We start from the raw sequence: 72,089 nt of genomic DNA, 5'->3' as shown, positions 1-72,089 counted from the left end.
GTTTAACTCAGGAAGCTTACCAGTGATTAGACACTCTTTCCTCCAAGCCACTCCCTTTCTTTCAGCGGAAAACCTTGCATCCTAACTCAAAGAAGGAGCTAACAACTTCATCTCTAGCTCAATGAGCCTCCCTTTCTCCCGCCAGGTTTGGAAGAAGAAGGGTCGTGGCTCCTGTTCCAGTATGATCCTGACCCTTGAGCTTGGGTCCGTCTCCTCCCTTCCCCTGAGCTTCTGGGCCCAGGCTCCTCATTATTCTCTCAATGGATTTTTGCCTGAGCCTCTGAAAGTGTTGAAGGCTCAAAGCAACGAGAAACACAACCTCCTTCACTAGGTACTGTCCATTCCCTTCCAAAGAGTAGCCCACACCTGCCCTTCCACTTCCTCACATCTTACCATGTGAGGGAAGATAGAGTACTGCTGACATTGTGTTAGTTTTCCTGATGCATGTCCCACATTCTGCATTTGGCTGATCGCTTCCTCACAGAGGTTTTACTTCGTCCTTCTGGTGGGTCTCTCCTGTAAAATGGAAGTTTGTTTTAATGGCTTAAGTAGATTCAGGACGAACATTTTTGGCAGCACAATTTTTATAAAGACATGACGTTTTTTGTTGTCATGTTACAAGAAGGGCTGTGAGGCTTGAACTTGCTCGTGCCCTTTCATGGCTAGATAAACCCTATTTGGCAGATGGCTAATTAAAGCTTCATTACACTCATTCTAATTCATTCTTTCTAGGCTTCTGCCCCCAAGCAAATCTTCAGATTGAAACTTCTTTGCAAAATACCACCAATGACCTTCCAAGGGCCAAATCGTTTCTGTGATGTGACCCAGTTGGCCATACCCTGAAAATGACACAGGGAAGAGGTGTTACTGAATTGATTACTGTTGTGGGAGCCTGGGGTTCAATCCAGCAAGGGACCATCTGAGGATCCATACAGAATGCATTTCAGAGCTGCCTCTTTCTTAAAGTTGGGATCCTGCAGCACGTATCTACCAATTCCCATTCTCTCTTGCTTAAGGACTGCCCTGGGGGCATTAACTTCCCCTTGAACTCCTGTGCTGTTGCAAGAGCATTGCCCAAGAGAATGATCTTTCAGAGAAAGCCTCAAGCCAGAAAAGCAAAGTGGTCTGTTATCGTGGTCTGGGAGTGTCTGCCATCGCTGCAGCTGAAATCAGAGGTTGTTGTGACATGGGACAGCACATGCATCTCCTAGTGTCTCCAAATCTGATCTGACACCTAGATTCTCAAACTCATTGACAGCACTATCCACTTAGTCAACCGTGACAGAGTCAGCTAATTGCCCCTCTTCATTCTCCTCTTTTTCCTCTTAGTACTAGTGAGAGTTGTCAGCCATAGGTTCCCAGAGAAGAGGGGAGTGGAAAAGAGCTTAGGACTTCAGGGAGAGAACCCTGATACTCTGAAGGCTTAATTTCTGCCAATACTAGAAATACTTGTCTTGGCTGAGACGGAATTGAATAACAAGGATGTGACGTGTGTGTGTGTGTGTGTGTGTGTGTGTGTGTGTGTGTGTGTTAAAGGCATCTCAGGGGTACATTTGTTTGTGAAAAATCATTATTTAGGATTACATGGAATTTAACTTTTGGGTGTGAATTTATTGTGGAAGGAGGATTAGGGAGATTTGAAACAACCATCACGGCAATAAAGCCTGCATGGTGTTGTGAATTGTCTGCATTTGAATACAGGAAGCCTGGACATGGCTATATTAAAATATATTAGCTTACTAGTCTATTTAGTAATAGAACACTGAGTTCAGCTGGGCACAGAGCTACCTCTCTAAGGACTATCTCTCAGTCCACCTTGCAGCTGGGTATGGTGGTATGATTAAATTCCCCCCAGTGGAAAAATGGCAAAATTATGTAAAAGTCCATTGAAAAAGGAAATTTTTTTGCATTTTCTCTCTTTCCCCTTTCCTGCAGGATGCAACATAGATATAATTCTGGTAAGTATGCTTTGCCTATGGGAATGAGGATGACTTAACTAGGAGCTGGGGGACTAGAGTGTTCTTGGGACTCTGTCATAAGTATTCTTATCCTGGGTGTGTGGAAGAACTGGGCTCATGAAGCATCTTACTGGGCAGAACCACCTTGCCAGCATGTGACTGCTCACTTCTGGACTCAATGGAGAGAAACATGTTTCCATCTTTTATCTTAGGGTCTCTTTGGCACAGAAGTTTGGCTTACACACAAACACAATAGCTAAGCAAGAATCTTGGGAAATAGCCTATAGTCCTTCCTTTCTCATATACCCTACAGTTCCCTCATCCCCAAACATAGAATTACAGGTCGAACTCAATCTCTTCAACCTTTCATGTCTGCTCCTTCCTCATCAAGCCCACAGCTACTGACTCTCCTGAGGACCGCATCATCTCACTGGACTCCAACAGCATTCCTTTAACTGTTCTTGCCCCCACAGTCTTGCGCTGTCAATACAGTCAAAAGACGAATCTCAAGAAAACAAATTCAATTGTGTCAAGTCCCTCCTTAAAAATTCTCAGTGAATTCACACTGTATGCAAAAACAGTCAACTCCTTGGCACGGCACATTAAATTTCCAAGATCTGATGCTAAACAACATTGCCAGCTTGTTCCCATTCCCAACCTCCCCTCCTATGCTGGATCCAATCAAAACAACATACATGCTGTCACTTGAACATTCCCATCATTGGAACTCCGTCTCTACAGGAACTATGATTCCTTATTGAGGTTATTTCCTTATCGGTCTTCCTCAACATTCCTGTCCCCCGACTTCATTGGTTACAAGTGACCATCTATAAGTGGCTAACCAGAGTCCTAGGTCCTCCAGGAATTATCTGCCAGAGATATCAGAAAATATTGCCTCTTTCCATTGGGGTTTCCAGCCTGGTAGGATGTGGGTCTTGGGTGTCCTGGTAATCATTTTGGCTGCCATGTCATAAAATCTAGCCTGACTAATGGTATAGCAGAGATTGCCATTTATACAATATCTTTCCTTGGCATTTTACAAGAAGGAACCTGTAAAGTTTAACTCAACACATGTTGACCCAGAATAAAGACTACCTTTCCCAGGCATTCTTGCAGTTAGGTGTGGCTATATGGTTAAGACCTGGCCAGTGTCATGTGACTGGAAGTGATGTACACACTTGTGTCCTTTTCTTCCCCTTCCTTCCTTATATAGTTCTCCCTCATGGACATGAGTGTGAACCAGCTTGGACCATGTGGACCAGAACACTATAGGGATAGCAGAAAGCCTGTTCTCAGGTGACTTTCTAGATGAGGGGAGACATAACAGATGGTGGATTTATCTGAGAATCTTCTATCTTATTAAAACAACTATAGGGTCTCCACATACATACAATCACACACAGATCATAACTAATGCATAAGATGAGAGGAAAACATCACCCCTGGTATCTTCTCTACACAAAGACAGCCATAAGGACATGGAGACTCTGACCAGAACTGTGCCTTGAAGTGAGAGCCATTGCTATTTGCTAGTTACCCCAGAATTAAGGAATAGTTTTCTCCCCCACCATTATGGTGGTTTCAAGCATCTATAATTGCTTTGGAGGTGAGACTCTAAAAGGTTGATCCCATTGGAGAGGTGACTGTCCAGAGTAGGAATGGTTACTGAGAAAATATGTCTCAAAATGGGGGAAATGGTATGCAACAATGTCTGTCCCTTACTCTCCCTGTGTCTTAGACCATGGTTATTCCATAAGGTTAAAGAAGCAAGGAACTGCAGCTGATGGAATAGATAACGGGTAACAGAATGGCTCAGAGTCAGAGAAAGGGCATGAAACCTATTGCCTATCTGGTACTCTAAGACTTGGCAATTTCTGTACACACTGTTTTTTCTTCTTCACTAAACAAACAAAAATAAAAAAAACCCAAAAAACTGGTTTGTATATATTTAACCATCTTGATGGGTCTAAATATAGCTTATCAATTCTCTTAGGATCACTAGTCACATTTTCTAGGAACAATTTTGCTTAATACTTTCCTGCTTTATCATATTTGCTATAATGAATATTCTCTTAAAGTTAATTGTAATGATGAAAAGGCGTTTAAGATGTGTGTGAGATCTGATGCGAGGACAGAGGCAAAGTAAAACACCTAAGAAGCACACAACTTAAAATGATTCCAACAGTTCAAATGTAAGCACATTAGAGATGTCCACATTCTGGCTACCACACTTTAGGATTTCAAAGACAAACTTTCTTTTAAAATTTAGTGGACTGATAGAGAGCTGCAAACTTTTCATATTTCCAGCTTATGAACATTAAAACAAATTCAATTAAATAATTTTAGTTTACGACTCATTTGTCATGTTTTATACATTTTCCTCATGTCAGCCCAATTTGCAAAAATGACGTCAGGCAAAGCACCGGTTCCTAGTTTAATGAGCAGTGAGCAGCAAATTGATTATATTGTAAATAGATTCCTTATGGTTAAATGCCCTTTTCCAACCACCTGTTGAGCTGGTCATTATGAGATAAAGAACTCTCGCCACTTCAGTGTATGTCTAACAAACAGCTGTGATGTTGGCAGTTTGAAACATCTGGAACCTGTATTTTGCTTTGCATTCTCATTATACAGTCTTCCTAGACAGTAATCATATGCCTTACACATATGCATAACTCTTCAAGTTTCAAAGATTTCAAATAGATTAGCTCATTTGGTAAATTTTTTTGATTCATTTCTTTAAATCACATTTAGTTACATAACTATTCTTGTGTTAATCATCAAGGAGAAATCTGAACTGCAAAAATGTCAACTTTGTCTCAGTTCTGAGGTACCCCTTCATATTCACATCCCGTTCAGATGGTAAATGTATATTATTTATTTAGCTCTATTTTAGGAATGACATAATAACACTCTTCTCCCTCTTATAAACATTTGAGCAATATGCCTTGTGAAAAAAGGTGAATTCCTTTTTGTAGAGTGTTCTTGGGACTCTGTCATAAGTATTCTTATCCTGGGTGTGTGGAAGAACTTCAGAAGTGTCATAACACCCTTGAAATTATAAAAACATGAACATATACATTTTTCTGGGGAATGAGTCAAAAGCTTTCATCAGATTCTCAATAAGATCCAGGTACAAAACAGAAAAAACATTGCAACTACAGAAGAAGAGAACTATAAATTTAATTCTAAACCCAAATTAAGCAAGTTATTTGCGAAATTAGTCTTTCATCCTTCTGAAAATGCCAATAACACTTATCATTTTAATTGTATAAGTATTTAAAATAATTTGGGTTCTCTGAGCTTTTCAGACTACAGGCACAAAGATACAAAAAAACAATTAAGATCCTTCTAAATCCTACACAAAGATAGCCTCGCAAACAATATTATATTGAGTATTTGCTAAAAGGTGTGTCAATTAATTGTAAAACCGAGACAAAGCTGCTTTCCTGTCAAGAAAGGATTTCAACATTGCTGGTTGTGTCACTCACTGCACAAGCAAGGGTTTTATACATTTAGCAGAAATGCTAATTAAGAGGTCAGAAGGCCTGGGTTCCAGTGCCATTTTTATTTGTAACTAACCATATACAAATCACTTATCTATAAAATAATGGTTAACATCTATCCCCTAATTCACAAATATATCATGAAACCAAAGTCTTCCCCAAAAAACTTCTTTTTAAACCACGACATGACTGTTAGTTAGCTTATACTTAAGGATGAAAACGACAAATTGCAGAATTTGTCTTTTATCAATCAGTTAAATACTTTAATTCTGCAGATGGGTAATCTGGTTGAGATCAGCACTGTCCTATTTCAATCTTACAAAACAAAAAGCTATCGACAAGAAGTTACTGGCGAAGAAAAGGTGGCCAAAAAATAACACTACTAAGAAAGCGCTTTCTAAGTTGAGACCAGTGCTTTTAATATCCCTGATATCAAATGGAACAAAAGTTAGCCTTAGGCCACTAAAGCGTATTTACTGTTTTGAGGGAACACGTTCTTAAGAACACATTGCTAGAGCAAGAATCTTATTTCATTAGAAATAACGTTAAACAGGAATGTCTTATGGATTCTTCAGATGCCCAATCAAAATGGCTAAGAAAACATTTGTGTGTGTGTGTGTGTGTGTTTAATCCTTTTGTCTCTCCCTCTTTTTTTTCATTCAAAATTCAGTTCCCTATTCTGGGGCACACTCCTCAGTACTCTGATGTGGTGTAAGAAGTGTTAGCATTCAGTCACTAGAGAATAAACATATAAGAGGAATTAACATTTTGAACAAAGATGCAAAAAGAGGATTCTAAGCTGGTATAGAAAAACGTATAGACTATAAGCATCTGTATATGTACGCCATTTATCATGGATATGTATTGTGACAATCGTATGTATTAACAGACCCTTAAAAGGTAAGCACCTCCATTTCTCTGTATTTAACAATATCAATTTTGTGTGATTTAGTTTCTAGTTCTGGACTTTCCCTTACTTTATGGCGACACAAAAACAAACAAAAAAGACAAAAAACAAAGACTGGAGCATGGTTCACAGAGAAATACAGAACAGATACAAATATCCTAGTAAAATAACCATGTATACCATTGCTAGGGAAATATTTTAGAGGAAACATACTTTCACTATTGGCCCCAAATGCCATCATCCACTAGGTTCTTTAACTGTCAATTTTTAATACAAAAATAACTCTGATGGTTTCTCTCATCTATGGAACATAAGAACTAGGAAAATCGGTAGGAGAAGAAAGGGATGAAGAAAGGGGGGGTAACCAGAAGGGGGAACGAAGCATGAAAGACTACGGACTCTGAGAAACAAACTGAGGGCTTCAGGGCGAGGGGGGTGGGGGAATGGGATAGGCTGGTGATGGGTAGTAGGGAGGGCACGTATTGCACGGTGCACTGGGTGTTACACGCAACTAATGAATCATCGAACTTTACATCAAAAACCAGGGATGTACTGTATGGTGACTAACATAATAAAAAAATATTATTATTAAAAACAAAAAACAAACAAAAACAAAAATAACTCTGAGATGATAATCATAGACAGTGACTTACAAAACTTGACAAAACATTTCAATGCTACACAAAACAGTTCCATACACAGCTTGAAGTTTTAAAGTTCTCTGCTGGCACTTGATTTGATAGTTGATAGACGCAGTAACTACTGATCTCAATAAATACCGCTTTTAGCTTAAATTTATTTTCAAAACCAGTATTACCTCACAAAAACAGTAAAGAATAAACCACTTCCTGCTGAAGAATCCTCTAAGATGAACACCGAAACTATACAGCCCAAATATTTTAGGAAAGCATATAAATTTTTTAAGACTAGGCATGACCAATAGATAAAAATTTACATTACTCAATCATATCCAGTGAAAAAAAGGATTTTTCCTTTGATTCAATGAAGCATGTATAAGGTATAGATGAAATATATGGTCTTACAAAGCAAGTTACTTTTTTTTTTTTTTTGGTTTAGAAGGGTGTTTAATTGGTGACACTACTAGAATGGATCATTTTTAAAATAGAAAAATGGTCACATTTAGCAACTACACGTTATATTCCAAAATTAAAAGTGAAATTTCTTTTAAAGAAGTAGAATCCTGATTTTTTTTTTTTTACTTTCAGTGAGCTCTTAAGACGATTCTGCACATTATCAAAATGAAATCCCATTTTATATCATATATATGTATCCAAATTTTTTTCTTTGCAGAAGGGGAGAAAACCAAACCAAATTTAACAAACTATACTAACTTATAATACTAAAAACTGGCTAGTTCAAAATTTGGGAAATCTACTACTTTCATTATTCTGAAGGAAAATATAAACCTTCAAAACCCTACCAACAATTTCTAGTTCAATTTTCTACTATAAAAATTGAAAAGTTAAATTCTTTGTGGCACTAAATAGAATTAAAAAGTTAACAGAAGACTAAAGTAGATAATCAAAATATAAAGAGTGTAACTAACCAAAACAATCCACTGGTGCAACAAATATTTGAACAATGAAAAAAACCACCAAGCATTCTAATCAATTATATAGTTCATTTTTGCATATTTTAATCTCGACTTTTAGCACAGTAAATTATTATATAGGTTGATTTCATGGACTGTTTAAATTTTGTAACATTACATTAGTAATTCAAACATTACCCTTTCTAAACCAAATCTGCAGTCCTAATCAACATTTTTCTTTTTTCAGGAAAAGGAAATCTTTTAAAGATACATTCCATAGCAGTAGAAACATTTTAGTGCTTCAAAATATTTACAAAGAACCCTGCTGATCCTGTGCATTTCGCTGAGGTGCCACCTGCACCCAGACTTCATCATCAGAAAAAGAACTTGAACTTCCTGACTCTGAGTCCAGCTCACTGAATCCATCTAAGTCCCATTCAGTACTAGACTCACTCCGTGCATCATCTTCCTCAGTGATGAAACTCTGTCCAGGTTCGAGGCAGGAAGGATAAACACGAGCACAGAGGCAAATAAAGCCAGAGTCAAACTGCAAAAGACCTAACATGGTACCTATATTAATCCACTGGTCTTCCCTAGTATCGTATTCATAAACAGTCACCCGGTTTTTTTTCCATTGAGGGGTGGTAGAAGTGATGAGGAGCAACTTTTGGCCATGATTGACAATCTGGTAGTTGTGGGTCTCTGAGTCCAAGGGAATATTACTAATCCGCCTCCATTCTCCCCTGGCTGGGTTATAGACCTTCATGACGGGGATGTCACAGATACAATAGATCTCATCATTGAAGACACAGGCTTCTTGAAAGTCACTACGTTTAAGAGAAGCACAGTTCAGCCACGTATTGTGACTAGGATCATAATAGAGCATGCGCTTACTGTTCACAGCATAAAGATAGTTCTGAACCACTATTAGTTCAAAGGAATAGAAGGAATGGGGTACAGGAGCCACCAGCGCCCACTGGTTTCTCTGGACACTGTAGCATTCCACTTCCTTCAGTTTAACGCCGGTGATCGGGTCTCGCCCGCCCAAGATGTAGATGTAGCCGTTGAGGTAGGCCACATCCATGCCCTCCCGACACAGCAGGCGGTCGGCGAGCTGCTGCCAGCTATTCTGGGCTGGCTTATACACCCACAGGTCCTTCCTGGGCTGAGCAGCCAGGTAGATGTCATGGTCTGGAGAGACACAGACAGCTGAGGAGGTGATAGTCTTAGTGTGAGCCAAGCTGGTTAAAGGGGATGGCATTGTGTAAATGTCCCCTGAGTATGGGTCATAGCAGAGAAAGGGATCTCTGGGATGTCCAAAGAAGATCACCATCTCCTTGGCACACATACCCAGTCTCTGCGGTGGATTTTCTGCTGTGGGTACAACAGAGCTGTTGCTGCTATCTGGCTTTGGTACCAGAGACTTGTACAACTTGTCACCATAGCGCATCTGCAGGGCCCCTTCAATAAGGTCCAGACAGTACTTCTTCACAATGGGCTTGGTCAGCAGCCCTTCCAGGTAATCCTGATCTTCATCTCTGAAGTGCGTCCAGCGGACACACTTGAAGACTTCCGCAGCGCTGGGACCCCGCTCCTTAGGAGCTGCCTCCAACCACTGCACTGCCACATGACACACGGTCCGCTCACTCTCGATGTCTAGACTATCCAGACGCAGGACAGCCAGTAGCTGAGCCAAGCTCAAATCTGCCAGACTCTCCTCCCTTATTGAACCCATTCGGCTGAGCTGCTTGAAATTGTGGGCTATAAAGGACTGGGCCTGCGATCGCAGCTTGTGATGGTCGAAGGCGTCGGCAAACTTGAGGATGGCGGTGCAGTTGGCCAGGTCAAGGCGGCGGGCTAGGAAGGAGGCACAGGCTTCTCGCACATACTCGAGCTGTAACATGTCAGACGCCGCGTAAAGGCGTTGCACGTTGGCCTCACTTAGTGACACTCGACCGGTGTAGCAGTAGTCGACTAGCACTTCGAACGACTCGGCATCCACATCGTGCATGGTCACACTCGCCTGCTGGCTCTCGTACATGCCACCGGTGAACATGCTCTTGAAGTAGGGACACGCGGCAGCCAGCACGTTACGGTTGCAGGAAAAAAGGCGGCCAGTGCCCGGCCCGCTGCCAGGCGTCACCACCTCGATGGTCACATCACATAACAGCCGCGCGTCGTAGAAGGACTTCAGCTGTGCCAGGAGGGCTGCAGAATGAGCCGTGTCCTTCAGCTCCTCCGGGCCCGTGAAAAAAGCCGAAACAGAAGGCTTGGAAATTCTCTTGGGTCGTCTCCCGCCGCGGGGACTGGCCAAGCGGCGAGAGCGCGGAGCTTCTTCCCGGGACTGCATAGTGGAGATGGCGGCGGGGTACGAGGGCGCGAATGGGTGCAAGGACCGGGCTCTGGCTCCTCCTCGCCCTTTTCTCGCTGACGCTAGATCGCGGCGTCCCTGAATAGACTGCAGGGGCCGCACTTACTCAACTCAGCCCTGCGTCGCGGTGCCGCCTCCCTTTATCGCGTAGACAGTGTCTGACTCACCCTCTTCCAGTTCCGCGCCCTTTCTCGCCTCAGCTCGTTTACAGGACCCGCTGGACGGAACCGAGAGAGCCGCCACTGCCGCGCTGGCAAGACCGGTAGGCGTCCAAGAGAACTACGACTCCCAGGCTGCCTTTCGCGCCTCGAGGCATGCCGGGGCCCTCCAGACTCAAGGGGATAAGCCGACGGACAGAAGCCGCTATGCATGTTGGGAGTAGTAGTTTGAGTAATATCGCGAGGTTTCCTGGGCGGACTGTTTTAGCTAACAGAATTTGAAAGCGTTAATTTTCTTGGATTTGTTGGTTTGGAGGATTGGCTTTGAAGTTCCAGGGTAAAATCGCCGTCTTAGTATTCGTTAATTGTGAGACTTCTCTCAGACTTTTCCCTCTTTGTGAAGAAGTGGGGATAATAATTTTCATGGGATTGTGTGAGAATGGAATAAGTTGCAGAGGACATAGGGCACTTCAATAAGTATTTGTTGATTAGAATAATTACATGGTTACACCGTGCCTAGAATATAAAGATTCAATCTTGGTTAGCTTTAAAAAAAAATTATTTAAATTTATTTATTTAAATTTAAAATTATTTATTTAAATTTGTTTTTTTTAAAAAAAGGTACCCACAACATGTGAGACCATGAGCAATTTCTGCAAGAAAACTTCCAGTTTTTAATGTTGCTTCTTTTGAAGGGTTCTGAAGGTTATTACAATATTTTCAATACTAAACGATATCCATGGGTTCATTAGGATGTCTTAGAGAAAGATGAGGTCCTAGGGAACAGCATTTATAGGTGGCCTCAAAAAAGCAGATCAGGGGTATTACACAGGTGGGTCTCGACATCTCACCAAATCAATACTTCCTCCAGCGGAGCAAGATTATTTTCATAAGCTCTCAATATGAGTGTTTTTGAGTCGTCTAATACTGCTCATTTGACTACTTTTCCAAAAATCAATCGAAGGCTATAGAGTTGTCTTTATCAAGGAGTTTAAAAGGGAGTTTTAAAATATGTAAACACACAGACCTTGTACAAAAGCACAAGATCCTCAAAACTCTGTATTCAAGCATGCCCTAATATTTTGAATTAATATAGTTCAATCTATCCTTTACAAAAGTGTTTATATATGTACTGGTCAATATTCTTAGTTAAATCATCAAAATCAAGTGCTTAGAGATTGGGTTTTGTTTTTTTTTTAAAGGGAACTTTTACTTAAAAAAGTAGGTTGCTCTTGCCACTAGCTTATCATGCATTACCACAACTTAATGAAATCTTCAGTATTACATTGATGGGTGAATAACACATGCCGGGAGAATAACTCAAATTGTTTTGCTCTCTTGTCCTATTAGCTGAAGAACTTCTACTGGAAATATTCCGGGATAGAGACATTAAGTAGGGCTCTGGGCTCCAGTATCTCCTCTGTTAGGGCTGTTGGGTATCCCTTAGATATACTTGAGAGAATGAGGTCATTAGTAACACTGATTGCTTTCTCACCTACGCTAACACAGCTGGGGGAAAAGCAATTACAATTTTTTTATATGGGTAAAATATACAGTAGTTACCATTTTAAACAATTCTTTGAGAGTACATTTCTGGCATTAACTACATTCACGTTGTTTTGCAACCATCACCACCACCCATCTCCACAGCTCTTTTCATCTTGCAGAACTGAAGCTTTGTACTCATTCACAGTAACTCTCCTTTCCTCTTTCCCCCACCCCCTAGTAACCACCAATTTTACCTTCTCTGAATTTGACTACCTTAGGTAATACATATCAGTTCAGTGATTGATTTTTAACTTCCTTATATCTGCCCTCTGTTAGTTGGTTTAGATTACTTTTTACACAATCCAAAGTATTTAGCAGGCACCGTGCCCTAAGGTCTAGAGCAGCGCTGCCACGAACTTTGTGATGCTGCAAACTTTTCTCTCTGTGCTGATAAGGTAGCTGGAAGCCACAGGTAGCTCTTGAGTACTTCAGATGTGGCTAGTGCAACTGAGGAATTGAATTTAACATTTTAGAAACCCAGCATTGGTATCACTGCAATTAAGTGGGAAGAGGAAAGTCTGTTCAACAAATGGTGTTGAACAACCAGTTCACAATGTAAAAAAAAGAAAAAAAAAGAACTTTGACCCTTAGCTTATACCACACACACATAATTCTAAATGGATCTTAACATTAAACAGAGAAGTGAAAACTATAACACTTCTAAAAGAAAATATAGAAGACTATCTCTGACTCTGAGGTTGGCAGACATTTTAGGACACAAAAAACACTAATCATTAAAAAATGATAAAATGAATTTCAACAAAATTACAAGCTTTTGCCTATCAAAAGGCAGTGAAAAAAAATAAAAAGACAAGCCATAGCCTGCAATTAATTAATTAATTAATATTTGTAGGGCATGTGACTCTTAATCTTGGAATTGTGAGTTCAAGCCCCACACTGGGTGAAGAGATTACTTAAATAAATAAAACTTTAAAAAGTATTTGTAATACTTTTTTTAAATGACAATAGTCATTAAAAACATGAGAAAGCTGCCCAATGTCATTCATCCTCAGATTAATGCAAATTAAATTCATGAGAAAACACTGCATACCTACAAGAATGGCTAAACTCAATAAGGTCAAAAATGCTAAATGTTGGTGATGATATTGGAACCTTCATATACTAATAATAGGAATATAGTTTGGTATACTCATTTTAGAAAACTGGTAGTTTCTTCGGATGTTGAACACTCAGCAATTTCTCTAAGCATTTATTTGCCCAAGAGAAATTAAAACATATGTCTACAAGACGTGTGTGAGAATGTTCATAGTACCTTATCTGTAATAGCCAAAAACTGGAAACAATCCACATGTGCATCTATAGGAGAATGAAAAAAATTAATTGTGGTATATTCATATAGTGTAATACTACTCAGAAATAAAAAGATACAACCTTTGATATATGCCAATATGAGGTTTCAAAACTTTTATGTTGATCTGAAGAAGCCAGATATACAAGAGTGCACAGTGTATGCGAAGTTCCAGAATAGTGAAAGTAAGTTATGGTGAATATAATTCATATCAGAAGGAAAAAATCATATTAGAGGCTGCCACTGTTGGGGAAAGGGTTTTGGCAGATAGCTGGACCAACTGGAAAGGAACTCAAGGGAAGTTTCAGGGGTGATGCAAATGTCCTCTTCTTGCTTGGGTTGGTGGTTATATGGGCATATGCAATTGCCAAACTCAACTGTCTCTTAAGATCTGTGCATCTAATTTACTATAAATTATACCTTCTCTTAGGAGCCACTTTATAATTGCTGGCACTAAATAAAGTTGCGGAAATCTTTGCCAGGAAATTGTGAAGATCATTCAGTCATTAAGAATCTCTTCATCTAGAGGCGTATCAGTCAACAATGGTCCAGTTCTCAATGTGGCACTCCATATATGTGTGACAAAGGTGACTCAGGGCAATCTTTGAGGAATTCATATACTGGGGTCTTCCAAATTTGTAGAGTAGCTGAGAGCCCAACATTACATTCCAACTTTTTAGATTCCTGCCACAACTTCATTAACAGCCTAGTCCTTATTTTTGTGTTTCCTCAAGATTTCTTATAATTTGCATAATCCTTTACAATGGAATCCATATTCTTCTTGACAGGAAGGTATTTTTGCCTGGTAATTATGCCTCAGTCATTAACAATCCATGGTTGGTTTTTTTTTTAATTAAAAAATTTGTTTTTATTTTTATTTTTTAGTAAAGATTTCTTATTTATTTGAGAGAGTGACAGCAAGAGAGATCACAAAGGGAGAGGAAGAAGCAGACTCGCCTTCAAGCAGGGAGCCCGACGCGGGACTTAATCCCAGGCCCCTGAGATGACGACCCGAGCGGAAGGCAGCCGCTTAACCTACTGAGCCACCCAGGCGCCCCAACAATCCATGGTTTTAGTTCTTCAGCAATCTTTAACTTCAACTCTGTTCATGTTTCCAGTAGCAGGATCTACTCTGGCCCTTTTCCTCTGAGGAGGCTGAGGCATCTCACTGGTACTGCCACCATTTCCATTTCTGGATGACTTCAACATTCCTCTTACAGATCAGACATCCTCTTTCCTGGGGCAACCCCTCTCATCTTCTCCTCTGAATGTTGCTCCTGATTGACATTGTGTGTGTGTGTGTGTGTGTGTGTGTGTGTGTGTGTGTCTGACTTCTTGAAGTTCTGTTTCTGCAGACTGGTTTCCATGCATCTGAGTACTCTGCGTTCTGGAACCCCTTCATCCTAACCACTGTACTGTATATAGTATTTCACTTGTTTGTTCTTTATGGCAAACTTTATACATTTTGTTTCATAAAGAAGCTCACCCAAACACAGCACTCACTCACCTCCCCAGAATTTAGGCTTTGCGTCATTTATAAGTAAGTCTCCACTGCTGCCTCCTCCCACCCTGTGAAAGTATAGCCCCTTTCTCTCCACAACCTCTAATTCAGGTCCTGTGTGCACTCCGGGGCCTCTAGTTTGTCATTCTGGGCCCCATCTGTATTGTTCTTCACTCTCATTTTTTTTTTTTTTAAGATTTTATTTATTTATTTGACAGAGAGAGAGACAGCCAGCGAGACAGGGAACACAACCAGGGGCAGTGGGAGAGGAAGAAGCAGGCTCCCAGCTGAGCAGGGAGCCCAATGTGGGGCTCGATCCCAGGACCCCGGGATCCCACCCTGGGCCAAAGGCAGACGCTTAACGACTGAGCCACCCAGGAGCCCCTTCACTCTCATTTTTAAATAGTCTACAAACTGTTCACTCTTTTATTTCTATATCCAAAATAACTTGCACTGCCATTAGTCATTGGCTACTATACGAGCTTTTGATGGGTCCACTCTTGTTCGATTGGAGAGGGCCTAGTGAGTGAGCAGCCTTGGACGTGACTTGTGTTCCACATTATTTGGTAGCAACTAACTTGTTTCAAATCTGTTTTAAATTGAAACAATTTTAAATTTATTATTTAAAAATTTTGAAGTATATCACACGTACAGAAAAGAGAACAAATAAAATTGTAAATGCAATGAATTTTTTTAAAAAGAGTTTATTTACTTAGCTGAGCAGGGAGCCTGGTGTGGCACTTGATCCCAGGACCCCAGGATCATGACATGAGCTGAAGGCAGAGGCTCAACTGACTGAGCCACTCAGGCGCCCCATGAATGCAATGAGTTATCACAAAATGAATATACCTGTGTAACACTGCTCAGGTTAAGAAATAAGACATTACCAGCATCCCAGAAGCACCCCCCTCCAAATCCTCCTAATCACTGTTGACCCCTAACACAAGAGTAAGATGCTTTTAAAGATAGTTTCTTTCAGTTTCTTGACTGTAGTAGTTTGTTGATCTTAGATCCCTTGACTAAATTTTAAAGTCAATTAAAAGTATCTCTAAGTTTATTTTCTAAATAAACTTTGTTATTCTTTGGTATTCTAAAGGTGCTGTGCATATGAGGCAATAAACTTTGGCTTTTCAAATTTTTTACAAGCACCCTGATTTATCACTGGCTTATAAGTTGTTTCCTAACATTCTTCTACCAACAGTTAAAAGATGTCAACTTTATCTTCATAGTTTGAGAGATAAATTGGTCTATCTGCATGAAGTAGGATTACAAGTTTAATCTGTACAATGAAACTCACTATACAAAAATAATATCTATAACACCTGAAAGTACTCATTGAATAATAGATATCCTAGATCTTTGCTACTCCAAGTGCAGTTTGTGAGTCAGAAGTACCCACCATCACCTGGGAGCTTGCAGAAATGAAATGAATTGTGGAAATGCAGAACAACAGGCCTCAGACCTTCTGAATTAAAATCTGCATTATGGCGAGATCCCCAAGTGATTTGTACATATACAGAAGTTTGAGAAAAAACATTACCCAAGATTTTTATAGGTTCCTAGTTCCAACTTTTGTTTTGATTTTTTTCCCTCCAAATAAAGTGTGTGCTTTAAGGAAAAGCCAGAGATGGAGAACAAAGGAAGGGCAAAGACCTTGGTGGTGGTAGGAAGCTCTGGACTTCCTTCCAGGAAGGCAGAGCCTCCCTTAGGCTGAAGAAGCACTTTTCCTTGTGTCCTCATTGCCTCTTAGAGCCTGCCCTTCCTTGCCAGGTATAGAATGTTAATACTGACCATCAAATGAATGAATAGAACAAATCAATGCCCCTTTTTCTTGCTTTCCCCCTTACAATTTTTCACTTTCTTAAATTATGAATTCCTTGCAGACATCATGTTCTGAGGTTTATGTATTTAGTGATTTTTTTTCTGAAAAAAAAAATTTAAAAATGACACGTGATCTCACATTTGACATCATACAGCAAATTAGACTATCTTCACTTTGCCTTGATTCATGCAGTGTTTTAATTTACATTTCCTTGGATAAATGTTTCTTTAAAAAATTTTTTTTAAGTTTATTTTTTTTAAGTAATCTCTATGCCCGGTGTGGGGCTCTAACTCATGACCCCTAGATCAAGAGTCTTATGTTTTTCTGACTGAGCCAGCCAGGCGCCCCAGGATGTTTCTGTTACGTGAACTACCTGACAATAAAAATCAGTTTCTAATGTTTACCCTGAAACTCCCTATTTAATTGAATGTTATTTTAAATTAAATCAGATTCTCCAGAGACATCAATTATTTTAGAGGGCAATGCTTACCCCTGGGGAAATAATAATGATATTGATCCAAATAGGATTAAATTACCTCTCAACTTACAGAAAGTGAGAGAAAAAAACAAAGGAAAGCTTTCTTTAAAGAATGCCAGCCATTAACGTAGAAAGAACAAGAACACCATTTTTGAACTAGCAGTGGAACAGCTGATTTGGGCAAAGCAAGAATCATTAACTGATGTTAAATCAAGGAGATGAAAGGCCATTGGGTAAATTCATTACATACAACTTGGTGTAACAAATTACCCCCAAATTTGCAGCAAAGAACATTAATTTACCCAATTTCTTAGAGTCAGGTATCCTAGAGCAGCTTAGTGGTGTGCCTCTGGCTCAAGGGCTCTCTTGTGAAATTACAGTTAAGCTGTTGACCAGGACCACTATCATTTCAAGACACCACTAGCGCTGAACGATCTGCTTCCAAGTTCATACATGTCCTAGCTGGCCGATCTTAGTTCCTTGAGAACTGTCGGTACAAGTTCCACAGAGCTGCTCACATCATCTTGCTTCCACCAGTGTTGTTAGAGTAGGAAGTTAAGTTAGGTTTTAACAGGATGCCTGCAGGCCAGCCAAGTGGGAGTTAGGGCTAGCTATGGGGATATGGGGCGAGAATTAGAAACCTGGCAGCATTCCAAAAACAAAGCGACAAGAAGCAGCTGGATCAAACCAGGCAGGCCCAAGACAAAGGCCAGAAATCCTGACCAAGTAAGGGAGAAAAGGCACGAAAACCTGCTCCCCCCCAAATGCCCTCCCCAAGTAATAAATATTCCACCAGCTTCCTTTGAGCTCCCCTGTTTTCACATCTTGAGAGTGTACTCTCACTTTAATAAACTTTCCTACTTGCACTGCTCAACCGTCGTGTCTGGTCTGTCCTTGAATTCTTTCTTGTGACGAGACCAAGAGCCTCTGGTGACAACTTGGAGACAGGCTGGGTGGAGGCCTTGGGGCCTGGGGGTCTCCCCAGTCCACCCAGCAACAGTGTGGCCAGAAAAGAGAGGCAGAGCCAGAGACAAGTCTTTATAACCTAATATTGGAAGCGACAATCCTACCCCTTCTATCTCATCCTATTTGTTAGAAGATAGTCAACAAATCCAGCTCCTGCTCAAGGGAAACAGATTACACAGGTGCATGAATGCCAAAAATGGGATCACTGGTGCCATCTGAGAAGCATCTAATGTTCACATAATGCCAAAATATTACCCCATAGATTACATACTAATTATTACAAAGAACATGTACCATTATATTGGAGCGATTTGACAGTTTCCAAACTCTGCACCACTAATAGTGGAACTTCCTGATACAATACACTATGAATTTGACATCACCTAGGAAGTAGTCTTGCCAAATATGTTAACTGAATTAATTTTTAGATTTAGTATTACTTTATAGTACATTGAATGGCTGAATAAAAGTTACCAATACCTTGACGAAGCAGCCAGACAAATGTGGATGTAGATCATTCTATAAAACAACCTTGTGGGACTCTTCAAAAGGTCAACATCATATGGAAAAAAAGGCTAGGGGGTTAATCCAAACACTACCGGCACACAACCAAATACAACGTGTGAATCTTGGTTGGATCCTGGATTACACAAAATTGGCAAACAAAAACAGCTAAAAAGACATTCTGGGGATAGCTGAAGAAATTTTAATATGTGATAGATATTAGATCATATTATATAATAATTATTGTTATTATACAGTTAAGTGTAATAATGGAGTTACGATTTTGTAGGAGAACGTCCTTATTCTTAGGACATGCTGAGATACTTCGGTGTGGTGTTACAAGGTCTGCAAGCAACTTTTAAATGGTCCAATAACCACCAACACGTATGTGTATGTATTCAGAGACAGCAAAAACAACAACTGTAGCAAAATGGTAATAGTAGAACTCCAAAGTATATACTGTCCATTGCACTCTTTCTTGCTTGCTTTGCTTTCTTACTTTTTCTTTCTTTTTTTTGGTTGGCTCTATTTCCCTTTTTTCTTTTCAAATTTTTATTTAAATCCTAGTTAGTTAACATACAATGCAATATTGGTTTCTAGAGTAGAATTCAGTGATTCATCACTTACATACAACACCCAATGCTCATCATAACAAATGCCCTCCTTAACGCCCATCACCCATCTAGCCCATCCCTCACCCACCTCCCTCCATCAACCCTCAGAATGTTCTCTATTGTTAAGAGTCTCTTATGGTTTGTTTCCCTCTCTCTTCCCCCCCACCCATATGTTCATCTGTTTTCTTAATTTCTTAAATTAAATTCCACATATGACTGAGATCATGTGGTATTTTGTCTTTCTCTGACTGATTGATTTCACTTAGCATAATACTCTCTAGCTCCATCAACGTCCTTGCAAATGGCAGGATTTCATTCTATTTGATGGTCCATTGTATATATTACCACATCTTCTTTATCTACTCTTTGAGCTCTCTCCATAGTTTGACTATTGTTGATAATGTTGCTATAATCATGGGAGTGCACGTACCCTTTCGAATCTGTATTCTTGTATCCTTTGGGTAAATACCTAGTAGTTCATTGCACTATTTCTTAAAACTTATTTAAAGAACTTTCTCCATGTGCTTGAAAATTTTCAAAATGAAAAATTGGGGGGAAATCTTCACTTCTATGCTTACCTCCTAATTCCATTGGTCTTAAAACTCTATTTTAGCTCATCTTTCCTAGGCACATAATTTCCTTCTAAGTGATGTCTAAAATAATAACCCCTTGCTTTTTCACTCAAGAAACTTCCTGAGAACAAGTACTAAATACACCATGTCACTCGGTATTTGAGTTGGTGGTTTCTGTTTTGGCTCTGTCACCCAACCGGAAACTCTGTAAGATAAGGACTGGGTTCTGTGTACATCACCGCACAAAACCAGGCATAGAGAATTAGTCACATTACACTACATCTGTTGATGCTCATAAGTTAAGCCAAACAAGAAATAAAAGCCAAGCAGACAGTTCACTTTATATATTGGCTTGTGGTTTATACAGTATAGAATTCGTTCCATTCTCAAAGAGCACTACGACCTGTATCCCGGAGATACATGCTCACTGTTATTGAGTCCTATTCCCCTTAATTTTTACTTATTTTTTTGTTTAAAAGTAGCAGTTTAAAGCCTAATTTGAACATGATTAACAATACTTTTTCTTGAAATGGGGGTTTACAAAGTTTATAAACCTGTATCACCTAATCAATTCTCAATACTTTATTTCTCTTTTCAACAATGCATGCTTGTTTTCTGCTTGAAGAGCTGGACTGTACTTTATAAGCTCTTAGGTCAAGAGATGTGACTTATTCATTAAAAAATATATTTGTACATACTGTGTAATTTTAGCTGTACTTTATGAACAGCTGCTTCTTGTTATAGGTCCATTTCATTTATGTAATAATAAATAATAAATCCGCATTTATTTTGCTGATTTAAGGTTTTCATCCAAAAATTCAGTAATGGCTTCTTCATCTGCTGAATGAAGCAGTCTCTGAATTAGCTGATCCAGACACTTCTCCCCACATAAAAATTCCTGGTAAAAGAGTTATTATAAAAACCTGATTACTAGAAATAAAGGAGAAACAAAGCAAAGAATTTAAATATATATTTACTTTGTTTCTGTACAGTCATTAGTTAATTGCAAGAATGATTACGAAAGTGGTTCCATAATACAGTGAACAACTTTGCTAACTTGGGAGGATCCCCAGTTATAGTGGCTTCTCATAAAGAGTGAATCCAAAAGAGTAAATGGACTTCTACTCTTTAATTGTTTACATTAGCATTTTGTTTAAAAAGCGATCTTCTGGGAGCTGGATCTTCCCAACAACTCTGGAGACAACAAAACAAAGGAGATCTGAATTTCTCTTTACAATTCCTTTGCTTGGTGTTCCTGACAACAGGGCTCTAGGATCGCAAACCATCTTTGGGAGGATATGTTTGCCGAATCCTTTCTCCTTTTGTTCCCTAGAAAAGATCAGGTTTGTTACTCTTGTCCTGAAAATTCCACCCTTCGTATTCATAACACATTATATCCCAGGGGCAAAAAAGACTGAAATGCCTCAACCAACACCCCAGGCATCTTTGCTGCCACTTTAACCTGCATGCACGCTCCCTGCCAATCTTTGCTCGCCAAATTCTTGGGACCTCCTGGGACCACTCCCGCTCACACTTTTTTTTTTTTTTAAGATTTTATTTCTTTATTTGACAGAGATAGAGACAGCCAGCGAGAGAGGGAACACAAGCAGGGGGAGTGGGAGAGGAAGAAGCAGGCTCATAGCGGAGGAGCCTGATGTGGGGCTCGATCCCATAACGCCGGGATCACGCCCGGAGCCGAAGGCAGACGCCCAACGACTGTGCCACCCAGGCGCCCCCCGTGCGCCCCCCGCTCACACTTCTGATGCCAACCTTCAAATTTAGATTTTATTTAATCTGTAAGTGGCTTATACTAGTTCTCTTTCTTTTTAAATTGGAAATATGGCGGTTTTAAAATCTAGAAGACCTGTGTGACCAAAAATTTATGCCAAAATATTTAGCGGACAAGTGTTTTGAGGTCTCCACCTTGCTTTCAAATGGTTCACTGACAACACAGGAGATAGAAGAGAAAGAGAAGGCAAATGTTAACAACTGCTGCATCTAGGGATAGGGTGTGTACTGAACCAGTCTTCAAACATATATACTTGTAAATTTCTAAATAAAAAGTTCAGAAAAATAAATGCTCTTATATTTACCCCAAAGTAAGTCTATTGGGTGAAAAGTGTTGTCAAACTTCCCTGTAGTTTTCTCTACAGTTCACCACTACAAGGCACTGAAATAATAACTTTTAGTACCTCTCCTGTGTTACAGAAATTCTGTGTAACAGAGTTGTTGGGAACAGTGAATAAGCACAGTCTCATATTTTAGAAATGTTCAAAACCTAGACATTGGATTAATGGAAATATTTCTATGCCAGCATCTGGAACACAGAACATTTAGGCATGAGCTGATCTTTTTTTTTTTTTTTTTTTTTAAGGTTTTATTTATTTTAGAGAGAAAAAAAGAGAGAGAGCAGGGAGGAGGGGCAGAGCAAGAGGGAGAAAGAGTCTCCAGCAGACTCTGTGCTCAGCATGAAGCCTGATGCAGGGCTCCATCCCAGGATTCTGGGATCAAGATTTGAGCCGAAGGTAGACACTAACCGACGGAGCCACCCAAGCGCTCCCTTAAAGTTGAATTTTAGGTTAAGTATATACATTCATCTTTCAAGTTAAACTGTAGGGGAAAAGATGTCTTACTATCTTTGTATTCCACAAAACACCAGCATATATTTAAGCCTCAATTAAAGTTTAAAAGTAAAGCAAAAGCCCTATGATGAAGTTTTAAAATTAAAATTTATACCACTTTGAGCATAGTGTGGAGAATTGCTTATAAAATCAGCATGCCCAGAGCTCAAATTATCGTGGTATTGCCAAGGTAATTTCATCATTTGGAAATTATGTTAAAAGGATTAGCACTCTTAACTGATAATCACATCACATTTAGAGTTTGATTGGATTAATCAGAGTGCCAGAGATACAAAGACCAAAGTTGAAGGACTTGGGGTTCCTAATCTTCGGAAGCTCATAATCTAATGAGAGAGCTAGGCACCACAATCAGTGCAAGAATTAAAAAGACACAAGTGAGGGCTGTAAGGGTAATTTTAAGAAGAATGGTAGCATCAGGGAAGAGTTTAGGAAGGAAGAACAAGTTTGCATTAGATCTTAAAAACAGAACAGTTATTTCTCCCGGGGCGCCTGGGTGGCTCAGTCGTTAAGCATCTATCGGCCTTCAGCTAAGGGCGTGATCCCAGCGTTCTGGGATCCAGCCCAGCATCAGGCTCTCCGCTGGGAGCCTGCTTCTTCCTCTCCCACTCCCCCTGCCTGTGTTCCCTCTCTCGCTGGCTGTCTCTGTCAAATAAATAAATAAAATCTTAAAAAAAAAAAAAAAGAACAGTTATTTCTCCAAATACAGACAAGCAGAGCATTTCAGTCAAAAGAATCAGGATGAAGAAAGGCAGAGAAACAAAGTACAAGTGTAAAGGGCAAGGGGAAATTTCCAGGGCAAGAGGAATACAGGGCAGGACATAGGCTAATGTTAAGGAATCTGCACAAGGACTTTAGGAAACATAATAAAAACATAAAACAATATATTACAGGGTAGTCTGTGCTTATGATCTAGATGAGTAAAAATTTAAAAATTACCTACAAGAGAACTCAAACTAAGAATACGAGGTGATCTCATAGAACCCAAGGATAGGAATGGAAAGGCTATTGCCACCACCCTGGGAATGAAGCTGGCCACAGGAATAAATGAATGTGGGGATTAATATCATCAAGATTCTTTCCATCCAGTTCTATTTCTGCTCCTTTCAATATCAGCTTCATCTCCTACTGAACATTGCCTTCCCCTTGTGGTTTGGAAATGTGGTTTCTAACCTCTTATACATTTTACATATTTCAGTTTTAGCTGAGAAAATGGCCCTCTTTGTGTCTGGTTTTAAAATGCTAGGAAGGAACTCATTGGTGAGGGCTTGTTCAGATTTCCTCCCCAACAAACCAAGTATTGTCTTGGGTCAGACTCATGATCCTGTAAGAGCAGAGCAGCTTCATCAAGAACTATGTAAATGGAGTAGGGAGCCGGTCAGGCTCCAAGATAAAGGCACAGAGCTGAACTTGGCTGCGCTGAGTCCTGCAGACATCCACTTGCTTCCCTCTCCACTCCTTCCATTCTGTCCTGTAGCTGTTGCACCCAGGGTTAGGGCCCTTATCGCTTTTCGTGCCTCATCTACAACTATTCTGTTCCTAAGTTACTCACTCCTATTAGTCTCTTCACTGTCCTTCATACAGATTTTAATGTTTTACTACATTTTTTTTCATGACATTTCCAAACTTTCTCCTTTCACTAATTCGGGATTTTTTTTTTCTTTCCAATGGGCTGGTTAGTCATTATGAGAGCACACAAATATAATTTCCCTAATTATTTCTGAATCTGGCATGTTAGTTTGGTTAGTAATAACATGTTAGCATTCAGGCCAAAGTCAGATATTTTATAACTATAAAAGCCACTTAACCTGCCTCTGTTTCAAGACTGAATACTAACTCGGGACCTAAGGGCTATTCTAAATAATATTACCGGTCGTAAGAATGCAGCAGTCTCAGGGAAAACCATCACCACTACCAGAAAAACAACTGAAAGAATATGGTGTAATCAGAACAATATGGCCAAACATGTTTGGTTATTACTGTGTGTTTCCTGAGGAAAGGGAAGTTATCAAATATTTTCTCCTTTTTGACAAGGCTATTATGTTCCTATTTGAGACAGTCTTAAATTGCTAAGAAGACAGAGGAAGTAGCATAAGGTACACAGAAATTTCTAAATATTTTAAAAACACAAACATTTCCCTTGTAAAATTGGTATTTTGAGTACAGAATGGGACAGAATCAAGTGAAAGAAGCCCTAGGTATCACATGACTTCAAGGAAAAAAATCAAAACCTTCTACCTCTTGCCTTTTGTACACAGTCCTTTATGAGAACCAGTTCATTTTCCCCTTCAGGGGAAACAAAAGGGGAATTTTTCTGTGCTTCATCATTAATGTATTAGTGCCAATGGTCTGGCCAAATGGGATTTAGTTAGGTTAATGTTCAAACCATGTTGACAGGGTCTTTCCCCAATAGCATAATTACAACTCCTGAATCTCATGAAGAATTCCTCACAGTAGGTAGAGCTCTAAGATGCCCCCTGGTGTACACACCTTGCAGAATTCCCTCTCTTACGTGGAGGCAGAAACTGTGAATATGATGGAATATCACTCCAGTGATATTAATCAGTTGATGTTGAGTCATTCAAAAGGAATATTACTGGGGTGGGCCTGACCTAAATAGGTGAGCCCTTAAAAAGGCTTGAGCCATTCCTACAAGAGATTCAGAGTGGGAGAGGGTGTATGGAGGGGCCACTTAGCAAGCAACCTGCGGGTGGTCTTTAGGACCCAAGGACAGAGAACTCAGCTCTGCTGTGCCCAGATTTCTAACCTACTATAATAAGATAATAAATATTATTTTAAGCCAAGAAGTTCATGGTCATTTGTTACACAGCGATAGAAATCTGATACAGTGTACATATGTACATTGAATATACCTTAATACACTGTGATTGCCCAGCAAAGAATTTGGAGTTCGAAGAGAACTGTTTCAAGGTGGCACTAAGACCGCATTTCTTACCAACAAACTAATATGAATGCTTGCCTCTTTGGGGGTACTACCTTAAACTGGCTTAAAAATTTTAAATTACTTAGTAATATTTTAGACACAACCCTCTAGAATTTGAGTATACTTTCTTTGAAAAGCAAAGGCACATAAAGCATATTAAGTTATATTACCTTAATATCACGAACTTCATATGCTATCCTGTGGTCAGTCACTCTATCCTGGGTGAAATTATACGTCCGAATTCTCTCTGACTGGGCTCTTGTTCCCACCTGTGCCATAACAAAAAGGCAATTCATATTTTAACTTTATAATTACCTTTATTACAATGGAAAACATACTTATAAATGACTTTTCTATTGTAACAGTTTTAGTTTTTTTAAAAGGTTTTATTTATTAGAGTGAGAGAGCACAAGAAGGGGGAGGGGCAAAGGGAGAGGGAGAAGCAGACTCCCTGCTGAGCAGGGAGCCAATGCAGGACTTGATCGCAGCACCCTGGAATCATGACCTGAGCCGAAGGCAGACACTTAACCGAACGAGCCACCGAGGGCCCCCAGTTTCAGTTTGTTTTTTTTTAAAGTCACATATACAAAGTGACAAGGAACAAGAATGGGTAGAACTGAATGTTAAAGACTACAGCTTTGTAAAGTGATGGAATAAGAATGGATGTCTCTCTGGTAGTTTAAACTCCAAATATTTAAAACGAAATTATCTTTGCCCCCCCGCCCCGAGCAGTTCTTCCTCCTGCTTCTATAAATGGCACCACCACGTGTCCTTGGTTCCCAGTGGGAAACTGACATCCCACAACTCAAGTAACACCTCACAGGAGCTTACTTCTGTGTGCCAGACTCTGACACACACTGGGGGAGAAACCACCTTCAGTTCATTGTATTCTCTACCTGCCCACCCCCAGTGGTCTAAGGGTCTCCTGTTATGTCCTGCCCTCTTCATTTCTATCATTCAAGAGCTCATTACCTTTCACCTTCATTCCTGTAAAAATCTCCTGCTGAATCTTCCATCTCTCTGCTTATATCTGTTGCCCTGCTTAGTCTGCCTAAAACAGCTTTCTGATCAATCTTTTTCTCTCGTTTCTTCTTGTCTACTAAGCAAAAACAACTCAGCATTCAAAGCACTTCACAATGTAGCCAACTTTCCCAGCATTATTTCTGAAAATTACGTGAACTGCTATCATGCCACCCATTCTACCATATCACAACTGTGGGCGTGTCTGCTTACTCAGCTTGGATATCCTCTCCAGGGATGCCCCCCCCAACTCCAACATGCCCACCTTTCCAGCTAGCAACAACTGAAATAGATGAATGTCCTCCTTTGAAACCCCTTACACTTGGAATCTTCTTCACAGCACACTACATTTTGCCTTATGCTATGGTTATTTGTGTTCTTAATCTCCTCATCTCTACTACCTCCCCAGCACAACACCCTCTCTCACTCACTCTCACTTAAAAAAATAGAAAAGTTATTTATTTACTTATTTGCCAGAGAAAGAGAGAGAGAAAGAGAGGACAAGCAGGGGGAGCAGCAGGCAAAGGGAGAAGTAGGCTCCCTGCTAAGCAAGGAGCCTGATGCCGGGACTCGATCCCTGGGATCATGACCTGAGCCAAAGGCAGCCGCTTAACTGACTGAGCCACCCAGGTGTCCCTCCCTTTCACTACAGAAAGACATTTCTGTAAGTTATTTTCTTAACCCCTCAGGCAAATGATATGAAACTAAATTAAATATGGCTGGCCATCAGGAGAATTTTTTAAAATTAAAGATTTTAAAATCCAATCTCGGATATACCAAATCAGGGATTATGGATTTTTGGAACATTTCCCAGGCCATCCATTCTGCAACCAGCCAGGTATGGAAACTACTATCCCAAAGCACCATATTAATGCCCAGGTTCCCACCCAAATCAATTATGTCAGACTCTTGGGGGCTGGGGCCTGAGGCATATACAAAGCTCTTTAGGAGATAAATGGAGCCAGCGTTGAGAACCTGGCATAATGCCTTCCTTATAAAAGCTACTTTACATATTAGTTGAAGCAAAAACTTCTCTAAACATTACAAATACCTACTAAAAAGTTTCACGCAGATGGACAAGTTAATTGGGAGGCATGGAGGTCTTTTTGGTGCTTGAAACCAGAAATTTCTAAAGAGGACACACACACACACACACACACACACACACACACACACACACACACACACACAATTTGCACCAGGCCAATCTTGAATGACTTATTTTAAAAATTATTGTGTGAAACATCTGGTACTGAAATGCCAAATAGCAAGTAAATCCCAATGTCTTTTATTAATTCAAATGTCACTGAGTTCTTAGTGTTTATGTTATCACTTATGTGCCAAGAAGCAATGGTTTGTTAATGAGCATTCCTATCTGCAACTGTATACACTGATGCTGGACAACAACCTAGGATTACCACAGAGGATTAATATTCCATTAATCCTGTCACTTTCACTACTTGGAAGTTAGAATGCAGGTATGAAAAGCTAGAAGGGCAAAAGCGTGAGAAGATCAGGATATCTAGGCAAAAAGAATAATTAATGGGGGGCGCCTGGGTGGCGCAGTCGTTAAGCGTCTGCCTTCGGCTCAGGGCGTGATCCCAGTGTTACGGGATCGAGCCCCACATCAGGCTCCTCTGCTGGGAGCCTGCTTCTTCCTCTCCCACTCCCCCTGCTGTGTTCCCTCTCTCACTGGCTGTCTCTCTCCCTGTCAAATAAATAAATAAAATATTAAAAAAAAAAAAAAAAGAATAATTAATGGTTAAGTTTATATAATTCATTCTCCTAAAAGGCCACAAAGTTTTCCAGATTTAGTGTAGCATACTCATCTGCAAACAACACAAAAGCAGTTATTTACTTTCTCTTCCAACCTCTCTCAAAGACCAACTTTACATTTTTTAGGATTTAAAATCCTAACATTTGTTTACTTAAAACAATGACATTTATTCATTTTGCTTAGCATTAATCTACATATTTGAATAAATAATACTAGACATTTTCTATATATAGTACAAAATTCAGAAAGTACAAAAGGTATATATAGTGGAAATAAATCTCTCTTCTACCCCCCTCCCCATATGCCAACAGTAACAATCATCATTACCAGTTTTTTGCAGTGCCTTTTACTTTTGATCCCACAGAGTTTTAATAAAAAAGCACAGGTTTTTAAATAAAAAATCTGCAAATCTCTTAATTTCCAGAGAATTATTTTATCTTTTAATCTAATCTCCTCTCAAAACAGTCATGATACAAACACTGGAGGGAAACAAGTGGGAAAGAATTCTGAGTTTACACATATCTCATCTGTTCATTTTCAAACTGGCACATCCAAATGTAGCCATAATCTGTTAGTCCATACGCATGAAATTATTGCTTATTTACAAATAAGCATGTTTCCCTATGCTATAAGATATTCCCATTTGATCAAGAACAAATGCTACAATTTCTACATAAAATGATGACTGTTGTGCAGGGATATTATTATTATTTTTTATTTTAAGCAATCTCTACATCCAACATGGGACTTGAACTCATGACGCCGAGATCAAGAGTCACATGCTCTTCTGACTGAACCAGCTGGGTGCCCCACAAAGCTATTATTATACAATATAAATCTTACCTGCAGTTTTCTAGTACTTTGTTGCTGACACTTGTCTTTCTCAATAATCTGCTGGTACAGTCTAGCTCTCAACACACGCAAAGCTATTTCTTTATTTTTAATCTGTGATCGTTCTTGTTGGCATTCTACTACAAGCCCTGAAAAATAACAAGGATCAGAGGTAAACTGTAGCCTCCAGAAGCCAAATTAAGATAGAACTGAGATGCCAATGTTATCTCAATAAAACTGGAAAAAAAAGAGATAGGCCTCAGGAACATTCTAAAGGAGGAAAGGCTAATCAGGAAAAGCTCACAAAGGATTAAAAACAATTCAGACTTCGCATACTTTAGAAACTGTACCTGAATCATGCTGATAAAAGCAATAGATGGCTATTTCGATTCTGAGATCTGAAGGAGATATTTCAGATGCGAAGACTGGAAGCAGTAGCATCTGTAGATGGTTACACATACTTTCATTCCCACAGCTCTGCCTCTCCCTCCCAGCTCATTCGGACAGACAGCCCAACACAGGGTCCCACCCCCAGGCAGTGCTGCTCCACTCTCTGTTTTAGTCAAGGAGCACTCAGCTTTCACCCCTTAAGCCACAAATTCACACAGAGCTGATGTTTTAAAAATGACTTTATACAACCCAAGTGTCCATCAATAGATGAATGGATAGGGGGCGCCTGGGTGGCTCAGTTGGTGAAGCGGCTGTCTTCGGCTTAGGTCATGATCCCAGGGGCATGGGGCTCCCTGCTCAGCAGGGAGTCAGCCTTGCCTTCTCTCATTCTCTCAAATAAATAAATAAAACCTTAAAAAAATAGATGAATGGATAAAGAAGATATGGGTATAGATTTATAAAGGTATATATTTAGGAGTTAAGATGGCAGAGGAGTAGGGGGACCCTAAGCTTGCCTCATCCCTCGAACACAGCTAGATAAATATCAAATCATTCTGAACACCCAAGGAATTGATCTGAGGACTGACAGCACAAATTGCACATCTACAGGTAGAAAAACAGCCACCTCATGGAAGGTGGGAGTAGTGGAGAGTTGATTTGGGGGAGAGAAAAGCTGGGGGTGCTTCGGAGGGAAGGGAGCCCTGATCATGGGGAAAGGAGTGAGACAGTGAGGGAGAGAGAGAGAAGCAACAGGCAGGGGATTGCACAAAAAAAAACCCTATTCCCCAAAACCAGTGACAGGGAAAAGTGGAGGGGCTGACTACTGCTCGTTTGTATAAGCAGCGGAGCGCAAAGTCTGAAGTTTTAGAAGACTGTGCCATCGATGGGGTTGTGCCTGGCAGGCTTAGTGGTACTTTGGTGGGAAAGGAGGGTGGAGCCCTGGAAGTGGGCAGTGGGGTCTGAGCATCCCCTGGTCATATGGGTAGAAAGAACTCCCCTTTTTGGAGTGCATCTGGGCGTGGTGGCATGGCCTTTCTGGGGACAGAAGAACTAGTGGAGCCAATGTGTGTCCCTGTTCCCTCCATAGGAACAGAGACACTGGCTGAGCACAACAAACCTGGGTGCTGGCGATCAGCTGTGCTTTACCATAAACCCCTGTGCGGCTGTGTGACTGCTTTTCTGGGACAAACCAGCAGCAGCCAGTGTGGCCAGACCTTCCCCAAGAGGATCAGTGTGGGTCTGTGCGTGTGGATCCCTACAATTTGGAGTTCTGAAACACAGCCATGTGCCTGAGATAAAACACAGCAGTATTGTGCTGCCTAGTACGCAAACAGCTCGGATACAAACAGGGTGAAGGCAGGGATCTGACGGACGCCAGGGACAAGGAGGGGTGATTGTTTGCTCATCTGTGAGGACTTCCTGAAGAGTGCTGGTGCAAACTCCCTGCTCCAGGAGAGAGAGAGTGCGGGGAAAGGCAATTTTCTCCCCTGCCCATCAGCACTGACTGACTTCAGTGGGCAACACAGTGCCACCCAGTGGGGGCTGAAGCTGCTTACACCAAGCTTCCCCAACCCCACCACCTCCCCCTGCATGTGTGTCTCCACTAGGGAAAGTTGGCCTGAGAATCAGCACAGCAGGCCCCACCCCAGAAGACCAGCACGGACCCCTTACAAGCACCACGTCTACTGATCACATAGTGCTGGAAAGCTTTAGCTCTAGGGGAAATAGGATCTACCTTCTTCTTTTTTTTTTTTTTTTTTTAAAGATTTTATTTATTTTTTTGACAGAGGGAGAAAGAGAGAGAGAGAGAGCACAAGCAGGGGGAGAAGGTGAGGGAGAGGGAGAAGCATGGGAGCCTGACATGGGGCCTGATCCCAGGACCCTGGGATCATGACCTGAGCCAAAGGCAGACACGCTTAACCCACCGAGCCACCCAGGGACCCCTGGATCTAGCTTCTTATAACAAGCAGACCAAAGCACAGCTAGTTAAAACTTGCCACACACTGGACAAGGTCCAAACACCCCTCACTGTAGGCAATGAGAAACTGCAGAGGACTGACCTGAGGGAAGGAGAGGACAAAACACAACAGCAGAGTGCACGCTCTGAAACACCTCCTGAATCACTAGGCCCAAGACAGTATAGGACCTCTTTTCCTTGCCGGGGTGGGGTGGGGGGGGGAACCTCTTCTTAATATAGCCATTACTCTCAGGAGCAGTAATATAACAGGCTTTCCTAACAATCACAAAAAAAGTGACCTAGACAAAAATGACAAGGCAGAGGAATTCACCCCAAAAGAAAGAACAGGAAGAAGTAACAGCCAGGGATTTAATCCATACAGACAGAAGTAAGATGCCTGAACGAGAATTTAAAACAATTATAAGGATACTAGCTGGGCTTGAGAAAAGCATATAAGACACTAGAGAATCCCTTACTGCAGAGATAAAAGAACTAAAAAAACTAGTCAGGCTAAAGTAAAAAATGCTATAACCAAGATGCAAAACTGACTGGATGTAATAACGATAACAAGGATGGACGAGCACAGGATACAGATGTAGATGATAAAATTATGGAAAATAATGAAGCTGAAAAGAAGAGAGTAAGGAAAGTGTTGGATCATGAATGTAGATGTAGGGAAATCAGTGACTCTTTAAAGCATAATAACATTCATATCATAGGAGTCCCAGAGAAGAAGAAAGAGAAAAAGGGACAGAAGGTTTATGTGAGCAAATTATAGCTGAAAACTTCCCTAATGTGGGGAAGGAAACAGATATCAAAATCCAAGAAGCACAGAGAACTCCTATTAAATTCAACAAAAGCTGGCCATCACCAAGACATATCATAGTCAAATTCACAAAATACACAGACAAGGAAAGAATCCTGAAATTAACAAGGGAAAAATGTCCTTAACCTACAAGGGAAGACATCTCAGGTTCCCAGCAGATCTGTCCACAGAAACTTGGCAGGCCAGAAAGCACTGGCATGATATATTCACCATGCTGAATGGGAAAAATATGCAGCCAAGAATACTTTATCCAGCAAGGCTGTCATTCACAATAAAAGGAGAAATAAAGAGTTTCCAAGACAAGCAAAAATTAAAGGAGTTTGTGACCACTAAACCAGCCCTGCAAAAAATATTAAAGGGAACTCTATGAGTGGGGAAAAAAAGACCAAAAGCAACAAAGACCAGAAAGGAAGAGAGAACATCACCAGAAACACCAACTTTATGGGCACTAAATTCGTACGCATCAAAAATCACTCTGAATGCAAATGGACTAGATGTTCCAATCAAAAGACACAGGGTATTAGAATGGATAAAAAAATAAGACCCATATCTATATGCTGCCTAAAAAGACTCATTTAATTTATTTATTTATATATTTTTTAAAGATTTTATTTATTTATTTGAGAAACAGAGAGTGAGCGAGAGACCACGAGCAGGGAAAAGCGGCGAGGGAGAGGGAGAAGCAGACTTTCCACTGAGCAGGAAGCCCGATGTGGGACTCGAGCCAAGGACCCTGGCTGGGATAATGACCTGAACTGAAGGCAGATGCTTAAACCAACTGAGCCACCCAGGAGCCCTCCCCTTTTTAATGATTTTATTTACTTATGTGAGAGCAAGAAAGAGTGAGAGAGAGAGAGAAGAAACTCATTTTATACCTAAACACACTTGCAAACTGAAAGTGAGGGGGTGGAGAACCATCTATCCTGCTAACGGACATCAAAAGAAAGTCAGAGTACAAACTAACGTTTAAATCAAAGACTGTAACAAGAGCTGAGGGAGGACACTATATCAATAAACGGGTCTATCCAACAAGAAGATCTAACAAGTGTAAATATTTATGCCCCCAACTTGGGAATACCCAAATAGAAATCAATGAATATCAAACATAAAGAAACTCATTGATAATAATACAATAACAGTAAGAGACTTTAACACTCCACTCACAGCAATGGACAGGTCATCTAAGCAGAAGATCAACAAGAAAACAAGGGCTTTGAATGATACACTGGACCAGATGGACTTAACAGATATATTCAGTACATTCCATCCTAAAGCAGCAGAAAACACATTCCTTTCGAGTGCACATGGAACATTCTCCAGAATAGATCACACACTGGGTCACAAATTAGCCCTCAAGAAGTACAAAGAAACTGAGATCATACCATGCATAGTTTCTGACCATATGCTTTGAAACTTGAAGTCAACCACAAGAAAAAAATTGGACAGACCACAAATACATGTAGGTTAAAGAACATCCTTCTAAAGAATGAATGGGCTAACCAGGAAATTAAAGAAGAAATTTTTAATAAATACATGGAAGCAAATGAAAATGAAAACATGACAGTCCAAAACCTTTGGGATGCAGCAAAGGTGGTCCTAAGAGGGAAATATATTGTAATACAGGCCTATCTCAAGAAGCAAGAAAAGTCTCAAATACACAACCTAACCTTACACCTAAAGAAGCTACAAATGAAACAGCAAATAGAGCCTAAAGTCAGCAGAAGAGAGAAATAATAAAACTTAGAGCAGAAATAATCCATATTGAAGCAAACAAACAAAAAACAGTAGAACAGATCAACGAAACTAAGAGCTGATTCTTCGAAAGAATTAATAAAATTGATAAGCCCCAACCTAGACTTATGAAAAAGAAAAGAGGAAGGACCCAAATAAATAAAATCACGAATGAAAGAGGAAAGATCACAAGCAACACCACAGAAATATAAACAATTATAAGAGAATATTCTGAAAAATTATATGCCAATGAACTGGACAATCTGGAAGAAATGGACAAATTCCTAGAAACATACAAGCTACCAAAACTGAAACAAGAAGAAATAGAAAATTCGAACAGACCTATAACAGGTAACAAAACTGAATCAGTAATCAAAAATCTCCCAACAAGGGGCACCTGGGTGGCTTAGTCAGTTAAGCGTCTGCCTTCAGCTCAGGTTGTGATCCCGGGGTCCTGGCATATAGCTCCAAGTTGGGCTCCCTGTTTGGTGGGGAGCCTGCTTCTCCCTCTCCTTCTGCCCCTCTCCCTGCTCATGCTCTCTCTCTCTCTCTCTCTCACTCACTCTCAAATAAATAAAAATCTTAAAAAATAAATAAATAAAAATCTCCCAACAAATAAGAGTCCAGGACCAGATGGCTTCCCAGAGGAATTCTACCAGGCATTTAAAGAAGAATTAATACCTATTCTTCTGAAAGTGTTCCAAAAAATAGAAATGGAAGGAAAATTTCCAAACTCATTCTATGAGACCAGCATTACCTTGATCCCAAAACCAGACATAGTCCCCACTAAAAAGGACAATTACAGGTCAATATTCCTGATGAACACAGATGCAAAAATTCTCAACAAGATACTAGCAAACTGAATCCAAAGGTACATTAAAAGGATTACTCTCCACGACCAAGTGGGATTTATTCCTGGGCTGCAGGGGTGGTTCAATATCTGCAAATCACTCAACGTGATAAACCACATTAAAGAAAGGATAAAGAACTATATGATCCTCTCAATAGATGCAGAAAAAAAAGCATTTGACAAAATACAGCATCCATTCTTGATTAAAAACCCTCAACAAAGTAGGTATAGAGGGAACATACCTCAACATCATAAAAGCCAGATATGGAAGACCCACAGCTAGTATCAACCTCATTGGGGAAAAACTGAGAGGTTTACATCTATGGTCAGGAAGAAGACAGGGATATCCATTCTCACCATTACTATTTAACGTAATACTGGAAATCTTAGCCTCAGCAATCAGACTACAAAAAGAAATAAAAGGTATCCAAATAGCAAGGAAGAAGTTAAACTTTCATTATCTGCAGATAATGTTACACTCTTATGTAGAAAACCTGAAAGACTCTACCAAAAAATTGCTAGAACTGATACAGGAGAAGTCAGCAAGCCATAGTATATAAAATCAATGCACAGAAATCTGTTTCATTTCTATACATCAATAATGAAGCAGCAGAAAAAGAAATCAAGGAGGATTTCAAAAGAAATCAATCAAAAGAAATCAAAAAGAAATTTACACTTGCACCAAAAACCCTAAGATACCCAGGAATAAACCTATCCAAAGAGGTAAAAGATCTGTACTCTGAAAACTATAGAATACTTATGAAAGAAATTGAAGAGGACACAAAGAAATGGAAAAAACATTCCATGCTCATGGGTTGGAAGAACAAACATTGTTAAAATGTCTATACTACCCAAGGCAATCTATACATTCAATGCAATCCCTATCAAAATAACACCAACATTTTTTATAGAGCTAGGACAATCCTAAAATTTGTATGGAACCAGAAGAGACCCCAAACAGCCAAAGAAATCCTGAAAAAGAAAAGCAAAGCTGGAGGCATCAGGATTCCAGACTTCAAGCTATATTACAAAGATGTCATCATGAAGACAGTACGGTACTGGCACAAAAACAGACACATAGATCAATGGAACAGAATAGGAAACCCAGGAATGGACCCACAACTATATGGTCAACTAATCTTCGACAAAGCAGTAAAGAATATCCAGTGGAAAAAAGAGTCTCTTTAACAAATGGTGTTGGGAAAACTCAACAGCCACATGCAGAAGAATGAAACTGGACCACTTTCCTACACCATACAGAAAAATAAATTCAAAATGTATGAACCATCAAAATCCTAGAGAAGAACACAAGCAGCATCCTCTTTGACCCTGGCCATAGCAACTTCTTACTAGACACGTCTCCAAAGGCAAGGGAAACAAAAGCATAATGAACTACTGGGACTTCATCACGATAAAAAGCTTCTGCACAGCAAAGGAAACAATCAACAGAACTAAAAGGCAGCCTATGGAGTGGGAGAGGATATTTGCAAAAACCTGATAAAGGGTTAGTACCCCAAATCTATAAAGAACTTATCAAACTCAATACCCAAAAAGCCAAATAATCCAGTTAAGAAATGGGCAGAAGACATGAATAGATATTTTTCCAAAGAAGACATCCAAGTGGCCGACAGATACATGAGAAGATGCTCAACATCACTCGGCATCAGGGAAATACAAATGAAAACCACAATAAGATGCCACCTCACACCTGTCAGAATGGCTAAATTTAACAAGTCAGGAAACAACAAATGTTGGTGAGGATGCAGAGAAAGGGGAACCCTCTTATACTGTTCATGGGAATGTAAGCTGCTGCAGCCACTCTGGAAAACAGTATGTTTTCACAACTCAAAAAAGTTAAAAACAGAACTACCCTATGACCTAGCAATTGCACTACTAGGTATTTACGCAAAGGATACAAAAACTCAGAGTGGAAGGGGTACACGTACCCCAATGTTTACAGCAGTAATGTCCACAATAAGCAAACAATGGAAAGAGCGCAGCTGTCCACCAACAGATGAATGGATAAAGAAGATGTGGTGCATATATATATATACACAATGGAATATTATTATTCAGCCATCAAAGAGAACGAAATCTTGCCATTTGCAACAACGTGGATGGAGCTAGAGTATTATGCTAAACAAAATAAGTCAGTCAGAGAAAGACAAATACCTTACAATTTCACTCGTGTGTGGAATTAAGAAACAAAAGAGATAAACATAAGGGAAGGGGAAAAAAAGAGAGGGATGCAAAGCATAAGAGACTCTTAATGATAGAGAACAAACAGGGTTGATGAAGGGGAAGTAGGCGGGGGATGGGCTAAATGGGTGATGGGCATTAAGGAGGGCACTTGTTGTGATGAGCACCGGGTGTTACATGTAAGACATGAATCACTAAACTCTACTCCTGAAACCAATATTACACTATATGTTAACAAGAATTTAAATAAAAATTTGAAAAAGAAAAATATTTATATATATAACATATCCATAATGGCACATTACTCAGCCATAAAAAAGAATTTAAAAAAAGAATGAAATCTTGCTATTTGCAACAACATGGATGTAGAGGGCATAATGGTAAGTGAAATGTCAGCTAGAGAAAGACAAATACCAGTGATTTCATTCATATGTGGAATTTAAGGAACAAAACAAACACACAAAGAAAAACGAAGACGAAAAAACACTCTTAAATATATAGAACGAAATGGTGGTTACCAGAGGGCAGGTAGGTAACGGGGATTAAGGGTACAGTTATTGTAATGAGCACTGAGTAATGTATAAAATTGTTAAATTATGTATACATATTATACATATATATACACACACACACACTATATATTTGAAACTAATATAACAGTGTAAGTTAATTACACTGGACTTAAAAATAATAATAAAATGAATAGAAAAAAATAAAAATGACTGTACAGTTGATCTTTGAACAACACAGGTTTGAACAGCACAAGTTCACTTATACACAGATTTTTTTTACAATATAGAATTATAAATGTATTTTTCCTTCCTTTTGATTTTCTTAATAACATTTCCTTTTCTCTAGCTTAATTTATTATAAGAATGCAGTATATAGGGAACACCTGGGTGGCTCAGTTAAGCGTCTGCCTTCAGCTCAGGTCATGATCCCAGGGTCCTGGGATGGAGTCTGCATCGGGATCCTTGCTCAGCAGGGAGCCTGCTTCTCCCTCTACCTCCCTCTCTCTCTAACAAATAAATAAAAATTTAAAAAAATCTTTAAAAAAGAGAATGCAGTATATAATACATACAACACAAAATCTGTGTTAATCACTGTTTATGATATTGGTAAGGTTTCTTTCTCGTCAACAGTAGGCTATTAGTAGTCAAGTTTCGAGGTAATCAAAAGTTATATGTGTATTTTTGACTGCAAGGGGCTGGGGGGGTTAGCACCCCTAATTTCCATGTTGTTCAAGGATCAATATATAGATGTTGTATATATTGTTGTTGTACATAGAAACCGACGAAGAGAAACAAAACTCTTTACAAGGAAGAGTTTAGAGTGAATGTTTCTCGGTTGTCTGGGCTCTAAATTCAACTAAACCCACATCTAATCATGCATGTTTTTGTTAGCCAACTTCTGGATTTGGGTGGGTTTCACCCACTGTGTAGCCCACTTACTAGCCCAAATCTAGACCTGAAATAGTGACCCTTGAAATTTCAGGCTGTGCTGTTTTTAACTTTGTTGCTCCCACTCTGAAGGTCTGTGTCCAATCCCACTCTCAGGTACATGAGAGGTGAAAAGTACTTTTCTTTCTGAATCACAAAACCCAAAAACCATATTAGCTTAGGCCAGCTGAACTGATATAGTGGCAACTATTTTGGTGGAGACTTTAAAAATTCCTATAAAATTCTACTGTCCCCAAACAAAATTCTACTCTCCAAATTATGTTTTCACTCTGTCTAAATAAGCTACAATCTACACCTGCTAATACTTTTAGCAGAAACACCTAGGTTTCACCTCTACTATTCTTTCTTTTTTGAATGTTAATGATATTTTTAAATTTTAACCCTCCAAGGTACTATTACTGCTGCTTTATACAGTTGGTTTTTTTTTTTTTTACTATTATTAACATATAGCATATTATTTGTTTCAGGGGTACAGGTCTGTGATTCATCAGTCTATTAGCTTATTATTTTTTATTTTTTAAAAGATTTTATTTATTTATTTGACAGAGAGAGAGACAGCCAGTGAGAAAGGGAACACAAGCAGGGGGAGTGGGAGAGGAAGAAGCAGGCTCCCAGCGGGGCAGGGAGCCCGATGCGGGGCTTGATCCCAGAACCCTGGGATCATGCCCTGAGCTGAAGGCAGAGGCTTAACGACTGAGCCACCCAGGCGCTCCTATTAGCTTATTCTTGACTGCTTTACTGAAGCTTTGTGTTTGGGCTGGGGCACCAACTTGCTTTCATCTTCAGGCATTTGCCTGGAGCTGTCCTGGATCTGCTATTTTTTTTTTTCACCACCCAAAAGGATATGAAAATACTCATTTCAAGGCGGCTAGACATTCATAAGCTTTCCTTAAAATTCCTCTTCTTCTCAGTAGACTGGCAGGAAGCTTTGCTTATACATTGGCGCTATCCAGTGGCTCAGGTTGGAATTTTTAGCTTGAAACTCTCACCAGCTCAGTAATTCCCAAGGGAATCACTTGATCATATATTTTAATATACTTTCTATAGAGGAGTATTGAATCATATGTATTCCTTAGGAATAGAGAATTAGGGTAGGGGGAGGTAAGCTGAATAATAGAAGAGCTGTTGAAATAAGATGCTGGGGTTGTTAAAAAACTGTAAATGGGCTTTGAAATACAAACAAACAAACTTTTCTCAGTGTTGTTTCAGTACTCTACAGGAGATTCCAAAATTCCAGGTAGCAATAGTACTGATTGGGTATTTAATATATATTTGCTAAATAACTACATTTATTACTTAAAAGATTTTCAATTATAAATGAGAACAAATATACCATATTTATTCTGAATAGCTCATTAAAAAAGATGAACATCTCTGAACTTGAGATGCATCTTACACTCATTGGCTTATGATAGCTTAATTGGTAGTGTTTTTTATAGTTCTTCCTAGTAAAAAAAAAAGTGATGGGTCTTTCAGTTGATGAGTTCTTAGATTAGCTGAAAGAAATTACACATAATCAAAGCTTAAATAAAAATCCTGTAATCTTACAAGTACAAAATGAAGTAAAAAATTAAATTTGATTTGGAAGAATTAGGTATTATCCATAATCTATGATGATGAAGGAATACAGTGTAAGAATTACAGAGGCCCACTTTCGCTAACTGGTAAGAAACTAGAAAGCTTGCTTGAAAGCACAAAATATTAATGTCTTCACCTTGATTTGATAAATTTACCCAAAAAAAAAGTAACTTTTCCCTGAACAAACATTTAACCATACCCCATGGTACCATTCTTCCAGTGGTTGAAAACTGGAGTTCTATTGAAGCAGTAGGTTAGAAAAAAATGTGTCTTCAGAGTCCATTTGTAAGAGGGGAATGGAAGAATGACCTACAGCTCTCACTTTCAAGTCTAGCAGGGACATAGTTCCTTAGACGTGGAGTGGACAGAATAGAAAAAAGGCTGAGTTTTCTTTGCAATAGATGCTGAAATCACAGTAAACCTCCAAGTACACAGTTGACTCAAGAAATCACTTGCTCATAACAACATGGATTCATAAGAGTCAGTACCCCTTGTAATGCATTGCCTAAGGGAAGGTTTGAGGGTAAACTCTAAGGCCTCTTTTAAGTCAAAGAACTAGATCTAAGTGGCTAAAAGCTAATTTGGCCCAAGGTAAGTTTGGCAACAAAAACACTGATCACTTTTTGTAAAGTCATTATTTATGGCTGCACAAGAGTGTAGGTTTTAAAATATTCTGGTTCATTTTTATCAGAATTTTTATCACTTTTACCTGACTTTTTCGCATTTTAATTTCTAATTCAGCTTCAACTCATTATTACTATTCTGGACAGTTTATAATATAGAATAATATCCTGCAATACAAGGTTAAGGTAAAACATTCTAAGTATCCAAAAATTTGTGGATTTCTTAGGTAAATTCTGGTAAGTTACAAAAATTATCACCTCATTTTTAGTGAGAAAGGATATATTTCTATGTGCAAAGAAAAGAATTCAAAAGAATTCAATACACCAAAGATATATACCAAGAGTGGTTATTGGGAATGGTTATAGATGTTTTCTGTTCTTTTGCTTATGTACATATTCTCAGTTTTTACAGTTTCTTATGGAATAAAAATCAAAGAAAACTTGAGAGAGATTATAAAATTACCCTGTTGCTGGATATTTAGGTTACATTAACGTTTGCTATTATAAACAGTACAAGCCAAAATAATTGGCTGAAAATGAATTTTAAAATTTAAAGGTAACATCTGACTTCAAGATGGCCTCCTCATTTAAAAATCACACGAAAACAACAAGAACGAGAAACAGAAATACAAAATAAAAACAGGTGATGCACACAGCCCCAAACAACATATATAAAGGCGGAAAGCATATGGAAGAATGGTAGATGACCTAGCAGTGGGGAGGAAGGTTAAACGCAATTCCCTGTAGTGGGAGAGCTGACTACAAACTAGCCTCTTTGCCCTGCTGAGTACCAGAAAGGCTCAGCAATTGAGACACCAGGTACTTCACAAGTTGGGGGCTAAAAACAGAAAGTCTTGAAGTAGATGTTTAAGTCCCCTCCCTTGATCTGTAGGAGGCAGAAGGTATAGTTTTTGGAGAATTGAATGAGGGAAGTTTGACCTGAGACTTGGTACAAAGATGAGTAAGTATAAGACTGGGACTGAAAATAAGAGGAATAAGTAAATTTATTTATTGAATGGTGAGACCCTGACCTTACTCTTAAAGGTATCTCAGGATACATCTCAGGGTCCTACTCAGGAGAAAACAAACTATCCAAGTGAAAACATGGAAAACATTGACATTTGGTAGTCCCTAATAAAAAAGCTAATTAATCGTCTAACTGCCCTACAGTGAAACTTACTAGCGGGTAAGTGGCACCCAAGCACTCAGAGCTTTTAGAACCTCACTCTTGTTATGAATAGACATAGACAACGAAGAGTTCCTAGACCTTCCTAACCAGAAAGTACGAGTGAAACGGAAAAAAATAAACTCAAAGAAAATGGGGACATTGCAGGAAGCAGAAAAAAACTTCAAAAATTAATATTTTTGAATAAAAAAAGAAAAATGAATCGATAATAACAAAAGGATGCTATAAAAATGGGACAATTCTGAGAATTAAAAAAGAGCTTGTGAAAATTTAAAAAAAGAACAAATTTTTAAAATTCAGTAGAAGTGCTGGGGGAAAAACCTAAAACACAAAGTGATAGACAATGTGAAAGGAAAAAAAAGAAGACAAACAATAAATCCAAGAGGTCTAACATCTGACTCACAGAAATTCCAGGAAGAACAAAGAAAACAGTAAATAAGAAATTATTGAAGAAAATATTTCAGAACTTGGCATGTCTGGGTGGCTCAGTTGGTTAAGCATCTGCATTCAGCTCAGGTCATGATTCCAGGGTCCTGGAATCGAGTCCCACATCAGGCTCCTTGCTCAGCGAGGAGCCTGCTTCTCCCTCTGCCTGTTGCTCCCCCTGCTTGCGCTCTAACAAAACAAAACAAAACAAAACAAAACAAAACAAGACAAAACAAAAGGCATGAGTCTCCATATTGAAAGCAACAAATACAATGAATGACAGGGGCACCTGGGTGGCTCAGTTGGTTAAGCGTCCAACTCTTGATCTCAGCTCAGGTCTTGATCTCAGGGTCACGAGTTCAAGCACTGCATTGGGCTCCATGCTGGGCTAGGAGCCTACTTAAAGAAGAAATATGGGTGCCTGGGTGGCTCAGTTGGTTAAGCACTTGCCTTTGGCTCAGGTCATGATACCAGGGTCCTGGGATCGAGTCCCACATCGGGCTCCCTGCTCCATGGGGAGCCTGCTTCTCCCTCTGCCTCCTTCTCTCTGTCTCTCATGAATAAATAAATAAAATATTTTTTAAAAAATTAAAGAAAGAAAAAATGATGAATGACAAAAGTCTTAAATGTTCTAAGTGGAAATGATTTCCAATCAAGTATTCATGGTTGGTGAAGTTTGAGGTTAGAATAAAGCTATTTTCAAAATACGTATGTCTCATGCATCTTTTCTCAGGAAACCACTTGAAAAAGGACTTCACTAAAATGAAGGTATAAACTAAGAGAGATGAGATGGGATCCAAGAAACAGGAGGATCTAACACAGAATAGGGTCAAAGGGAATTCCCTGTCAGTGTCCAGAACAATCTCTGCTTTGCAGCCCTGGAGAGCAACCGCTCTAGATGAGAGCAGATTAAGGGAGAGCTCTATCAGAGGTGTTGCCACCCGCGTTAGCCCTGTAGAAAATTGGGTTAATTTCATTTTACAGAGCTTTTGGAAGATCAAGGAAGACTCAGAGTCTAAGAGAAGCAATGAAGTAATGATTAACTCTAGGAAATGAAATCACAGTGTAAGTCTCCCCTGCTATCAGAAAGTAGAACAGTCCTATGAAATCTTTCATAGGCTGAAATGCTGTGAAGAGCACTTACCATTAAGTTATATGGAAAAATTTTTGAGCATTCCCAGACCCCCCTCAAAAAAACTGTTATTAAAACACATCTTGCTAACAGATGCACAAAATAAATTGGGAAAATAAACTGAGATAGAGCCCAGATGCTCACAGACAGAGTTCAAAGCTGTGGCAGCTTGAAGCTGAGATGCTGATATGGTTCCAGGGAAGGAGCTGGGGCGGGGCGGCTCTCCTTGCCCAGGGTGTGCCAAGCTTCTACAACAGTTAGCTGCAAAATAAATGCTGAACGCTATTTTTGCTTTTCACCTTTTTTTGCAAAAATGAAAATCCTTTTTAGATTTCAGATTTAGATTTGGTGAGAACAGGTATAATGTAGGTCTTTCATAAAAGTGAAGCAGCTTCATGTGAATTTTTGAAAAGTGGTGGGTTACCTGTATGCTGCCTGGCTCAGCAGTGAACACTATATACTTACTCTTTACATGAAAGTAGTGAAGATTAATTTTGCCAAAATATAAACATATTAGGAAGAGGAAAAGAGGATATTATGAGAGCCTAGTCTTCATCTACTACATTAAGAAGTCAATATGTATGTAATCTTACAACTAGTCGATCAGAAGAGCAAGATATGCCTAATATTTGGATACACAAGGTAATTACCAGAAAAAATAGCTAAGCGTTTAAACTGATTGCCTGTAGGTAATGGGGCTTTAGGGTCAAGGAAGGAGGGAAGGGGAAGAAAAAGAAGTGCAAGGAGCTGCAGATTTTTGTTATAGGACTTTCCCACTGGCCTTTAAAACCATTTAAAATTTAATAACATCAAAATTAATTTTAAAAAGGAAAGAAATTTTAAAAGCTTAAAATTTAGTTTAAAATCTGAAAAATGACAGAAGTATTTAAATCACTGAAAGGGCTGCAAAACTACCTCATAGTATACCAAAATTACCAATATTAAAACACCAGTATTAACGTATCACAGACTAGTGGAGCCAGGGGTCAGTCTATAAGAGGACAAAAGTGCCATTGCAGGGCCATGTCCAGGACTGCTTTCGTGTTTGTTTTTAGGCTGAGACACCTCTGGTTGCTCACCGCTGTCCAATATACCTGGGCCGCTTCTCTGAATAGGTCTGCTCAGCATCTGCATCCTGAGAGAGGTGCCTCTTGCAAACAGAAGTGGAATGTGAACACACTGGGGACCTGAGACCCATGACTCCAGTGTCACCTTTTAAAGGGTCTGTGCAAGAAATGAGACACTAACACAAAACCATTTTCTTCTCAATGTTGAATAGTTTTATAAGACTTAAAAACGGGTCCAAAGTACAAACGCAAACAGACTTGATTACCTGTGGGGATATGGACAAGTCTGACCGCGCTATCAGTTGTATTAACATGCTGCCCTCCTGCTCCTTTGGCTCGAAATGTATCTATTCGCAAATCCTTGGGGTCCACCTTCACATCTACCTAGAGCAAAAGGGACAACGGAAGTCAATTCCACACTCAACAAACACTTTAATACTAAGTTTATTTCAAGATTTTTCAAATAAACTTTTTTTGTTCTAAGTCATAGCCATTAGACCAAGAAATAGCTCATACCAATGAAAGAACAGTAAACTCCCTATTTCAATGGATGCTATTTTTTGACACTGACTTATGATGCTAGAAGATCACTGAGTTGTGCAATCTTTCAAGTTTCATCATCCATTATCCCACAAAGCCACAGGATAGAAAATACACGCTCTCTCTCTCTATATATATGTATGTGTGCATGTGTGTGTGTGTGTGTATACATAAAGTTGATCCTCATTATTCCCTGATTATGTATTTGCAAATTCACCCACTTTATTTGTTCCCTAAAATCAATTATTGCAGCATTCTCACAGTAACTAGCAAACAAGTGCAGGGAAGCAAAAAAATCCAAGTTGTTCTATACATGCTCATTCCCAGCTGATGTCCAATAAGGTGACACTTTGCTTTCTTTTTTCAGTCTGACCACAGAATGAAGACAGGAGGGGGCAGAGCAGTATAGTACAAGAAGCTCTGGCACTCGGGTCAGTTGGACGGGTTTGTGAGCCCCAATTCTGGCTTCTGGTAGTGAAGTGGCCTCAGGCAGGTCACCCAACACTTCTTTTTTTTTTTTTTAAAGATTTTATTTATTTATTTGACAGAGATAGAGACAGCCAGTGAGAGAGGGAACACAAGCAGGGGGAGTGGGAGAGGAAGAAGCAGGCTCAAAGCGGAGGAGCCTGATGTGGGGCTCGATCCCGTAACGCCGGGATCACGCCCTGAGCCGAAGGCAGACGCTTAACCACTGTGCCACCCAGGCGCCCCACCCAACACTTCTGAATCTCATTTTCTCTTTCTAAAATAAAGGAAATAGAGTCTACCAGAATGGGTTACTTTTTTTGGTTTTTAAATTTTGTTTATTGATTGATTTGGATGGGTTACTTTTAAGATTATAATCTACGTAAGATACATAGATACAGAAATATACATAGGTATATAAACATGTATACGTACACATGCACACACACACACACACACACACAAATAGTTACAAAATACACTTTTTCAGGGAAGAACTAACATCTTATTTCACATTTATCATTCATTTGCATGAATGACAGACAGCAAGTATGACTCTTCTCTTTGTAAAGCATAGTAATAACGGTCAGTTTTAGAATCTAATGTACAGCATGGTTATTCGTTTTCTCTAAAATATGTACTATACTGTGAAAAAAAAAAAGATTATTCAGCTTTTGATAAAATACGCCAGTGTCGGCTACCTTAAAATTTCAATAAACACTAAAGAGATAAAGAACAATTTCCCATTTTTTGTGGTTACAGTATATTAAACAGTTCTATAGCAAATATATGTATATTCTATGTCATATTCTCCCAAATGTTATAGAAACTACCTAATGACTGCTGGGAAATTCTGAACAAAGAAACAGTGACTTAATAATATACAAAGAATTTTAAATGTCAATTAAGAGAATAATAAGACTTCGCTCTTTCATGAAAATCAAACTCCACTACATGGGTTTAATTTTCAAGCACATGAAGAGAATAAGGGGATGGGTGAGAACGGTGGAAGGATTAAGGAGAGAAGCAAGACAACTCAATAGCTTTGATTTCCAAATGACGTAAATGATTCCGTACACCAAAAATGAAATTAAATAAAAGAGGAAGGAAAAATCAAATCCTAATATTCAATAGGAAAAGAAACCTATGAATCAAAATATTTACCATAATGATATCATAACCACACAGAAAAACACTATTTCAGATGGTCTTTGAACATCGTGTCCTGACTATGCTTTCTTGGTGGACTATATTCTAAGGACAGAAATCTTAAACATTACTCAGTTTACTAAGTAATTTTAAAACAGTTTTTATATATGCTATATAATAAGGAAAAAAAGTAAATATATTAATGTGATTAAGAAATAAAATTTTTACTCTAAGTGGAAAGAGATATAAATATAAAATGCAAGATGGTGAGGGGGGGAAACTCCCTGTAATGTTAAATTTGAGTAGGTAATAATAATTTGAACCAGTGTTAAAATCATATGTATCTCCTAGCTCTGTCCACAGAAGAATCTAAATGTAAGCACATGTTAGTAATAATGAGCACACCTAGTACCTAGATCTTGATTTCTGGATACATTTCTCACTGAAAGAAATGAGATCTGACTCCAAGTCTGAGGCAGAAAGGCAGAAGGTGGGCTTAGGATATCGAATTATACCAGAAAGCAAGGATACGCTCAAAAATTGATGGGGTCATTTCAAAAGCGACTGCCCTGAAAAGGCTAATACTGGCTAAATCAGGGACAAATTTGAACATCAAAACCAACAGTGATTATACCCCACAGAATTTAAAAAACAAATGTGTAAGTCTATAATGAGTTCAATAGATGAAACAATATTGAGTTTATGATGAGGTGAAATGAAAGAGAAAGCAAGCAAGAAGGAAGGAGGAGAGAAGGTAGTAGGGAGGAAAGTTCTTGACGGAAGAGAATGCCAGTTAATAAATATAGAAGAAATGACAGAGTTACAAAATCACCATCTTCCACACCAAACGAAATAACTGATTCAGGCAAAAAAGATCACTAATGGATGTTAAGATCGTGGAAGAAAAGTTGTTGGAAATAGGCTATATGTATCCTAGAGATTACTCAGTAACTGCAAAGAGAAAAATATGCTTTTACAATGGAGATAATCTTGTGGTCACCATGTTTAATCTTCGCTGAGAGTGAGACGATCTGATATTATGTGCTTTCTGGTTAGATGCAACATGAATAGAACTACACCTTTAAAGCATTCCTGCTCAAAACGTGTGACCTGAATGCAATGAGATAAAGGGAAAAGTTAAAGAGTACCAAGAGGAAACAAAGGAATCCAGAATGTGGGACACTCTACAAGACAATGGCTCCAGACTCTTCAAAAAATTAATGTCACTAAAAAAAAAAAAAAAAGGTTGTGGGGTGCCTGGGTGGCTCTGTAGGTTGAGTGTCCAACTCTTGATTTTGGCTCAGGTCATGATCTCAGGGTCATGGGACTGAGCGCCTCATCAGGCTCCATGTTCAGTGGGGAGTCTGCTTGTCCCTCCCTCTCTGCTCCTCCCCACAGATACTTGTGTGCTCTCTCTCTCATAAATAAATAAATAAAATAAAATAAAATAAATAAACAAAATCTTAAAAAGAAAAATTTGGGAGACTGTCCCAGACTTAAAGATATATAACAATTACAATTGGCAATGTGTGAAACTTGATGGGATCCTGATTAAAAAAAAAAAAAAAGCTTCAAAATAACTGCACAGAACTCCTAAAACTCTTGGAATTCCCTGTGATAAGAGTGATAAAGGTATTTTGTTATTCATAACAAGCCCCTTTTTGAGTCTGTATTAATAAAAGGTAATTTTTGGAAAGCCTCTAGTAACTACAGGATAGGGGCTGTCACGGGAACCAACCCCTCCACAACTTCCAGGGAAGAGAAAAGGACTGGAGGTCAAATTAATCCATAATGCCCAATGATTCCTTCAATCATGCCTATGTATGGAGGCCTCCATGAAAATCCTGAAAGTGCAGGGCTGAAAGAGCTTTCAGGCTGGTGAACATGTGGAGGCGCTGGGAGGGTGGCACCCCAAGAGGGTACGGAAGCTCTACACTTCTTCTTACGTACTTTGCCCTACATGTCTCTTCCATCTGGCTATTTCTGATTTGTATCTTTTGCAATAAACTACTTTTTGTACTAACTCATTTCTATAAACCACTTTAGTAAATTACTGAGCCCAAGGAGGGGGTTGTGGAAACCTCTCACTTCATAGCCCTCGGATGGAAGCACAGGTGACAACCTGGTCTTGTGATTGGCCTCTGAAGTGGGAGGGGAGGAGTCTTGTGGGGCCGAGCTCTTAGCCTGTGGGGTCTGATGCCATTCCCCGATAGATGGTGTCAGAATTGAGTTAAATTGTAGGACACCTACTTGGTGTCCACAGAGAATTGAAGAAATTGCTTGGTAGGACAAAAAACGTGACACATTTACAGGGGAGAAGTATTCTGTGAGTACACAGACGCACAGGAGTTTTTCCTAGACAATAATATTATAGGCTTATGGTTGATTTTCATAGATAATGGCATTTTTTTTCAAATGATTTTTCAATCTTATTATTGATATTATACAAAGGTCTCCAATCTATTGGTTCCCGGATATAAGTGCATAACCCTTAGTGTCTCATTTAATCCCTATAGAAAAATTATGGGGTTGGGGCATTTGGATGGCTCAGTTGGTTAAGTGTCCAACTCTTGATTTCAGCTCAGGTCATGATCTCAGCATCATGAGATCAAGCCTCACATTGGGTTCTATGCTAGGTGTACAGCCTGCTTAAGATTCTCTCTCTTTCCCTCTCCCTTTGTCCTCCCCCCCCACCAAAAAAAAGAAAAATTATGGGGTTGGAGGTATTATACCCATTTTACTTATTTCTTTATTTTTTAAGTTATTTAAGTTCAGTTAAGATATAGTGTAATATTAGTTTTAGTAGAATTTTGTGACTCATCACTTACATACAACACCCAGTGCTTATCACACAAGTGCCCTCCTTAATGTTCATCACCCACTTAGCCCACCCCCAACCTACCTCCCCTCCAGCAACCGTCCGTTTGTTCTCTATAGTTAATAGTCTATTTTATGGTTTGCCCCTCTCTCTCTCTTTCTACCTATGTTCATGTTTTGTTTCTTAAATTCTGCATATGAGTGAAATCATATGGTATTTGTCTTTCCCTGACTGACTTATTTTGCTTAGCCTAACACTCTCTAGCTCCATCCACATAGTTGCAAATGGCAAAATTTCATTCTTTTTGATGGCTGAGTAATATTCCATTGTGTATATACACCACAACTGCTTTATCCATTCATCAGTCAATGGACAGATAATGGTATTGTTTAGGTAGAAGAATTTCCTATTCTTAGGAGATGTTAAGTTGAAGATTTGAGGGATAAAGTCTCACAGTGTCTGCTATATTCTTTATTTTTTTTTTAAAGATTTTATTTATTTATTTGACAGGAAGAGAGACAGTCAGCGAGAGAGGGAACACAAGCAGGGGGAGCGGGAGAGGAAGAAGCAGGCTCCCAGCAGAGGAGCCTGATGTGGGGCTCGATCTCAGAACGCTGGGATCACACCCTGAGCAGAAGGCAGACACTTAACGACTAAGCCACCCAGGCACCCCTCTACTATATTCTTTATAGTTACTAAAAAAAATGTATATATACACACACATAGGAATCCAGCAAATGTGGCAAAATGTAAACAGGTGTTGACTCCAGGTGAAGGTTATATAAATTTTTAGTGTGATATTCTTTCTATTTTCTGTATGTTTAAAATAAAATTTTAAAAAGTTAGGAAAAAAATATAGGCAATATGGCTGTATTCAATAAGACATAGACCCAATATAGATATTCTATCACCGACCTCAACAAATTATCTGTGAAAATCATATTTTTCTTAGGATAAAACTTGAGCAACAACATTTTAAAAGCTTTGTGAATTCTGTTTTACAAAGAGAATTGGCTTCTGTTTAAACAAAACAAAATACCTTGGTCAGGCATCAGCAAGGCAGCTTTACCTGGGAAAGAATTAAGTATTTCCCAAGAGACTGCAAAGTTCCATGTGTAACCCTCAAAATCACAGTTTGCTAGAAGCTAAGCTTTCTCGGCACAATAGCCATTAAGTCAGAGTAAGTTTTCAATGCCTCCAGGTGAGGTTACCTCATCTGGTTGAGGGAGGACGATAACAGACATGGTTCCCGTGTGAATGCGCTGCATCCTTGACGACAGGCCCACCTCAGGGATTCGCTGAACTCGGTGAATCCCACCTTCATACTTGAGATGCTTATAGACACTGTCACCAGAAATTCGGGCAGCTGCGTGATGCAGCCCACCTAGGAACATGAAATCCAAAAATGTTAATGAATTCTACTTTGAAAGGGATCTGGATTTTAAATACCTTTAATCTCAGGCCTGAATGTAAGATAGAGCCAAAGATGAGAACATAAAGTAGGTACAAAACTGTATTTTCCCAATGTCAATGTATTCATATACAAAAGGAAATATACCAAAACATTATTTATGCTTATTTCCGGGGAACAGAAGAACAATGTATTTTTTGTTTTACTTTTTATACTTTTTTTGTTTACAAATTTTCTGTAATCGACAAATTTTTTTAAATAAAAATATTACTAGAAAAAATACTGGGATGTTTTCTGCATCGAACTGCCCTCTGCAATCTTAGGCTGATACGGTGCCTATGTAAAAGGATGTTCAACAACGTAACAATTTAATAATGCTGGATAACTCTATAGGTCCTTCCAAGTCAAGAACCTATTGAAATTTAGCTACTGCTTATCTGTAGAGTGTGAAGACAAGCACAAAAAAAATCTTAATGCCTAGGCTAGTCTCTTCTTACCGGACATGTTTTTTTTAAACCTTTTTATTATAAAATAACATCCAGACATTAAAAAAAACCACATGAATCAAATGGTTTAATGACCACAAGATCAAGAAAAAGAACTTTGCCAGTCACCCAAAAGCTCTCCCATGTGCTCCTTTCCAGTTACAATCCCCTCCCTTTCTCACAAGTAACTATGATCCTGACTTTTATTCCTTTGTTATAGTTTTATTACCCAAATGTGCTACAGTTTGGTCTTGTCCATTTAAAAAAGTTTGACGTCCTCTTTTTTTAAAGTTTATTTATTTATTTTTAGTAATCTCTACATCCAATGTGGGGCTCGAACTCATGACCCCGTTACCAAGAGTCGCATGTGCTTCCAACTGAGTCAACCAGGTGCCCCTTAAAGTCTGATGTCTTTTAAATCTTTTAATCTATACGTTCATTACCCACTTCTTTTGTTGTGTACAAATTGTCTCTTGAGGAACCTGGATGTTGACCTGTAAAATTTCCAGCAGTATGAATCTGCTGACTGCATACTCTTGGTGCAATTAATTCAATGTGTTCTTCTACTACCCTCTGTACCAGCTATGATTTGGCAGATGGATCCAGAGACCGGATCAGACACCAGCTTGAGCTCCTTGGCAAGACTACAGGAGGCGCATAATGACTGTTTTCTTTCTTTTTATGGTCTTGGCAGCCTTTGATGTTTAATGTACCATGGGTTATAAAATAGTGATGGTCTAATTCTGTAATTTCTTTGTCACGTATTATTAGCTAAAATAATTTATAAAGAGACATTTCTCCTTGTCTACTAGTTGATTACCCTGGACTAGAGTTATACAGGAAAGGCAGGATAAATGCTTGATTCTGTTCCCTTACCCATTTTACCAATATATGTGTTTTGCAATATAATGAATTAGGGTTAATCATCTGATGATGACCAATTATTTTTTAAAATATTATTATGAATTCAAGGATTTGAATACACCTAGCACATTTAAACCAATGCAAGTACTAGGATTGAGGCTCAACTTATCCATCTTTGGCCAGCAGGAGCCTCTTCCGGTTAATTTCTGAGTTCTTTTTGACATGCCTCTTGTTATGGTATAACAAAATATTCCAGGATTATCCTGAACATTTCTTGCCCCAGACCTGGAATCAGTGATCTCTCCAAGAAGTCTTGGTTCCTTTCAGAGAGAAATAATACTTCAATTTTTTTACCCCTCCTCCCACTCATGTGCTCTCTTTCTTTAAAATAAAAAAATCTTAAAAAAAAAAAAATCAGAGATCCCTAAGCTCAGAATTCCTCTCATATAATGAAATCTACTGCATAGGCGGGTATCATCTGGCTTTCAAGTTGCCTTGTAGGACCTGGGACTCGTGGGACCAGCACAAAAATGCTGATATTCTAGTTACTGTTTCTATGAGTAATAAACTGTCCTCCATCTCTGACTGTGGCACACTAACTTGTTAGCTTGCAAGCAGGGTAAAATCTCAGACCATGTGCAGTTTTTGACAATTGGTACTTCCAGTGTAAATTCAAGATGATGGCTTTTTCTCTTACCACTCTTGTCTTCTGTACCAAGAATCTTGGTTCTCAGCGACAAAGATACTACAATTAGAATATCTTATAAGGACTCATCTACTTTATTCCACAGTACACAACAACAGTCTCAGAATAACAATATGAGTTCTGCCACAACATGATTACTAAAAACATTAAAACTTTTTGCATATGCTCTTCCTGTTCTTCCCCCATTTTTCAAATGGCTGAACTCTATACTGTCAGATCTTATAGTTGTTATATACTGTATTCTTCCCTCTTACTCCTCAAATAGACCTAGTCTATTTTTTTTTTAGATTTTGTTTATTCATTAGAGAGAGAGAGCACACACAAGCGGGGGTGGGGGGGTGAGGCAGAGGGAGAAGCAGGATCCCTGCTGAGCAAGGAGCCCAATGTGGCACTAGATCCCAGGACTCTGGGATCATGACCTGAGCCGAAGGCAGACACTTAACCGACTGAGTTACTCAGGCACCCAGATAGACCTAGTTCTACAGGTAGCCACATATTTGATGTTCACCCCGACTCCTTATGTCCATACTTCATATTTTAGCTATCTAAAGTCCTGTTTTCTAGTAGATTCCTCAGAAAGGGACGACGAGAAAAGTGTTTCCTGAATTCTTGCATATTGATAAGTTTGTACTCTTACACTCATAAGTCAGTTTTGCTGCTTATAAAATCCTTAACTCAAACTTCCTTTCTTTGCATTAATTATGCTGCTACCGCTGCTGTCATGTTCCTAATATGCTTCTAATGAAGACACACTGCTATGATGTCAGATCGAACCCACTTGGTTTCTAAAGTCAGCACGGTGGGGGTACCTGGGTGGTTCAGTCAGCTCATTGTCTGACTCTTGGTTTCAACTCAGGTCGTGATCTCATGGGTCATGAGATTGAGCTCTGCGTCGGGCCCCGAGCTCAGCCGGGAGTCTTCTTCTCTCCCTCTCCCTCTCTCCCTCCTCCCACTCACACATACTTGCTCTCTCTCCCTCTTTCAAATAAATCAATCTGAGAAAAAAAAAAAGTCAGCATGGTAGATAAAAATTGGGCATAGTTTTAGATTACCCTAGAAAACGCCTAAGGAAGGTACCTTATCAGAGATTGACCTACTGTCTCTTAGTAAGTCCAATACAGGGATGCCTGGGTGGCTCAGTTGGTTAAGCGTCTGCCTTCAGCTCAGGTCAGGATCCCAGGGTCCTGGGATTGAGCCCCACGTTGAGCTCCCTGCTCAGTGGGGAGTCTGCTTCTCCCTCTCTCTCTGCCGCTCCCCCTTGCTTGTGTTCTCTCTCTCTCTGTCAAATAAATAAATAAAATCTTAAAAAAAATTAAGTCCAACAGAGCCAGTCTTCCTCCAGCGATAGAACAGATTACTGTTTATCTTCTTAGATACCAGATAAAGAAGCTGACAAGCATTTAGGGTCAGATGATATGAAAAATATAATTGTTTACCATTCACACTCAGTACAGTAAGATGTTCAATTATGAAAAATACCCAAAAACTGAGTCAGAGGGAGGCCACAACAATTGAAATTTTCCATCTCACCATCATTCTGTACTTTTAAAATTATTCCCCTTACTCTCTTTACCTACTTCATGGTGAGGACACATACTTGAATTTCTATGACCTAAAAGGAGAAGGCTGCAGCTTTACTGTACAGATTACTAGAGCCAATCTCAGGCTGCCTGGGTTCAAATTTAAGCTCTTCTTCCTAGTTGTGTGTCCATAGGCAAGTTACTTCATTTGTTCATGCCTTGGTTTCCTTTTTTGTAAATGGTAATTATAACTAGGGCTACAGCACTGCATACCTGAATGAGAAGCCACTCACATTGCAGATCATGTGAGCTGTGCTTCCAGGCATGTGTAAGTACACGACATAGCCCTGAATTCAACCCCCCTCCCTCCAAGGGTTGCTGTGAGGAGTAACTGAGATAAACACTTGTAGAGTGTTTAGCAGTGTTGACATTTACCATCAGTAAGTATCAGTAGTAACTGCAACTGTATCATTGGCTCTCCTGGACCAGTTCGATATCATGTGGAAGAGAATGATGATCAAGATCCCTGTAAACTAAATTATGATGGAAGCAGGAGAGTTGATAGACCTCTGAGATAGAGGACAGTGAGGTGCACTGCTGGCCTTGCCAGCTGAAGGATAACTGCCTTCAGTGGTCCTCACTGATGGGTATGGAGAAAAAAGCATTTGTTAGATCAACAGCTGCATCCCAGGTGCCAGGGGGTGTGAACCGCTCAAGCAATGAAACCGCATCTGGTATAGCAGCTGTAATTAGAATCACCAGATGGTTAAGCTAATAATAATCCACTGTCATGCACTGAGATCCATCTACCTTCTTTATAGGTCAAAAAAACCAGTAGAATGGGGATGGCGTAGGAATGACTAACTTTGCATCTTTCAAGTCCTTCATGGTGGCATTTATCTCTGCAATCTCTCCAGGAAGGCAGTATTGCTTTTGGTTTCTATTTTCCTGGGTAGAGGCAGTTCTAGTAGCTTCTATTTGGCCTTTCCCACCATAACAGTCCTCACTCCACAGGTCAGGAAGAGAACATGGGGATTCTGCTAGCTGCTGAGGCTATCTGTTCCAATTATGTATCCAGAACTGGGGAAAATGCCACAGGATGGGTTTGGGAGCCCGCTGGGCCCACTGTGAGAGGGACCTGAGCTAAAACTCTATTCATCACCTGACCTCCACAAACCCCTTCTCTAACTGATGGGTCACAGAGATGTTCTGGGTCTCCTGGAATTAGTATCAGTTCAGAGCCAGCATCCCTGCAAAGTCTGGTTATTTCCGTTTCTCCAAGGCACAATTACCCTGGGAAAAGGCCACAGATACCTTTTGGAATAAGGCTGGGAGAAGGGTTAACAGTATAAATATTTGGCAATATTCTGGGGTCCTTTCTCAAGGGGATCCGGCCTCCCCTATATTCAAGGGATTTCAGCCTACAAACTGGCTCAAGTCTGAGAACTGATTGAGGGGTCATGACTTGTTTTTATGATTAAAGTTACATTTCTGTTCACTTGATCTCGAACTTTTCTGCTCAGACAGATAGGTAAGAATTTACTAGGCTTCCTATCTATTTTACTTCTAGGGGCACCATGATCAACTAGCCAATGGCACACGGCTGCACAAGTCAGACCACTCCAATTGCTGCTTTGGCCCTGCCGTCCCTGGCAGTAACCACACCCACCTGGCCTTTGGCTGTGGAGTGCTACCCCTTGACCCTCGTCACCCTGAAATCCAATGACCCCCAGCGCATTTACGTTTCCCAATTCAGTTACCAGAGTTCCCACTGTCAAGTCTGGCCCACAGAGAAAAGCCATCACAGAGCTCTTCAAGGATGCCAGTGCTCCCCTTCCAAATTTATTTCTCACACTTGTGGTAAGAAGTATGTCTTCTGGACACGTAAAATTAACCACCAAATTACTTGAAGTAACCTCTCCCTGACTTTAACTGGCAAGCAGAAAATAACAAAACATAATTATAAACATCAATCTGTTGGGAGGGAGGAGATAACATAACATTTCACAGAATCCCTTTAACTTGGAAGATATTTCAATTTATCAGATGCCAGGTACAGAGAATAACAGTGTTGGACCTATACTACATACCCAGAGCTAATCCCCTCCCCTGCTGCCACAAAAACTATCTCGTAATCATTTAGGACTATTCATGGAATGTTTGAGTACTGTCCCTATCTGTACCTCCCATCACAAAACTACAAGGCTTTAAGTCACCTGATGCATGAATTTTTGCCTGAAAGTATGTTTCTTTTCAACCTTAGCTTTCAGTGTTGTGTGAATCTGTGAGTTCCTCTCCATTTCAATTAAATATTAAAAAATATATATGTGTATCTATCTATCTATCTAAAATTTAGTATGCACATTTTATAAGGTAGGTGCTTTTCACCCCTTCTCTATGTTAGTCTTCCTATTCATATCATTTTCTTCTCCTGATTATAAATAAATCAATTTTTAAATATCATTTTCTAATTTTAATGAGTAGAGGTTTATTCCTGGTCTTTAATTTTAAAGGTATAAGAGTAAAATATTTAAATTTTTCCTTCCTTAAAAAACAGTCCTGTTGATTTTTTAAAATTTTTTAAAAATCTTTTTATTTTTGAGGTAGGCTCCATGCCCACTATGTGGAGCCCAATGCAGGGCTTGAACTCACAACTCTGAGATCAAGACCTGAGCTGAGACCAGGAGTTGGATGCTCAACCAACGGAGCCACCCAGGTGCCCCTGTCCTTTTTACTTTTTAAAGTATCTTTATTTTATTTTGCCAGTAAGCAAGTCTATATAAAAAGGTTTCCCAACCATTGTCTAGGGATTGTTTAGGCTGCTCTATGTCCCTGGAATAGAATCTCTTCCTGTTATTACTGAGTTCATCTTTCATTCTTAAACACTGGATTCAAAATAACAGAGAGGTAATTGCTGACATTTGCCACTATTCTTTTATAATGCTGCTGTTTCTAAAGATTTTTATTATTATTTTTAAGCAAGCTCTACACCCAACGTGGGGCTTGAACCTACAACCCTGAGATGAAGAGTCACATTCTCTACCAACTGAGCCAGGCAGATGCCCCAAAATGCTGCTGTTCCTGATTATATTCCCCTTAAAACTCTCTCATCTTTAGCTTCCATACTATTATACTGTCCTCACCGTTTCTCTGCTTATCTGACTCCTCTCTTTCTTTTGCCAATGAGTCAGTCTTTCTAAATGTGGGATTCCCTAAGGTTTGGCACCCTGAATGTTCCCTCTCCCTAGACTCTCCCTCACATATTCTCTCAGCGTCAGACATTACCTCTGCGCTAACGGCTACTGAATCTCTCTCCTTCATTCTGCTCTCTCACCAAAGCTCTGCTGACACAACTTCAGCATTTACTGGATATTTCTAAATGGGTGTTCACCATAACCACAGAATTAGTAATTCAAAAACAACTTACATTATTCTTCCCGAATGGGCTCTGCTTTCCAACCTGAATGAATACCACAGTCTTTCTGGCTAGGAAGATTAGAATCCCCGTGGCTCATCTTGTTTGTGTTAGAACAGACTACTGGGAGGTAGTTGGCTCTGGATCTGACAAACTTAAGTTCAATCCCAGGACTGCCTTTACTAACTGTGTGATCTTGGATTAGTCACTTACTCTCTGAGCCCAGCTCCTCATCTGTAAAATGGGATAACTACTATCTATCTCACAGGGCTGCTGAGGATCAGATCACCTACACTGCACGCAGGACACAGGGGCAAGCACTGGCCTCTCTTTTGTCCGTTCTCCCTTTGAAGGTCTGCCACAGGCCTACTGCAGGTTAAGTCTTTTTTTTTTTTAATATTTTATTTATTTATTTGATAGAGAGAGAGAGAGAGACAGCCAGTGAGAGAGGGAACACAGGCAAGGGGAGTGGGAGAGGAAGATGCAGCCTCCTAGCGGAGAAGCCAGAACGCTGGGATCACGCCCTGAGCCGAAGGCAGACGCTTAACGACTGAGCCACCCAGGCGCCCCAACTGCAGGTTAAGTCTTAGTCATACCTGGATCACTCTAATAACCTCTCTCTGCAGCCTTAAATCTAGCCTCTTGACCCCTTCTGCACACTGCTGTCTAAATAATCTCCCTAAGACATGTATTTCTCAAATCTGTGCTTATTTTTTTAAAGATTTATTTATTTATTTGAAAGAGAGAGCAAGCGAGTGGGGAGGTGGGGAGGCAGAGGGAGAGAGAGTCTGAAGCAGCCTCCACACTGAGCACAGAGCCCCATGGGGAGCCCAGTCTCACAACCCCGAGATCATGACCTGAGCCGAAACCAAGAGTTGGAAACTTAACCGACTGCACTACCCCAGCTCCCAAATCACATGCTTACTGATAAAATCTTCAATAGGTCTCTACTCTCCAACAATCAGGGCCTGTTCTGCTTTTAAGGCTGTTCAAACTCTACCCCCTTGAACTCATTTCCTTAGTCTTCCCATCACATACTCCGGTTTCTCTTGTGATCATATAAATCTTTCACTTTTTACTATGTCTTCCTATCACAAATACGCTCTGGGTAAACTGGCTTCTTCATTGTCTTACACACACACCAAGGTCTTTCCCACCATCACGTGGTTGCTCTGGTTATTTCTTCCCTCTGCTCTCAGTTCCTCTTCCCTGACCACTGGCCATATTTAAAACTGGTACCAAGGGACACCTGGGTGGCTCAGCCAGTTAAGCATCTGCCTTTGGCTTGGGTTGTGATCCCAGGGTCCTGTGATTGAGCCCCATATGGGGCTCCCTGCTCAGCGGGGAGCCTGCTTCTTCCTCTCCATCTGTCTGCCACTCCTCCTGCTTGTACTCTCTCTGTCAAATAAGTAAAATCTTTAAAAAAAATGAAAAATAAAAAAAAAAAAATAAAATAAAACCTGTACCAAGCACAGCTTACTTATTCTAGATACTGGCTTTCATTTTTCTGCATTGTTTAACTTACTTTAATCCTCTTTCCCCACTTTTCCTACTTTATTATTGGGTATCAATGTATAAACAAGAAGAAAAAAACTTTCATGCGGCTTAAAACAGTGAGGAAAAAAAGAATTACTATCAGATGTTCTGATTTAGTATAATTTGAGTATTTAAAAGTTTAAGGACTTGAGGTGCCTAGGTGACTCAGTCAGTTTAGTGTCCAACTCTTGGTTTCAGCTCAGGTCATGATCTTAGGATTGTGGGATCAAGCCCTGTGTTGGGCTCTGTGCTCAGGGGGAGTCTGCTTGGGATTCTCCCTCTCTCTCTGTCCCTCCCCCTGCTCATTCTCTTTTTCTCTCTCTAAAATAAATAAATCTTTTTAAAAAATTAAATAAAAGTTTAAGGACTTGTATTGTTTGCTATTATTTATACTGTGTAAGTTTTTATCAGCCCAACTAGAGTGGTGTCTTAAAAATAAAGACAAATGATTAACTTTTTCTGCATTTCCATAAAAATTGAAAAATCAAAAAAAGGAGAATAGATGCAAAGTCAGGAAACTCACACAAGATGCTAAAAGGGAAGATACAAAAAATGCTAATAAGGACAATGAATAAAGAAGTTGAGAGAATAAAAATGTGAGAAAAAATTTTATGAGATAACATGAAATAGGAAGTTTTTTTTTTTTTTAAGGTTTATTGATTTATTTTAGAGAGAGAAAGAGAGCACAAGCAGGGGGATGGGCAGAGGGAGAAGGAGAAGCAGACTCCCTGCTGAATGTGGAGCCCAACTCCACGCCACTGGGGCTTGATCTCAACACCCTGAGATCATGACCCGAGCCAAAATGAAGAGTCAGCTGCTTAACTGACTGAGCCACCCAGGGGCCCTGGGAGAAGGTTATTTTTAACTTCAACATTACAATGATAAGAATATAAGACAGATGGAATATATTCAAAAGAGAGCTTAAAAAAAGTTCATAAAATCCTTTATGAAGAATGATTTCAATGGATTTGGCAGAGTGATGAGGAGAGGCATAAGGCTGGAACACTGGCAGACCAGATCCTGGGAAAGATTATTCTGTTATGTGCACTTAACCTTCGAGATTTTAAAAATTTAAGAAGTTTGGGTGCCTGGGTGGCTCAGTTGCTTAAACATCCAACTCTTGATTTCAGCTCAGGTCACGAGCTCTGCGCTGATGGTGGAACCTGCTTGAGATTCTCTCTCTCCCTCTCCTTCTGCCCCTCCCCTCTCTCTAAAAAAAATTTTAAGAATTCAAAAAAAATCGAATATATCATTTGCCACTTAGTTTAATTGATAATACTTTCAGATTGTTAACACATAAATGATAAAGTTCTTTAGAGCAAAAAACTTTAATGTATTTTTCTTTGAATACAGAGAACAATGATTTTCAAGGCAAGGTATATATCTATCCTCTCCAGCGAAATTTTCTCTAATTCAGACATCCCTTCCTTCACTACCTCCCACTCTCTTCTCGAAGTTAAGACCTCTACGATGATAAAGCTGCTGAGATTGATGAGCCTGCATAACAGCATTTAGTAGATATAGATAAAATGTTTTTAAAAAATGGGACAACAGAGGGCTCCTGCCTTCAGCTCAGGTCATGATCCCAGAGTCCTGGGATCAAGTGCCACATCGGGCTCCCTGCTCAGCAGGGAGTCTGCTTCTCCCTCTGCCTCTCCCCCAACTCATGTGTGCGTGCTCTCTCTCTCTCTCTCTCAAAAATAAATAAAATCTTTTAAAAAATGGGACAACAGGGTTCTAATCAAGATCAGAGGTAAAATAATTTTCAGCATCATCTATGCACAAAATCCTCAAATATGCCTACCATAATCAGCTGGTGTATAATTCAGGAGTTCAAATTTCCAGTTTTTATAGCTTGAATAATTCTGGTACATGTCAAATATTTCCCGAGTAAACTGTTGGCAGATATCACCTAAAAAATGCAAAAAATATTCAGTCAGCACAGATTTTTTTAAGAGAGGCATCTTAGGTACAGGTCCCTTCAGAAATAAGGAGTAACTGTTTCCCTAGTGAAACACATTTAGTGGACTTTTAAAGTTATAGCGTGTCAAACCAAGGTAAAATTTAAGTATTTTTTTAGATCATTTACAATAAAATTATTTAACTCACCTCCAGTAGTTCTTCCAGATGTCACCTCTAAAATAACATCATTTTTGTCATATTTCTCCTTTGGCACTAGACTCTGGAAAAGCTGAAAAGGGAGAAAAAAAATCAGCATTTGTGTGTCTATATATTTTCCACAGTATACTGTTGCTTGATTTTAGACAAAAGACCTCCAAACATTAAAAAAAAATCAATAATTAACAAAATCATATAGCATCCCATGAGCTCTAGTCACTAAACGCTACAATAAGTAGACTGCATTAGACCTAAAATAAGTGATCAATTCATACTAACAATGGAGTTACTTGTCCGGGTAGTCTCCACAATGTTATCAGATTATCTTAATTTTCTAAAATGCCCAAGTTTAGATCAAAGTCTGGAGTGTTCCATTCAATTTTTTTCAGATTTTGCCTCTTATTAATTCTGAACAGTAGCTTCTTTCATGTAATGAATGAAGTAAAGCTTTGAAAGTCTTCACTTGTAGAAAATGAGGACTCTTTACATATGATTGTGTATTCTTTCCTGCCACAGATGACAGTGGGCCCCAGGTCATGCCCTGTGTTCTCAGTAGAGCTGTTCTGCTTAAAGAATATGTTGAGGACTCCCAGGATAAGGCCCAAATAGTTTCTGAGCCGTGACAACAAAACAAGGGGCTTCCTAATAAAGTAACTAGCTTCCCTCTAAAGAAAAAAGGGGTGCAATTTTATTTTTTATTTATTACTAAAAAGTTTTTCAAATCAAACTACCTATGTGTCATGGCTCTCCCTACTGCCAATTTTTGAAATACTCCATCTCTGTTAGGAATGATAGTCTGTGGGAGGGAATATCAGACCAAGATTGACACCCTACTTCTGCCTTTGACTTGCTGGTTAAATCAGTGGTAACAGTAACTGATACCTCCCCCTCATTCCCCTCAACAAGCCCCTCTATGGATTCCCAGAGTAGGGAGACTGAAGGCAGAACAGTGGCAAACTGGACAGAAGGGAATAAGCTATATAGATGCTATACAGCGCTGTGTTTTTCATCGTCTTTTAGACAAATCATCCACTGAACTACAAGGAGCTAAAGACTTGTATGAACCAACTGTGTCTATATCTTTGGATTCGCTCCATTCTATTCAGAAAGCAAATTTTCAATCCTTAATTAACAAAATCACTATGAACCACTCCCCTTTTCTAAGGCTTAAAAACCCCTGATTCTTCCTCTTGGTGAACTAAATTTCTTTACCAGCATCTGTCTCCTTGCCTGGCAAGTTAACAGCTTTGGAATATAGTTTCTCATGGAGGTAAGGGGGAAGGTGATGTTTTATTCTTTGGCACCCCAATGGCTTCAATCTCAATCTGTAGCAAATTACAGTACTAAACCCAGCTTAATCATTTATCATAAAAGAAGATTTAATAAACTGGTGTTTGGAAAATATTTTGAACACCAAAGTATAGCCTAGTAAAACAGTATTCTTTTATATTAACACAATTGAGTAGTTTACCTCCTAAAACGTACCTCACTGTATAACATATTGATTTTTTGAGCAATGGTTTGCCTCTCTTCCAATGCGAGTTCTTGTAACTGCTTTTCATCTTGTTTATTTAGACCTACAAACCATCAACAAAAATTATAAATGTTTTTAAATACTTACTTTTAACTAGCTACCTAATCTGTCTACTAAGTTTTATCTCAGTTGTGAAGGAGGGATTATACAAAAGAACAGTTAGAATAGAGAATATTAATTAATATGTACTTGTGAAGCATGTCTAAAAAAACTCAGTGTGGAAAGAAGTAAGATCATTGCCCCAAAGAGTTTATGATCTGAATGTCTAGAACTAATTAATAAAACAAGTTTGAAAAAGGACTGGTTAATCAAACATAAACCCAAATAAGGTAGGTTTTGGAGTAAACTGGAGTGACCACTTCTTGTCTTAAAGGTAAGCAGCCATTACTCAGGACACTGTGGGTAACCCAGCAGGGCTGGAGCCTCCTTTTTTTTTCCCCCCAAAGTCAGAAATAAGAACTCTTAAAATTTTGATATCTCTTGAAATATTTATAACTAGTAAACATTTTTTAAAAACACCACGTTAGTCAAACAAAACATCTTTGTAACCTCTGCTTTATGGAAACAATGGTCCTTTAAACATCATTTCAAAAGCAAAAAGTTAAATCCTGGAACTCGCAACAAAAAAGCTAACAATGAGAGACAGTAGATCTCATAACCTTTGACTCCATTGTTCTAGATACCTAGACTCAATTTGTTAGGGTGACGCTTGCAAGCTGATGTAGAAATGTTTGATTCTTAATAGTAAAGAAGAAAACAGAAATAAAAAATCATAAATATAAAACAGAGAAGGCTCTTGAAACTTCTTCCCTGTCATGGAAGTCATTAAGATCTGGTGGGATTCTACGCCTCATTCATACTTTCAGCATCTAATACTTACTACACACCAGACACTCTGCTAGTTGTTGGGGACACAGGAATGAATAAAACATCGTTCCAGGCCTCAAGTGGCTCAATCTGGTGGGAAAGACGGACATGTACACATGATTACAGTATGCGATAGAGCAGTGCCATGGAGGAATAAAGAAGTGGGTCTAACCCGGACCTTAGCACTTGAGGAAGGCTTCCTGGACAGATGCCATCTGAACTAAATTCTAATTATGGATCATCTGTTGCAAAATTGTAATATCACTAGTGGCCCCATATTATGCACTTATGGAATGGAAACTAGGCTGACATTACTCCATAGAGGTACCTGTTGGGTCAAAGATACCAGAAAAACCTGATTTGCAGTCACATAAAATTATTTTTGTGGCCTCTTATTATTTATTGATGTGTGAAATCTAACCTAATTCAATTTCATTATATCAAGAAAGATTCGAGAGTCTATTATATCCTATGTTTGGTGCTGCAGGAAATACAGAAATGAGTAAGATGCAGGTTCTGTCTTTGAGGAACAGATAATGAGGGAAGGGGCAGAAGTTAAGACAATTACATCATAAAGGATCAAAATTCAAAACAAAGAAAGGTAACATTTTTGTTTTACAGAGGGGATTGAAGTCAAAGTATGACATCCAAGCCACACTTTATAAGTGAAATGAATGTTAGCAAGGTAAAATTTCTGGGTAACAATGTGTGCAAAGACAGATATGGGATGACATGGGTATATTCAGGGAACAGCAAGTTATCTACTTTTCTTGGAAGGTAGCATATGCAAAGGGAATTAATAAACTATACAGAGAGGCTGGTGTCACTTTGCAGAGGCTCTTTGTTTTTAAAGATTTTATTTATTTATGTGAGAGAGAGAGAGAGAGCATGAGAGGGGGGTGGATGAGGGGCAGAGAGAGAGAGAGAGAGGCACAATCCATCCCAGGACCCCAGGATCATGACCTGATCTGAAGTCAGAGCTTAACTGGCTGAGCCACCCAGGGGCCCTTCTGCAGAGGCTCTTAAATACCAAATTGAGAAATCTAAATTTATATGCAATCAGCTACTGAAAATTTTGAGCAGGGGAGTAATCTGATTAAGGTTGTAGTTGGGACTGGGAAAGCCTGGAAGTGGCACGACAAATTAGGAATATATTGTAATTATCCAGGATGAGATATAATAAAGATATAAATTAGCAGAAAGAATACAAGGGGACTCATGAAAGGTACACTACAGAGGCAGACTCTACTGGAACTGGACTCATTGCGCAGTGGATAAGAAGACAGGCTGTGGAATCTCACCGACTGGGTCCAAATCTTTGCTCCTTGCCTGATTGGCTGAGTGACCTTTGGCATTTTAGGCTCTCAGTTTCTTCATCTATAAAATGCGGACATTAATAATAATTCCTACCTCATAAGATTATTGTGAATATTCAAATGAGATAATATTTGTAAAATACTTAGCTTAGTGCCCGGCACATAGTAGGACAGTATATGTTGCTTTTATCACTGTTACTACAGAATAGCAGAATTTTAGACTAGAAGAGACTTCAGAAACAACCCAATCCAATCTCAATTATACTGGTGATAACAATGTATACACCACTGTATACTGGTGATACAACCAAGCCTGAAAGAGATTATGTCAATTTAATTTAGAAAGCACTTAGTAAGCTCCTATAATAGGCAAAGAACTTTCCCAAAACTAATTAATCACAAATTTGAGTGGCATAATGCAAAAGAGTAAAAAAAAAAAAATCCTCATTAAACATAGGTGAGAAACTCATGCTACCACCAACAGAAAGTAGGAATGTAAGTTTCTGGAAACCCAGAACTTTACAGGTATGACTGTGACTGGCCTTGACATTGCTTAACACTCTCAAGTGTAATGGAACAGGATGGAGCACAGAAGAAAGTTTAGAAACCAAAAGCCTATAGTACTATCTGGATAAATGCTGAATCCCAGGTTAGTCCATTGTGCTTTTGTCTCAACTTCTGTACATTTTGGAAAATCTTCATATGAGAAAAAATGTTAAGGCAATAGCATCATTAAGAAATACCAAAACTAAAAATAAACACCTCATATCATATATAAAATTAATTCAAATAGATCAAAGAATTAATTGTAACGTTAAAAAATTTAACTCTCAGAAGAAAACACAGATGTACCCTTGTAACCTCCAGTTACACAACAGTTTCTTAGATATGACACCAAAAACACAAGCAACAAGACAAAAAAAGATAAATTTGACATCAGCAAAATTAAAAAATTATGGTACTTCAAAAGATAACCCACAGAATAGGAGAAAAGTTTTGAGTTTTGTATATCATATATCTAATAAGGAATTTGTGGCTATAATAACAACTCAATAATGAGACAGATGACTCATTTTAAAAATGGGCAAGGGATCTTATTTATCCAAAGATGAGATACAAATGGCCAACAGGCACATGAAAAGATACTCAACATCATTAATCAGAGAAATGCAAATCAGAACCACAATCAGATACCATTTCACACCCACTAGGATAGCAACAATCAAAAGGGCAGAGTATAAATGGTGCAGCCATTTTTGAAAACAGTCTGGCAACTCTTCAAAAGGTTAAACGTAGAGTTACGATAGGCAATTGTAGCACTATCGTTCATAATAACCAAAAAGTGTAAACAATTCAATATTCATTAAGTGATGAATGAATAAAAAAAATAAAATGTGGTAGATCCATCCAATGGAATATAGCTCCACAATAAAAAGACATAAAGTACAAAATCATGCTACAACATTGATGAAACTTGGAAATATTATGCTAAATGAAAGAAGACAGTCACAAAGGACATATGGCTCCACTTATATACAATGCCTGAAATAAGTAAATCTAGAAAGTAGATTACCAGTTGTCTCGGTTTGGTAGGGAAGGGGGAACTGGGCTAAGTGCCTACAAGGTGCAGGGTTCTTTCTGGGATGATGAAATAATACCTGGACCCTATAAGCCCTTTGATGGGGTAGGAACTGTATTTCTGTGTTTCTACTATGGACATAGGACAGTGCTCAGTAAAGGCCTCCTCAATAAATTAAAGCTTCTGGGGCGCCTGGGTGGCTCAGTCGTTAAGCGTCTGCCTTCGGCTCAGGGAGTGATCCCATCGTTCTGGGATCGAGCCCCACATCAGACTCTTCAGCTGGGAGCCTGCTTCTTCCTCTCCCACTCCCCCTGTTTGTGTTCCCTCTCTCGCTGCCTGTCTCTCTTTCTGTCAAATAAATAAAATAAAATCTTAAAAAAAAACAAAATAAATTAAAGCTTCTGTAAAGGTCAATATTCAGTCTCCTAGACCCTAAAACTTCTTGGCAAGCACCACGAGAAGCTTGATCTCTTAGTCGTTGATTTTTAGTAGCCAAAATACATCAAACACCCAGAGTGGAATCCTGTCTTCTCCGAGTACAGAGTGTATCCACTCCAGGCTTTTTAAAAGACTGCATTCAATGAAGCTTTAACCTATAAAATCAATCACATCTTTTACACACACATATCTTTTACCTACTTTTACACATTGAATCTAATTCTTCAATTGCTTGCTCGGCCTCCTGAATTTCTTGGTAAATGGCTGCAAGTGGTGCCAACTCAGCATGTCTTCGATTTAAGGACTTCCGGTCCCCTTCATTCACATGCATACGCTGCAAACACTCATCAAGCGTCTGGTACTCCTTATTCAGGTCCTCCATATATTTCTGTAGTGCTTTATGCTTCCACAGCATCTTGGATTGATGACAATATCTCCTGGGGCAATTCTTATTTAACAGATGATGGAGAATGGGAGTCCTGTTTTGTCTAAAAATCCACAGCCTTGTATCAAGATGGATCTGTGTAAATTGATGAGATTGGGGGTGGAGGTGGCACTGGCGGGCACCATTAAGAGATGAATGTCTAAAAAGCCAAGCACACAGGTGACGATTCATCTCAGCATCTGAAACATAATAAACACAATCTGAAAAAAAAATCAACTCTACAAATACAAAAGCTGGAAGGAGCCTCAAGAAATCTTGTTCAGTTCATGGGCACAGCCAGCTCCAAACACAGTCTGAAAATTCAATAATCTATAAAAGGAAAATAATTCTTCATACCTCTGAATATAACATACTAAAAAAAATGAAGATAGCACCATTTTCTATTCACTCAATGTATATAATTAACAATGGCAAATGAGTAGGAGAATAGTTAATAAATACATCAACAGACTGGGTTAAATCAGCTATTTTCTAGAAAGTATCCAGGATCTAGAATTGAGTATGTGAACAAGCACTTGAAAGGTATGAAATAATCATGCAAGTTTTAAGTGGTTCACATATTCATAAATTTCTAAAGTTTGAAGGCAATATTAACTGTTTTCTTGTTTAATTCTTTAATTTTAGGTATCCAGATATCCAAGGAAGTCAAGTAACTTAATCATGATTATTTACTCAGCCAGACAGAGACAGAGCTCATACTAGAATACAGTTTGCCTGTTCAGAGCTCAATGCTTTCCATTCTCAAATTTGCAATCTGGTGCTTCCCTTTCAGCTAAGATCCTAAAGGAGGAAAACTTCAGATATTAAAAGACTAAGAAAGTAGATCCGGTAAAAAGGGACAGTGGCAATATTTGTATTAAGTGAAAAAAGCAGAATGCAAAACAATATAACCTCAATTAGGTTTTCAAAAATTTCTATGATATATGGTATACATGCAAAAAAGGTAAACAGAATATTTTTTTCGGGAAAAAAAAAAAACACCTAAAAAAGAAACCTACCAAAATGTTAAGATGCTCTTTAGTTGTCGGATTGTGGATACCCTTTGCTTGCTTTCTATTTTTTCTACCTCTTGGTGTTTTTAATTTTTCTATACACACAGCATGTATTACTGTCACAATCAAGAAAAAATAGTCACTTTAAAAAATTACAAGTTAGGTGAAACTGGCTGTGTACACTAATTTCCTGTTCTTCACCCCTCTAACAGGCACAATCAAAAGCTAACAAAAGCACATACTAGTTTTATTAAGGAAGGGAAAAGATAAAAGCATTTTAGGAAAAACACTTTGCCCCTAAAATTCTGAGGTTCAAAGTTGAAATAAGGGTCGAAATTTTATGAGAATCAACCTTTATTGTCTCCAGTGTTCCTACTATGCTGGGAGGTGCATTCATATGTTAACTCATTTGATCATTGTTAAGTCAGCTAACTTGAATATCATAATATTCTAGAAAATAAAATATTCAGAATGGTCTCCAAAACATTCAGATTTTTCAGGATTCTACCACTGAGCTTTAACATCTGAAGCACACTTGGAAAAAGACCGTGACAGAACGCGCCCATGCCCAGCAGCCACATGTTACAGTCCTTCAGCAGAAGTTCTCGTGCGTCGTTACATCTAGTCTCAAGCACATCAGAGAAGTGTGTCCATTTGAAAAAACGGACAAAAACCAAAGGAATGCAATTTTTGTTACAACACTTCTCGCTAAAATTTCCATCCTAGAAACAGTAGTAGAATGAGTAACTCTTAAGGTCATGAACCTCAATGTTAAGAAAAAAAAACCCCAAACCAAGACGATTAATCGCTAGGGTTACCTATACCTGAGCACGGCCAGGCTTCTCCATCACCCACCGCAGTAGTAGCATTACTCTTGATACTCTGGGAACAATTTTCAGAGTGGGCAGGTCAGAAGTGACACTAAGCCTGAGCTAGAGTAGCACGTGTAAGCCGTGTGAATATACATACTCAGTATACGGAGTTATCCTATCGAGGCATCACGGGAAAAAAATGGCGGAAAAATACTTTTTAAGATCAAAAAAGAGAAAAAAGTAATTGTGAATACCAGAGAAAAAGGACGACAGCTTTCCTTTCTGAAGCCGGAACCCTCTGTGACCTGCTACATTTCAGTCCGACAGACACTGAATCATTTTCACTTCCGGGTTCACTCTTNGTTAACACTTGCTCTCAATCTCTCCTGAGTAGTCGTCCTTGGGTGTGCCTAACAGCTAACAGGGGAAACACGAGAGAAAAATGACAAATCGAGGAAGAAAAAAAGTTACAAAGCAATAAAGAAAATCCAAGGAGATGACCACGGGCTGTACTCATCCGGAGTCGGAGCCCAGGGCACGGGTTGCGACAGGGCAGGTAGGGTGGGCGGTGGCGGAATGTAGAACGAACTACAACTTCCGGGAGCTCTCCCCCGGTAATCCTGGGAGTTGTAGTTTATGCCCAGGGCCAGAAGTGGACCTTTGGTTTCATAGTTACAGGCAAACGAAGGAGAGAGATTCTCTACAATTCTGATTAGGAGATCAAGATTTACAATATAGTAATATGAAATTACAAGAATTACTTAAATATGGAAATTATATAATGGAGCCACTAAAGCAGTGGGGGTTTTTTTGTTTGTTTTTTTAAAGCAGTGGTTCTTCAATTTTTATTTTATTTTATTTTGACGACTTCCTTTTCATTATTCGCAGATTAAGGGATTCTGCATGGTTTTTTTTTTTTTTTTTTTTTTTTTTATTTCTTTTCCTTTTTTCCACTTCCCCCCCTATGGGATTCTGCATGTTAATAGCTATACATTCAGCTTCCACTGCTTGAGAAAATACCTAATAACTAAAGAAGAATATAACTTTGTATTTTTAAAAATCATAACAGCATCCAAAAGATATATGTATAATCTACAAATTAATGACCTTACAGATGTTGCATGCATATACAGAATTTAGAGGCTCAAACTAGGTTCATAACTTGTAAACTACTGATTAAATAATTGTGAAAATCCAACTAATAAACAGTTCAGGAAAATGCAAACATATTGCCTTACTTTGAATATCACAAGTCAGATAATCGCTGTGTCTCACTATTTCTTCATCAAAAGCCAAGGCAAACTTCATCCCATATAACTGATTTCACAGGCTATTTTCTTAGGTTGTGACTGCATATAAAAAGGACAATTAACCCTAAATGTAAATATCTAACATTATCTACTTCAAGGTATTTACTTCTACCTAGGATATATTAAATCCTGTACTAAATGGTTTAAACCTATTAATTAATTTAATCCTTACTACAACAACCCTAAAATACCCATTTTGCCGAAGAGAAAACTAAGGCACAGAGAGCTGAAATAACTTGTCCAAGGTAAAAGAACTGGTAAATAATAGAACTGAGATTCAATCAAGGCAGTCTGTCTTAATGTTTTATGGCTCCTAAGCTCTGATACTGCCTCCATCCTCCAAAAAAAGAAAGGACAAAAGAAAACATTCCATTGTTCATTCAATAACGAGCACCAGTTATATGCTACTCACCGTGTTCTGGACATGAGAATTCAGGAATGGATAGAAAAGACACAAATCTTTGCCCACATGGAGTTTATGTTCCAGTAGGGAACAAGTTCCAAAGGACCCACAAAAATCATTCTCCTAAATTACCCAATGACATCATTTAATTCTTTATTTTGATTTGTGTATGCAGATCTATAACTTAAGTAATATAGTATTTAAGCTTTATTCTCCTTAAAAGATAACCTTACTGCTCTGGACTGAATTGTGTGCCCCCCAATTTAACATGTTGAAAATAACCCCCAGTGTGACTGCACTGGAGACAGGGCCTTTAAGGTTAAATGAGTCCTAAACGTGAAGGCCTGATCGAGTGGTATTTGTGCCCTTATAAGAAGAGACATCAGAGAGCTTGTGAGTATGAGCTCTCTCTTCTCTCTCTTTCTCCAAGACAAAGAGGCCTCAGGATGAAACCTACCTTGCCAGCAGCACCTTGATCTTGGACTTCCCAGCCTCCCAGAGTGTGAGAAATAAATTTCTGTTGTTTAAGCCACTCAGTCTATGGCAGCCCAAGCAAACTTACACATTTATGTATGTAAAAATTTACTGGGATACACATGAAACGTTATGATACACATGAAACTTTATGCACTTTATGTATTTTATTTCTCGAAAAAAAAAAATCCTTAAAGGAACACCTGGGTGGCTCAGTCGTTTAAGTGTCTGCCTTTGGCTCAGGTGGTGATCCCAGGGTCCTGAGATCAAGTCCTGCATGAGGCTCCTTGCTCAGCAGGGAGCCTGCTTCTCTCTCTGCCTGCCGCTCCCCCTGCTTGTGCTTGTTCTTTCTCTTTTTCTCCAACAAATAAATAAAATCTTCTAAAAAATCCCTAAAACATTTATGCTTGGTACTATAAATACTGCTTCCTCCTCCATGCTTTTTTAAAAAGAATATAATGTGGTATATCTATATCTATGAATATGCAAT

The 72,089-nt window shown here is 39.1% G+C and overlaps 2 protein-coding genes and 1 long non-coding RNA gene across 9 annotated transcripts in view; all 3 read right to left on the bottom strand.

Moving 5' to 3' along the window:
* The window catches only part of LOC103677555, a 2,018-nt gene extending 1,452 nt beyond the window's left edge, over window positions 1-566 (bottom strand). Inside the window, exon 1 of the long non-coding RNA XR_005832865.1 lies at window positions 394-566. This is a non-coding gene — a long non-coding RNA (uncharacterized LOC103677555). The remainder of the gene's footprint in view (window positions 1-393) is intronic.
* Window positions 567-7,147: 6,581 nt separating this feature from the next.
* Window positions 7,148-10,566, bottom strand: KBTBD7 (kelch repeat and BTB domain containing 7). Its single transcript, XM_008706791.2, has one exon. It carries the CDS (start codon window positions 10,271-10,273, stop codon window positions 8,234-8,236), a length of 2,040 nt encoding a protein of 679 aa, XP_008705013.1. The 5' UTR covers window positions 10,274-10,566; the 3' UTR covers window positions 7,148-8,233.
* Window positions 10,567-20,095: 9,529 nt separating this feature from the next.
* MTRF1 (mitochondrial translation release factor 1) lies at window positions 20,096-71,785 on the bottom strand. 7 transcript variants are annotated; one of them, XM_008706797.2, is made up of 11 exons: window positions 70,651-71,781; window positions 69,667-69,829; window positions 67,365-67,787; window positions 62,915-63,006; window positions 61,421-61,502; window positions 61,116-61,223; window positions 50,586-50,758; window positions 44,669-44,786; window positions 28,990-29,126; window positions 25,520-25,618; window positions 20,096-20,664 (listed from the first exon to the last, which is right to left on the bottom strand). In XM_008706797.2, the coding sequence occupies exons 3-11, from the start codon at window positions 67,777-67,779 to the stop codon at window positions 20,551-20,553; spliced, it is 1,338 nt and encodes a 445-aa protein (XP_008705019.1). In that variant the 5' UTR covers window positions 67,780-67,787; window positions 69,667-69,829; window positions 70,651-71,781; the 3' UTR covers window positions 20,096-20,550. The 7 variants fall into 7 exon arrangements, 5 of the variants coding, with proteins under 5 accessions (XP_008705019.1, XP_008705020.1, XP_040479166.1 ...); XM_008706798.2 differs by having other exon boundaries at window positions 69,570-71,781; XM_040623232.1 differs by having other exon boundaries at window positions 67,365-67,747; window positions 69,667-71,779.
* Between the last annotated feature and the right edge of the window lie 304 nt (window positions 71,786-72,089).

Source organism: Ursus maritimus, unplaced genomic scaffold (assembly GCF_017311325.1).
Source record: "Ursus maritimus isolate PB19 unplaced genomic scaffold, ASM1731132v1 scaffold_10, whole genome shotgun sequence".
Classification (NCBI taxonomy): Eukaryota; Metazoa; Chordata; class Mammalia; order Carnivora; family Ursidae; genus Ursus; species Ursus maritimus.
This window is presented reverse-complemented; position numbering and strand designations above follow the sequence as displayed.

Excerpts from the sequence above, each read along its gene's own strand:
- KBTBD7 (XM_008706791.2), bottom strand. The coding sequence starts at position 10,273 with ATGCAGTCCCGGGAAGAAGCTCCGCGCTCTCGCCGCTTGGCCAGTCCC.
- MTRF1 (XM_008706798.2), bottom strand. The coding sequence starts at position 67,779 with ATGAATCGTCACCTGTGTGCTTGGCTTTTTAGACATTCATCTCTTAAT. Across the intron at positions 61,224-61,420 it reads ATCTGGAAGAACTACTGGAG|GTGATATCTGCCAACAGTTT; the intron begins GTGAGTTAAATA and ends TGCATTTTTTAG. Across the intron at positions 25,619-28,989 it reads AAAGTACTAGAAAACTGCAG|GTGGGAACAAGAGCCCAGTC; the intron begins GTAAGATTTATA and ends GTTATGGCACAG.